Source organism: Seriola dumerili, unplaced genomic scaffold (genome assembly GCF_002260705.1).
Source record: "Seriola dumerili isolate Sdu_G_001 unplaced genomic scaffold, Sdu_1.0 BDQW01000306.1, whole genome shotgun sequence".
In the NCBI taxonomy this organism is placed as follows: domain Eukaryota; kingdom Metazoa; phylum Chordata; class Actinopteri; order Carangiformes; family Carangidae; genus Seriola; species Seriola dumerili.
The window spans coordinates 1113144-1185232 of record NW_019174561.1 but is presented as its reverse complement, the minus strand read 5'-3'; the positions used below and the strand labels follow the sequence as shown (position 1 = coordinate 1185232).

Genomic DNA, 72089 nt, shown 5'->3' with positions numbered 1-72089 from the left:
AACAGCTGCAGAAACACCAAGAACAACAGCAACGTTTCCACACAAGTCCATTTTAACACAGGAGCAAATGATGCACGTTTTTAAATGTTAGTAAAAGTGACTTTACAAATATCCACAATGTATTTTGGTGATGAAAACTGAAGGTAAACAGCTGTGAGAACCTAAAATGCTAACACCCCAATTTATAGTTGTGTGTTAATGGGTGACGACATACAGCGAGCTGATCTGTCTTCAGCTGCTACAGCTGATCTGTAGGTCGGGGTCATCCCAATAACCATTCCCACGAGAAACGATGTCAAGCAAATGGAGCTGATCCATCCTGACGTGTACGCGCCAAGCATCAACCTCCAAACCAGAAGCTGCAGTTCCTCTAACGACCACTAGAGTCTGGCTCCAACAGTGAGTCAGTCCCCATAGACTCCCATGTTAAAATGTCCAACTTTACAGCAGAAATAAACATGTTTACAGCCTGGTACAGAAACTGTTTTGGTCTCTAGAGATAATTTCCTCCTTCATGACACCTGTTTATATAACTCACCTGTTTATATAACTCACCTGTTTACATTTTATTAAGGACTACAGTTATGGAGGACTGAGGGCGTGGACTCTTTGAGTGACAGGTGGGTGAGCGTAAACTTTCACAAAAGTCTCAGCTCCACACACGCCCCTCCTCTTCGACCATTTATGGAGTAGCTGGGAGTTTGGGGCGGAGTCAGGAACTGCCAAGATGGTGACGGTGGAGCAGCTCACTCTGAGCTTCAGAAATCTGGGTGATGTCACAGAGGCGACGTCCATCTTTATTTACATTTAACTTTTTATTTAACAACAAAAATAAGTGATGTGATTTACTGACATACAGCTGTGCGCCACAATGCAACAGTGTGGGCCGGTGATGTCAGTGGAGCCGCGTCGGCCATGTTTTTGTCTGTCACATGGTCTGATCTCGTTGTGCGAGCAGGCTGTTTAGGCGAGACTGACGGGGTTTCAGCTTCACACGTCCACGAGTGACATATTGAAAGATTGATCTCAGGAGCTCATGAATCAATATTGATTGATTGATTCAAAGAGAATGTAATTTTAATTCCAGCACTACAACGTCCACCTGTTAAAGTTCAGAGGTTGTAGGTTTTGCTGTGGATGGAGATCAGATGTGGAGACATGTGGATTGTGATTGTTCAGTTTCTGCTTGTTGGAAGTTTAAGACACAGCAAATTTCTCCTTTTCTCTAACATGATTTTAGCAGCTGTCTCCTCTGAAAACTCTGATCTTTGGACTTGAAGAGTCGACTCTTGTTCAATGAGACGAGACATATTTAACTCCAGTTCTCTGATGAAAATTAAAATGACTGTGGACGATGTAATTAAATCACCTGATCATGGACATCTGGACAGACTTGGTTTTAGTTTTTCCCTCCTCTTCGTGCATGAATGTCCATCAACCTTTTGTGTCTCTAAAGAGCCTCTGAACTCTGAAGAAGCTCATTAAAACGGACGTGTTCTTTAACGGAGCTTCTCCTGAGTGTTTGCAGGGAATGTGTTTCCTGGAAAGATTCTGTGGCAGAGAGAGAGTTTCCTGTAGGTGTTGTTTTCAGAATCAACAAACCAGAAAAGCAGCTACGTGACAGACAGAGTCTCCTCACACCTCACCGCAACACCGCAACACAACAACCACTACAACACTACAACACTACAACACTACAACACTGAACCTGTGGACTGGCTGAACAACACTGTGATGTTACACTGATTTCCAGGGTCTGGATCTGCTACCTGCTGATACAGTTATTATTCTAAGTCTCATTATTATAGTTATTATTATTATTAGTCTTATTACCTGTCCTACTACTTTAATAACTTCGGTCTCCACCTGCTCTTTGTGCCCTGAGATTACTTCTGTTGGGATTCTGCGCTGTATAGATAAAGTTTTATTGAATTGAATTGTACCTTCTGCCATGTTTTGTGACACAGGAGAGCGGTGTTTGATTCCCGTGTGAAACCAGCTGTTTATTTTGTAACCATGGCAACAGAGATTGTCTAATGTTGACAGACAGTCGCTGCATGATGAGTTGTCATTCCCTGCAGTTTGATTTCCTCGTGCTTCCTGGTCACACTGATGAAGCATCGTGACAAATGACAAACAAATGTTTTTTTTTTTTTATTCCTTGGCAACGACTTAATTATCTGAAATTACAAATCTGTAATAAACATTATTTTATCCATTTATATTAAAACGCATCTTTTTGACATGGCGACTAAAATATAAAATATTTATGACACTTTATGTGCAACTTTATCTGCCCTACTGTACAACCACACACACACACACACACACACACACACACACACACACACACACACACACAGTACAGTAAGAGCTCTTGTGTGCAGCTGCCTCCTCATCTATCTATAGCTGGAGGCAACACTGCGAGCCGTGATTCAGCCTCTATTAATGGGACAGTGGGACGAGAGCTGAGCTGGACGACTTCACAGTTACAGTGGGATTTACTGGTCGTGCCATTGGCGACCGTCCACTGGGGCGGGCACGCTCCCATACACACTGACTGAACGCTAACTACATGACCGAGAGCAAACCTGTCAACTCTGATGAACTATAATAAAGTCTCCTGGCTGTTTCCTTCTGACTGAACTTAAAGTAAATGGTTTATTTAGAAGAGTTCATTCAGACATCTTTATCTATCCCAGTCCCTCTGCAGCTCAGCCAGTCCACACAACGTACGCTCACAGGTGAAGCGGTTCCATGTCAGACGCAACACATCAACATTCGTGGGTCAATACAAGGAACAACAAGCAGCAATAAGTTAAATACATACAAATAAAACGGCACCACTTCACAGTAAGACGACGCTTATAAAGGATTTATAAATGGTTTATAATGAGGTTATTCATTTGGTTAACAGTTTATAAATCATAAACAATAATAAACAAGTTAGAACACAGTTTTCATACATTGATGCAGGCTCACTATTTGGCAAGATCAAGTTAATGTTTACTAATTAATCTTACTAATGAGTTACTGCCGTTTATAGCTGATAAACGGAGCCTTATTGTAACAGATTAATAAATGAAGATGTGTTTTACCCTTCACAATAAGACTTCCTTTTATCAGTTATAAATGTTTGTAACTACCTGCAATGCTAAAGTCCTAAAGAAGAGACCAACCAGCAAAAAGCATCTCCATTTTAATATCCACTGTGCAGAACATCTGACAGCATGAATTATAATATATATAAATTATAACTGATACAAATATGTGAAGAAGCAGCTGCTACAGACGCTGATGATTGAGAAAACTAAGAGATATGAGGCTGAACAGCACAGACACATGTGGGCTCACTATTTGGCAAGCAACAGGTCAGTGTTGCCGTTTAACAGCTTATAAGTGATTTATAAAGTGTTAACAAGCTCATTAATAAACTACATGTAACCCATAGATGAATCCTTTATAAGGGGAGTCTTATTGTGGAGTGCTTCCAAGAAAACATATAAAATAGACAAAAAAAAATAACACTTTATGTTAGAGTTTCTACAGTGAATAAATAATATAAACACATAAATGACTGAATTTAAACATTTTAAATTTAACAGTGGGCTGATGGTGGAGGAAAACAAGGACTTGCAGTAGCAGTGTGTTCTCCGACATTACAACCTGAGGGAATTACAGTTCATTTATTTGACATGATCCTATTGGCTGATAATTCCTTTTGGACTTTACATGACCTTTTTTTTTTGCTTTATTCTCTTGCTCCTTGATTTATTGCATAATCAGACCGATTGTCATTGCGATGTTTTTCACTGCTTATCTCTTGTTATTTCCCTCTGTGATGATGAATCAGATCTGGTGACAGCTGCTGCTCTCATCATGTTTTGGTTTTCATACAAACAGAAATTAAGTTGCCATAGGGTCAAAAAGTTTGCAACATCTGCACCACGACGGGTCATGCTACATTAGCTCCTAGCACTTCCTGTTTACACTGTTACCATGGATCTGCAAACAACTGGATCAGTTTGTTAACTTCATACTCAGAGGAGGACGAGCTCTGCTGATTCCAGTGTTCCCAGTATGTGAGGTTGTGTTTGTTTTTCTCTGATCTACAGATGATCAATAAATAAAAGATGAGACGGGAAACATGGCCGACTCTTCACCCTGACTGGATCGACCTCTGTGGTTGTGCTGAGTCATTGTCAAACCCATTTTATGTTGAACAATATTCCATAACACATGATCGAATAATCAAATCACACAACAAAACAAACCGCGGCGCGCTCTGTATCACGCGGCTTTCTGACTCACTCAGCTGACCTGCGGCGCTTGTGCGTAGGAATACGGTAGTTCAGCGCTTGACAAAAATATAGTGCCAAAGGAAAGAGTGTTTTCACAGGAAGATAAAAATGAACATTTTCTACATGAAGCTTCGTTTAAACAGATGTTGGATTGTTTCGGTGGGCGTCTTTAAAAGTGATTAAAACACATTTCTTCTGGTGGCCCCGCCCACAGCAGCTCATCACTCTGACACCGCCGGAGCCCCCGGTCGGCTTTCTTAACTAGGAGCACGCTAATCATGATCTACTGCAGGTAACGTACGGATTATACATGACGACCTCACACAACCCCATGTCTAAAAACCAGAACTATCCCTTTAAATATGGAGCTTTGAATCTGGTCTCCATGGTGCTGTCGAGGGAGGGGGGAAAACATTTCCCTATCAGATTGTTCAGGCTTCAAACAAGCTTGGATGATTAATACAACATGTTCATCAAACTTCAATTAACAGCATTATTTTGTCACAGTAAGCAACATTTTTTTTTTTTTTGTCTCCAAATTGTTGACTGCACATTTTTGAAAAAATCTCTTTCACAACAATGATCCCAGACGCGAAGCAAAGTGTTCCAATTACTGCAGGATCATCATGAAACATTAACACCGTGCTCCGCCTCTCGTCCCATCTGTGTGTCAGCGTTATCCAGGCTGTCGGCCCGGAGATCTTGTCTGTCAGGAGTAGTCTGCACCGTCTCCCTGGGCCCTTGTTTCCATGCCAACCATCTGTTAGCTCATATCCTTCAGCTCGCCCCTCACACTCCTCCTCTCTGAAAAATCACATCTGATCTGATGGAGACGTCGCTCGGGACGGAGTCTCCGAGGGTTGCCGTGACACGTGTGTGTGTGTGTGTGTGTGTGTGTGTGTGTGTGTGTGTGTGTGAGACGTTGTTGTGGTGATGTTGAGTTCAGTCCTCAGCGTCCTGTCATAGATTGTGTCGTTGAAAACAGCAGCTGACTCGTTTGCTCCATGAAAAAGTGAAAATCTAGTTTTGGAAAAGGCAAAAACTGAAAGTCTAAATCATGAAGTAATGAATGTTATAGAGGAGATCAATCAGCCTCGTTAATGATCCTGTCTGGAAAGAAAATATCTGCATCCTTATAGACATCTGTGTTCAATTATGTCATAATTACTGTATGAATTCATGAGTCATTGCCAAAAATGTGTTTTCTGAGGTCACAGTGACCTTGACCTTTGACCTTTGCCCACCAAAATGTAATCACTTCATCCTTGAGTCTGAATGGACTTTTGTGCCAAATTTGAAGAAGTTCCCTTCAGCAGGTCTTGAGATATTGCATTCACAAGGTATAAACTGTGTTTTCTGAGGTCACTGTGGCCTTGACCTATGACCACCAAAATCTAATCAGTTCAATCTTAAGTCCAAGTGAATGTTTGAGCCAAATTTGAAGAAGTTTCCTCAAGGCTTTACTGAGATATCATGTTCCCCACAATGAGAGTTACGTCTTATTGTCAGGTGACCTCTAGTGGTCACAGTAAACCATGTGTTAATTATTGTAACCATGACGACGAAGGTCCTCTAACCTTGAGGAGGTACTTATTATAACCAAAACCTCGACCTCACTATATCTTTTGTACTTAAACCTGATGAAACATGACGCTTCCACATCCGTCAGTGAGCTGCGTGGTTGTTTAGGTTGGAGGACATGACCATTACAGTTTGTTGTGTACTTCCTTCCAGTAAAAGCACCTGTGAAACCATAATGCAACAACATGCTCTACTTAGCCTGATGAACTCAGCCATTAGAAAGTGATTAAACATGAGCTGGACTCTTAATTTATTGATTTTCATTTTGAACTGCTGCAGTTTCTGCACGTTGAGCACCTGGCGATGCATTCAGAGGACATCCGTACAAAGGGACGAGAGAGAGCACTCACCAAACACAACCACGTGTCAGGTTCAGGAAACATCTGGCAAATCTGGCATTTACTTATAAAAACACAGAGATGCGGAAGTGAAACTGAAGCCGAAGAACTTGTTGAAGATTGAGCGACAGAGACTACAGTCAACAACAACAGCTTTAACATGACTGGAGCCCAGTACTTACATTTACCAGTGTAATCCTCAGGCTCTCTGTCAGTGTTGTTTGCTGACATATTGTTTTCATTAACGGCACGCAATGAATCTTGGGATATGTGAAGCCACGAAGGATCCACCTGTTGGACGCTGCAGCCTCTGCAGGATGAGACCCCTGAAGTGGGACACAGCTAGTGAACGCTAGTGAACCTCCACGCTCATGGTGACGTGCTAACATGATAACTATTGCATGATAAATTAGGCGTGCTGACGTCTGAGAATCTCATATCTTTCTCAAAGCTTCTATCCAACTTCATTTATTATCTGATGTTTATTCATCCATCAGATCTGAGAGTCGAGCTTTAACATCACCACGGTTCAGGGTTCATTTCCCGCATCAAAACAACCTGGCGAAGCCGCGGCATGTCGGTGCTGTCTGGATAAAAGCAGCGCAGCGATATAAATGCTCCTGTAAGAGAGTGAGGAAAAGCTTCCAGGAACACAGACATTAGACAACATTACCAGTTAACTGTCCATCAATACCAGGCTTGACACAGTGTCTCTCTCAAGTTCAATACTGCAAACAACAGGAAGGAGGGAGCTGAGCCGCCTGTGCAGTGTGTTAATCCATCTCACTGTGTTTACCTTCCCTCTGTCCATCAACAGCATCACTATAATGTATTCTCACTGTGTGTGGGTTTGATTGGCGTTTCTCTCTCTCCCTCTACTACATAAAATATGTGATGATGTACTTCACTCCTTTCTGTTGGCATCATCACATTGTCACTGTGAACAAAAACAAGCTCCAAGCTGCTGCTCTGAAAGATTTTTAAAGATTATTAAAGCAGCTATTTGCGGCTGAATGTGGTTTCTAGTCAGGAGCAGGTGGAGGTGATTGTCGCCTGACAAGAGCTTCAGCCATTGTTACGTGTACAAGACAAGAGCACTACTTCTTCAGGACAGATTGGAGGTTAGGAAAGAGACGGGCTGAGGCTAGCTGGTTAGCATGCTAACTTCAGTAGAAGAGTTATCAGTGGTGTTTGTGTCCACCTCTGGAGACAGATGTGGGTGAGTAAAGGAATGAAGTTTGACGCTGAACTCACAATGTTTCTTCTAGACTGCTAACGGTAATGTTAGCTTTGTAGCAATAGCAAAACTTACAAATAGCTCAAAAAAGCTGCACAAAAAACGGTAGTAAATTAGATCCAAAAAGTGTTTTAACATCTCTTAACTGATTGTTTTGGTTTTGGTTTCCTGCTAATAAAACTTTATTGTTCTATTTACTCTCATCAACCTGGTTTCCAGTGGCAGCAGAAAGATAAACTATCAGCCCAGCACCTAACGACAGGCACAGTTAGCACAGTTAGCAATTAGCTGGTGAACATGGTGGAGCTTTCAGCAGCCAATGAGTTGACAGAGACCAACTTACATTCACCAGAAACTCAACTCCGAATAGGTTTCTACTAATAATACAGATCTAAACCTTGTTTTATGATTGGAGATAAATCAGTCTCTTCAGCGCATAGCATAGCATAGCATAGTTCAGTTTAAGTTTAGCTTTAGCTAACTGGGTTTTCTTTGCTCCCAGAATTGTAGGCTGTTTAATAATGGAGATTACATGTACATGTATTTGAACATTATGTTGTTGTTGCATGGCTTTACAGCAGTTAGGTGACATTAAAGGAAACAATCTGGATTTCAGTCAAAGAAAGACATGACAGCTGCACATCTGCAACCCTGTTGTTTTGTTTTTTTGCAATAATGAGGATTTTAGAAAAATGTTACTTTCACTTCTGACTCAGACATAACCACAGTGAGATCCTCCACATAAGGAAAAATTGCAGCTAATTTTACTCCCTGCCTCAGCATGTAGCCCTCCCTTTGTTATTTGCTCTGGGCCATCAGTGTGTTAAAGTATCATGAATCAAGGCTTAAGTCCTGACAGAGCAGATTAAAATCAGTCTGAGCATGATTGGAGAAGTTTACTTTGTGCTGTTTTTGTAGAGTGGGAGAGTCGAAACAAATCTAATCCTCGTTTCCAGGATTCTCTGTTTCTCCCCTGTGGTGTTCCTGCAACATATTAGACACTCAGTCGGCAGTTTATTAGGTACACCTAGCTCAAACTAGCACAGTCTAATACAAACCCCAATTCCAAAGAAGTTGGGACATTGTGTAAAATGTAAATAAAAACAGAATACAGTGATTTGCAAATCCTTTTTGACCTATATTCAATTGAATACACTACAAAGACAAGATATTTAAAGTTCAAACTGAAAAACTTTTTTTTGCAAATATTCACTCATTTTGAATTTGATGCCTGCAACACGTTCCAAAAAAGCTGGGACAGGGGCAACAAAAGACTCAAAAATCACCTGTTTGGAACATTCCACAGGTGAACAGGTTAACTGGAAACAGGTGAGTGTCATGATTGGGTATAAAATGAGCATCCCCGAAAGGCTCAGTCATTCACAAGCAAGGATGGGCCGAGGTTCACCACTTTGTGAACAACTGCGTGAGCAAATAGTCCAACAGTTTAATAACAACGTTTCTCAACGTACAATTTCAAGGAAGTTACGGATTTCATCATCTACAATCCATAATATCATCAAAAGATTCAGAGAATCTGGACAAATCTCTGCGTGTAAGGGGCAAGGCCGAAAACCAACATTGAATGCCCGTGACCTTCGATCCCTCAGGCGGCGCTGCATTAAAAACCGACATCATTCTGTAAAGGATATTACCACGTGGGCTCAGGAACACTTTGGAAAACCATTGTCAGTTAACACAGTTCGATGGTACATCTACAAGTGCAAGTTAAAACTCTACCATGCAAAGCAAAAGCCATATATCAACAACACCCAGAAACGGCACCGGCTTCTCTGGGCCCGAGCTCATCTGAGATGGACTGACGCAAAGTGGAAAAGTGTGCTGCGGTCTGACGAGTCCACATTTCAAATTGTTTTTGGAAACCATGGACGTCGTGTTCTCCGGGCTAAAGACGAAAAGGACCGTCCAGATTGTTATCAGCGCAAAGTTCAAAAGCCAGCATCTGTGATGGTATGGGGGTGTGTTAGTGCCCATGGCATGGGTAACTTGCACATCTGTGAAGGCACCATTAATGCTGAAAGGTACATACAGGTTTTGGAGCAACATATGCTGCCATCCAAGCGACGTCTTTTTCAGGGACGTCCCTGCTTATTTCAGCAAGACAATGCCAAGCCACATTCTGCACGTGTTACAACAGCGTGGCTTCGTAGTAAAAGAGTGCGGGTACTAGACTGGCCTGTCTGCAGTCCAGACATGTCTCCCATTGAAAATGTGTGGCGCATTATGAAGTGCAAAATATGGCAGCGGAGACCCCGGACTGTTGAGCAACTGAAGTCGTACATCAAGCAAGAATGGGAGGGAATTCCAGCTACAAAGCTTCAACAATTAGTGTCCTCAGTTCCCAGACGCTTATTGAGTGTTGTTAAAAGGAAAGGTGATGTAACACAGTGGTAAACATGCCCCTGTCCCAGCTTTTTTGGAACGTGTTGCAGGCATGAAATTCAAAATGAGTGAATATTTGCAAAAAAAAAAAAAAAAAGGTTTTTCAGTTTGAACTTTAAATATCTTGTGTAGGTCAAAAAGGATTTGCAAATCACTGTATTCTGTTTTTATTTACATTTTACACAATGTCCCAACTTCTTTGGAATTGGGGTTTGTACAACAGTGCTGCAATAAATCCTCCCTCCATGACAGTGTTGCATTATACAGAGAGGTGTTTCTGATACTAAGCCTCACTGTTTCAGATGGGTGGAACACATAATACAACACAATACAATTCAACAGCACCACAACCTGCAGCCTCCAAAATGACAGTTGAATCAGCATCTCTCTGAAACAGTTTTGACACAAACCAAGTCTCATCTAGGTAAATGTAGCAGTAGCTAACAATCTAGCTTGTTAAATACACTTTATTTTCTTACCTTCAGAGTTTGTGAAGTAGATTGTGTCAAGTATCTACAGATGAACGCTAATGTTAGCTAGTTTCTAACTTTAACTCTAAGTTGCAGTTGAGCTAACTAATATTAGTTTCTAACTTTATTCTTATGTTACAGTTTAGCTAACTAATATTAGCTTGTTCCTAACTTTAGATTTAAGTTACAGTTTAGCTAACTAAGATTAGCTTGTTCCTAACTTTAGCCTTAAGTTAGAGTTTAGCTAACTAATATTAGCTTGTTCCTAACTTTAGCTTTAAGTTACAGTTTAGCTAACTAAGATTAGCTTGTTCCTAACTTTAGCCTTAAGTTAGAGTTTAGCTAACTAATTTTGGCTAGTTCCTAACTTTAGCTTAACTTTAAGTTCACCCTGGAATTCAGGAGTCTTACACCCTTCAAAATATCTGGATGGATTGGATGAAATTTTGTACAGCTAGTAATCCTCCCTGGTGGTCTGCGGATTTTTCCTCTAGCGCCACCATTAGGTCAACATATGTGGTCTCAAGTAAATTGTCTTAACAAACGTTGGATGGAACGAACATTTCATGCCACTATCAGGTCAAAGTTTCAGTTTGTCTAATGCTTTGGTTTATGACTGAACAAAATTAGTACAGTAAATAAACATTGGTTAGCATGCTGACATTAGCTTAAAGCACCACTGACAGAGACACTAGTCCAGCTGGAGACTCTCTGTCTTTTTAAACCATGAACATAAAACCACCTGTCAGTCCAGCACTGATCCTGATATCCACAACAGTAAAAAGATGTGCCAACCAAGGCAGTCCACAGTTTCCAGGGTTTTCTTATCAGCGCTGCATTTATTCACACGCACGCTTCCTGTCAGTTATTTGGCAAGCAACAGAAGAATAAAAGTCTTTGTCAGAAAATAATCTTTTAAACATTTACTAGTTAAAATTAATTGTTAATGCTTTAATGGTTCATTTCATGTTGGGTCTGATGCTTTCACTGTACTGCCAGATTCTACTGACTGATCTCATTCACATCCACGTGAAATCATGTGTCACACTGCTATCAGATGGCTGCATTACATATTGGTTAATAAGTACTTTATTACTGGCACTAAGGATGGACTTTGACATAGATGGTGACACAATGACCCAGTTGCCTCATTCAAGTTTATGAACTTGTTTGTCAACCTGACGCTAGTTCTGTCATGGTCTGCCCGAAGAGGACACGTTTTTTGGACTTTTGGACTCTTTAAGTTTGGACATTTGATTCATTTCCTGTTTTATTTTGTAGTAGAAACCCTTGTGTGTCCACTGTGTTTTTTTACTTCCTGCTAAATGTGTTTCACCTGTGTTCAATCACCCTTGCCTCCCTGGTGTGTATTTAGTCTCTCGCTGGTCTTTGTCAGTCTGTTTCTTGTCCCACTGTTGATATCCTGTTGTAATTCCAGTTTGGCCTCCAGTTTTACTCCGGTTTCCTTCAAATCTTCCGTTTGTCGTGCTCCAGTATTCCCTCTTTTGATTTTTTGTTCCTAGTTGGTTTTAGTTGGATTCTTGTTTTGTAATTCATCTTTTGTCATTAAATCACTTTTTTTCTCCCACCAATCCCCTTTTATTGTCTGTATTTGGGTCCGTCTATCGTTCATACTTGACAAGTTCATGTTCATTTTCTCAGTGTTTATTTGTCCACGCTGGCGACAGTCAGAGCAGCAGCCATTTTGTTTTCCAGTTGTCAGTCTCCCCATTTCATTCTCGTGGACACGATATCTCAGTAAAATATTGACAGAACTTCTTAAAATTTGGTACAAACATTCACCAGGACTCAAGGATCAACTGATTAGATTTTGAGGTCCAAAGGTCAAAGGTCAAGGGCATAGTGACCTCACAAAACACAGTTTTGGCCTTTTGAACGCAATATCTCTGTAACAGCTTGAGGGAACTTCTTCAAATTTGGCACAAACGTTCACTTGGACTCAAGGATGAACTCATTAGATTTTGGTGGTCAAAGGTCAAGGTCACAGTGACCTCAGAACACACTTTTTAGCCATAACTTCACCAAGACTTCACTTCATTATTTTATATGATTCTGGATAAACAGGGATGTAACCTGAAACTAGTCATGGAGGCAGTTAACCATGAGGAGGTAACTCTAGTTTTGTCTCTGATCTGATCCACCCCCCCCCCCCCCACTGCCACTTCCCAAACTAAACAAGTTACTGTAACCTACAACAGAATCACAGATAGTTTAGTTTTAATTAAACAGTCGAATTCCCTTGGTCCAGATCAGCTGAGGAGACCAGCTGGGGATCCAGGACTAAGACCCAACTCACGCACATATCCAGAGTCACCACCACCGACCACAGAACGCCACAGTAGCCCCCTCTTACCGACACTACAAGCCACACTCACCCATTCACACACATTCATACAGCGCTACTAACACACACACACACACACATTGATGATACATGGCTGCAATTCATGGTTCAGTATGTTGCTCAGGGACGCTTCAACATTCAGACTGGAGAGGCCGGGAATCGAACCGCCGACCTTCTGAGTAGTGGACAACCTGCTCTACGTTCTCAATGTTTCATAGAATAAAATGAAGTGATGACATTTTCCCGCAGCTTGTCTCATGCTCCTTCCCCTTCCTTGTACAAAATTTCTCTCTCTGTCCACATTCACCTCCTCCTCCTCTCACTCCTTCCTCCTGGTTTTCCTTTTTGCCCCCTGCTGTGAGCGTGCAACAGACGAGCGGGAAACGGCCGATTAAAGGTTAAATTCTTAATTAAAGTCGGCAGCCGAAGCGCTGGTCATCCAGCTTGGGTAAAACAGAAAGTGTGGGGTTAGGGTTAGGGTTAGAATCAGAGAGAAGACACAGCGCACCAAGACTTCACGGAGAAAATGCGACGAAATCCAAGAAAATGGCTTCACTTTAAAAAGAAAGTGCTGATGAAACAGGATCCTGCCCCGTGGTTTCTAAGACTCATATAGAACTTTATATTAGACCAATGATGTCATCCTCAGTAGTGATGTCAGTAGTAAGAAGAGGAATTATGTCATTTCCTGTACTAAGTACTCCAGCAGGAACAGGAACCTGCACTAATTTGATTGATGAACTTCGTGCGTTGCATCGCGGCACAAGATGAGCGACGGTGAACTTCTTCTGCCCCGGGACCCCGAGGGATCACGGAGGTCCCATTGAAACGAATGGGAGGGCTGTTCCTCCCTGTGGTCAGGAGAGGGGAGACGGAGGAGAAGGAGAAGGGGAGCAGTGAAGCAAAGTGACCCCAACAACCAGGAGGTGAACTGGAGACACGATCAGGGATCAACAAATTCCTCAGTTGATCCCAGAGAGACGGAGGTGAAACTGGGGAGGTAGAGAGAAAACATGGGTCACAAGAGGAAGAACAAGAGAGAGTTACACCTGAGATTCACCTCTGAAGCTTTGAATGAGAGAGGTGAAGAGACTGTGGGTGCGTCTGTTTGGTGAAGTGACACTGTGTTTGGATTAAAGTACGACAGAGAGAGAGAGAGCGAGTGCGTCAGAGTCTGTGTTTTCCCCTGAAATAGCACGAAGAGATTTGAAGTCTGTTTCTAAGGAGAAAGAAATAAGTGACTTAGAGCGTTTAATGAGCGAATAGCAGAGCAGCAGCTCAGCCGAGCGGATAATGCTTCGTTAAGGAGACGCTGATTGGCCTGCGAGCTAATCCACCAGCAGACACATGGAAATAATGAGGCCTTTTGTTCAGTAAGAAGAGAGGGATCCAAGACACGAGAGACAGAGTGGACACAAAGGAAAATATGACACTTTATATTCACTGTTTCTGTGGATCAAACAAACTATGTACAACATGTTAATTAGGGATCAACAGATGCTGAGAAGTGTATTTTGAACTTGCTGTCTCACCTTTAAGCTAATCACGTCCTGGCTCCAGCTCAGGACTCCTGTGAACATGAGTTATGAGGAATTTTATTATTTTAAAAACAGAAACTTCTTATGTTAAATTTTCATGATCTGAACGTGTTGGAAAAAAAACAAAAACCAAGTTCAATGGAAATCCTGTCACGTAAGCTGCGTCCAAGTTCAGGGGTCGCATCCTTCGGAGGACGTGGTGCGTCGCCGCGAAGGCAGAACTGAAATGAGACGCTCCGGGCAACGGAGAAGTTTCGCTTTTTCGCCATTTCTAGGGAAGAATCCACCTGCTGGATCCTTCGTTGCCCAGGAAAAGAAGGACGCATTTGAAGGAAATGGTTCAGTCTAGTCTTTAAATGCAGCCTCTTAAGGATGCAGCCAGGGTCACCACCTGCCCCGTATTTCAAAATAAAATGCTGAGTCCTGTACTGAATCAGTATATTTTTGTTCATTATTTCATTTATAAACTATATGTCCTCAAAGTTATAAATAAATATATAATTATATGATTTACAATATATAAAATACGTCACATGATGTCACCTACAGGTAAAGACAGCAGGACCCTCGTCAGCTGTTGATGTCTGAAAGTCTGTGATAAATATTATAACTATATTCCATCCATTCACTCAGATTTGGGGCTGTCCTGTTTGTGTTTGCTGCTGTAATTAAGATAATTAAGATAAGAATTCACCTGTAACACACACCTCGCAGGATGGTGACACACACACACACACACACACAAGCACTCACTCACTCACTCACTCACTCACTCTCTCACTCACTCACTCTCTCTCTCTCTGTACCTGTCTGGAAAATGAGGAGTGTTTCATGCATGGACACAGAAACAGACTCGGGGGAGCACAACTCTTTCCCAGAATGCTCTGCAAAACATAGCCCCTGTCATGGTAACGGATCGACTTTATGTCTCTACGCTCAGCAGCAATGATTATTTCCATGGCAACAGCTTGAAAAGTTGCATAGCAACAATCATAATCGTGCCAGCCGTATCTCAACAGTAATGTCTCCTATCCTTTAATCGTTCTCTCTCTCTGTGCACAGAACAGAGAGAAGAAGAGGAAACTGACTGACATCCAGAGCCGTGGCCGTGTTTTCACCGCTACAGTCTTGGCTTGGGTTGAAATGATCTCCAATAATATAAAAGGATGATCAATAATCAAACAAAAGACTGACGGGTGAACTCTCAGATCATAAAACAGAGCAGCGATATGACGCCAGGACATCCTGCCCCTCTTCTGTTTGATCAACCATAAAACCGTCAGCTGCAGCTCTGTCCACACTTTCCCTTCAGTTCTTCTTCATCGTGCAGGTCACATGACTGACGTTCGTTTACAGATGCTGTGAACACGATAGAAAAAGTTCATAGAAGTAAATAACTTAAAGCTGTTCACAGTCCTTCACACGTTCAATATAAAACAACTAAAAAACAAAGTTAGTTTAGGAATGTTTTTGCCCCCTAGTGGTCAGGGGCCGGTTACACAAAACACCTTAAGTTTTCTACTTAAGTAAAGGCACTTAAGGTTTAATTTCTCCTTAGCTGTTACATAAAGGTGTTGAAGGCACAGAATCTCTTAAAATGTTTCCGTAGTTAAGGACAAAAGCAGTAAAATTCTACCGTTTCCATGGAGACCGTTGATTTGCCGCCATTCATCCTTGTGATAGGGCGACCTATTCTCACTGTCATCCTCCTGTTGTTTTCATGGGAACTTTAAGGTCTTTGTTGCAACAGTTTAACTGATTTTAAGTGATTCCTGGGGCAGGTTGCACAAAACACCTTAAGTTTTCCACTTACTTAATAATTTCTCCTTAACTGAGGGAGGTACTTATAGGTGAAAAAAAATGTAAGGCATTTGCAGCAGTGAAAGAGTTTTTACAGCTGTGTTGTTAAAGGTGTCATTTTATTCTTTTATCACCATAAACTCAGTCATGATGCAGTTAAGTTTGTTTTCTTCCTAACTTTGGTCACTAAGGTCTTTTGTGCAACTGTTGGTGACTTTGAGTGATTCGTTAAGTATAAAACAAAGATGAGGAGAAAACCTTAAATATATTTTAAGGAAACCTTAACTCAGACTTTAGGGAGAATTATAACTTAAGGTGTTTTGTGAAACTGGCCCCTGAAACTTTCTTTTTACTACATTTTTCGGTGTTTTTGTAAATTTAACACATTAACGTCCGAAAATGTAATTTTTTCTTGCTAATTCAAATGACCAGAAATAAATTTCTATCATTGTTTGGTTCATTGAGACTCACACTGTCCAATAACACCGACACTTAATTTAAAAAAAATCTATTTTGGTCAGCTGTGTTAACATTGTGTGGTGGCCACTGCAGCACGTGAGCAATCTGCAGAACTCTACCTCAGGTTGCAGCAGTCGAGCATGACGCAGCAGATATTCCTTCTTTAGGAATTCACTGTACAAATGTGAACACATAATAATGATAATAATGATAATAATGATAATAATGATAATCTTGTCCACAGAAGTGGAAACTGGGCAGGTTAAAATACATCAAACATGACTCAAACATTTCACATTGACATTTCAACTCTCAAACTAAAGAGTGAAGTCTCCGTTGCTAAAATCAATGGGAACCAATGGCTGCATCAAATGGAGAAGATCAATATTAAAGTTTTTTCATTCACAGTTATATGAATATAATTCTTAGTTAAAGTGTGCAGAAAGCCAGTGGTGTGGTCCTTTAAATAATCCTGATGTCATGACCAGAGGAAGCTGTCTGACTGTTCAGAGCTGCATTAACGCTCGCATGAATGGAGACGGAGAAACAGGCCGACTAATGAGATTGTGTGCTAAGTTGTGGGAGAGAGAGAGAGAGAGAGAGAGGTTTAGCTCCACAGGGGATAAAAGCCCCAACCTTTAAACAATGTCAAAGAGTACGAGAATCTATCTATCTATCTTGTTCGTGCACAGTCTGGACTCTGGAGATTTGAACGTTACATCATCTCATTTGTAAAAGCAGAAATCTGAAACTGATCTGAACTAATAACTTTAATCTTGTAGCTTTAATGTCATTGGATCAACTTTCGTGTCTTCGCCCAGTTTCCATCTGACTGGTGTTGGAAGTGTCAGAGTTTTTACCTTCACCACACAAAGAGAATTGACTTCACTCAGCACTCGTCTAATTATAAAACATTTTCTCTGCTCAGAAATGAACTGACCCCCCCACACACATCCCCCCCCCCCTCGCCTGTGATGCTGGTGTTTACGAGGAAGTGGTGCATTTATTTGGGTTTAATCCCCCTCCCTGGCCGGCCGGGGCAGTCAGATGACAGGCGCTAATCTCTGGCTGCCTGACTGACTGCCTGTTTGGTAATATGGGATTAAAAGCGAGCACGCCTCCATCACGTAGCTCCCGACCCAACGAGAGAGGGTGAGCGCTGATGATGACGCTGATGAACTGAAACGGCGGATGATGAGCAGTGTCATCTCTTTCTCTTCCCACTTTCATTCTCACTAAGCCGTCTTACTTTGTCTCTGAATTTACCGAAACGGGGGGGGGGGGGCTTTAAAGTTGTAGTGTGAAGATGAAGATTCAGTTTTTACTGAACTTACTGTGATAATATGGATTTGATGCCATGTGTATTTCTACAGTAAACAAACATTTGTTTGTTGTATCATGGCGGCAGCAGTGATGGAAAGTCTTTCAAATTGTAAACAAATCAATAATCATCTGGGATCTTAACACGAAGCCAAATGATGAACACCTAAATATCATATATCAGATATTATTAGAGTCTAATTAAGATTTATTGATTATAAAAAACTTGTCTTCATGATGATTCTCCAACCTGAGCGACCATCAACCCTCTAATACGACGTGTTGACGTGTTGGTTCTTCATGTAAATGTCAGACAGATAATTTGACTTGTTCATTAACGAACGGGAAACGACTAAGTCTGCATGAAATTATAGTATTATTTTACATGTTAGCATTAGCAGGTATCGGTGTCTGTGCTCACCATACATGACTTGTTTAGTCCATTAACTAGCTACTTAGCCAGCAAATGAATTGGCCTTGAGTTAGCCATTGAGCAAGACGTCCAGCTGTGCTAACAATGCTAGCTGGGAGTTAGGGGCGGAGTCAGACACTGCCAAGATGGAGACAGTGGATCAGCTCACTCTGAGCTCCAGAAACCTGTGGGTGACGTCACAGAGGCGACGTCCATGTTTGGTTCAGTGTAGACAAGCTAAAGTAGAGCTAGCATGCTAGCATGGCTGTAGATTCTCTTATTCTTCTTGGTTTATGTGTTTATGTTTTTCTTTTGCTTCAGAAACATGAATCCTCTCTGTCACAGTCAGTTCTTCTGTTTGAGCTGATATTACAACATTTGGGGAAGCGTCTCAGTCTGACTCTGTCTGACAGGAAATACTTGAACTGAGTTTGAAATGTCTTCCTCTTTCTACTCTGTTGCCGCTCTATCATAAGTCTGTTGTAATCTGCCTCCCTGTTTGTTTTTCTGGGGGGTGAACACGTCTTTTCTTTTTTTTCTCCAGATATTAATTGATGTAATTATCCAATATGACTTCACCACAGCAAGTTTTGTATTTTTAAATATTCAGCAGCTGAAATGTGACAAGATGCTGCTTCACAACCCCGTGTGAAGGCAGAGAAGAAGAAGAAGACGCTCTGATGGTATCATCATAAAAACTGACAGGAAACAAATACAGTTTGTTTGACATTAAACATAGCCGTGCATTTATCCTTTTTTCTCTCTGCCTCTTTTCAGGAAGTCGACCATCTAGATGTTTGTCTCTTTTCCTGTCACATAACCACTCGTCCACCGACACTGTGGAAACACAACAACACCCTTCACACGGTGTCACAGTCTGCAGACACACTGAGCTGCTGCTGCAGAGACCGAGGGAAAGAAAGAACATACAGATAAACAGATTATTTCACCTCTAAATACAAGTCAGAGTGAAGTGTGGCGTTGGATTTCTGTATTTCCCTGAATGCATTGTGTACAAACACAATTATTTTAATCATGTTTTGTTTAGTTTTCTTCTTCGTCTCTGATCTTCGGCTCACTATCTGCAGTTCCTCCTTTAACTTTATGCATTTCTTTATTTTAAACTGTTTATAATTCCAGAGCTCTTCAGAGCACATGCAGGTCCAGGATATTATTGTAAAGATAAGATACTCTGGACTTTTATTGTGCAGGTTTTTCTTTCTCCTCGTCCCTCACTGTGGAGCTGGGGAGGTTTTTGAAACAGACAAAGATTGATGCGCTCTGTTTTTCTGTAACAGTCATAACACAGGCAGTGAAGTTGAAATTGAGATTGGACAGACGTGACTCAGAGTTCTGAGCATCAACAGAAACTAAACATCCCCAAACACTAAAAATTCACCTGAATGTTACGCTGACTCAGTCACTTGAATTTGTCTGAACTGGTTTTGTTCTGGACGTTTATATTACAACATACAAGGAAACTAACTACCTTCAGTCCTCTCACTTTTATTTTGGTAATAACACGAGACTTTTGTTTTTGTCCTTGGGTGTTTTTTTTTCACTCACAAATGACGTTTTACTTTGGCGAGACAAGATAACTGCAACCCAGAAACCCACGATGTTGACTATTTATATTTATTATACATTTATTTTTTCATTTTACATTCAATATGAAACATATGAATTCATGAATAGTGAATCTGAACATCTGAACATTATAAGTGTAACATGAGGGTTTGATATGTGGCGGTCTGGATCATGTTTGATAAAAGGAACAGCTGGATGGAGACAGATTGAGTTTACTTTTCTCCACACTTCGTCTTCTTCACAACAACAACACTTCCTGTCTCTAAGTCACATGTCACCAATCAAACCAATCAGAGGCTAGAAGGACTTGAGCTGAGGTGAATAAGTGGAAAACTACAGAGAGGGATTCAGGAGGTTCCTGTAACTGCAGTTGTAAATATTTAAACTTGTAAATATGTAAATGTTAATGCAATAATTGTGTAAACATAAATATGTAAATAATTAACAGTATAAACACTGTAAATCTATTTTTAGCAAATGACCTCACATATACAGTATGAAGCATCCACCGTGCTCCGACAGGAAATGTGACTGTGCTCACTTCGACTGCTTTCACTCATTTTCAGGGTGTAAAATAAACATTTCCTCTCATGCAGCACGATCCAGTTTCCCTCCTGTCCACGTGTGTTCTCTGTGTGTTCTCAGTGTGTTCTCTGTTCTCTGTCTGTCTTCTGTCTGTTCTCTATGTGTTCTCTGTGTGTTCTCTGTGTGTTCTCTGTTCTCTGTGTGTTCTCAGTGTGTTCTCTGTGTGTTCTCTGTGTTCTCTATTCTCTTTGTGTTCTCTGTGTTCTCCGTTCTCTGTGTGTTCTCTGTTCTCTGTGTTCTCTGTGTGTTCTCCGTTCTCAGTGTGTTCTCCGTGCGTTCTCTGTTCTCTGTGTTCTCCGTGTGTTCTCTGTTCTCTGTGTGTTCTCAGTGTGTTGTCTCTGTGTTCTCTGTGTGTTCTCTGTGTGCTCTCTGTGTGTTTCTGTGTTCTCCGTTCTCTGTGTGTTCTCTGTTCTCTGTGTGTTCTGAGTGTGTTCTCTGTGTGTTTTCTGTTCTCTGTGTGTTCTCAGTGTGTTCTCAGTGTGTTCTCTGTGTGTTCTCTGTGTGTTCTCAGTGTGTTCTCAGTGTGATCTCTGTGTGTTTTCTGTTCTCATTGTGTTCTCAGTGTGTTCTCCGTGTGCTCTTCGTGTGTTCTCTGTGTGTTCTCAGTGTGTGTGTGTTCTGTGTGTTCAGTGTGTTCTCAGTGTGTTCTCTGTGTTCTCTTTTCTCTGTGTGTTCTCTGTGTGTTTTCTGTGTGTTCTCTGTGTGTTCTCTGTGTGTTCTCAGTGTGTGTGTGTTCTGTGTGTTCAGTGTGTTCTCAGTGTTCTCTTTTCTCTGTGTGTTTTCTGTGTGTTCTCTGTGTGTTCTCTGTGTGTTTTCTGTTCTCTGTGTGTTCTCAGTGTGTTCTCTGTGTGTTCTCTGTTCTCAGTGTGTTCTCAGTGTTTTCTCAGTGTTTTCTCTGTGTTCTCTGTGTGTTCTCTGTTCTCATTGTGTTCTCTGTGTGTTCTCTGTGTGTTCTCAGTGTTTTCTCTGTGTGTTCTCTGTTCTCTGTGTGTTCTCTGTGTGTTCTCAGTGTGTCCTTTGTGTGTTCTCTGTGTGTTTTCTGTGTTCTCTGTGTGTTCTCTGTGTTCTCTGTTCTCTGTGTGTTCTGCGTTCTCCGTTCTCTGTGTGTTCTCTGTTCTGTGTGTGTTCTCCATTCTCAGTGTGTTCTCCATGTGTTCTTTGTTCTTTGTGTTCTCCGTGTGTTCTCTGTTCTCTGTGTGTTCTCAGTGTGCTGTCTGTATGTTCTCTGTGTGTTCTCAGTGTGTTCTCTGTGTCTTCTCAGTGTGTTCTCAGTGTGTTGTCTGTGTGTTCTCAGTGTGTTCTCTGTGTTCTCTGTGTGTTTTCTCTGTGTGTTCTCTGTTCTCTGTGTGTTTTCTCTGTGTGTTCTCTGTTCTCTGTGTGTTCTCTGTGTGTTTTCTGTGTGTTCTCTGTGTTCTCCGTTCTCAGTGTGTTCTCAGTGTGTTCTCTGTTCTCTGTGTCTTCTCCATGTGTTCTCTGTGTGTTCTCTGTTCTCTGTGTGTTCTGAGCGTGTTCTCTGTGTGTTTTCTGTTCTCAGTGTGTTCTCCGTGTGTTCTCCGTGTGTTCTTCGTGTGTTCTCTGTGTGTTCTCAGTGTGTCCTTTGTGTGTTCTCTCTGTGTTTTCTGTGTTCTCTGTGTGTTCTTTGTGTTCTCTGTTCTCTGTGTGTTCTCTGTGTTCTCCGTTCTCTGTGTGTTCTCTGTTCTCTGTGTGTTCTCTGTTCTCTGTGTGTTCCATGTGTGTTCTCTGTGTGCTCTCTGTGTGTTCTCTGTGTGCTCTCTGTGTGTTCTCTGTGTGTTTTCTGTGTTCTTTGTGTGTTCTCTGTGTGTTCTCTGTTTTCTCCATTCTCTGTGTGTTCTCTGTTCTCTGTGTGTTCTCTGTGTGTTCTCTGTTCTCTGTGTGTTCTCTGTGTGTTCTCCGTTCTCAGTGTGTTCTCTGTGTGTTCTCTGTTCTCTGTGTGTTCTCCCTGTGTTCTCTGTATGTTCTCTTTTCTCTGTGTGTTCTGAGCGTGTTCTCTGTGTTTTCTTTTCTCAGTGTGTTCTTCGTGTGTTCTCTGTGTTCTCCGTTCTCTGTGTGTTCTCTGTTCTCTGTGTTTTCTGTGTTCTTTGTGTGTTCTCTGTGTGTTCTCTGTTTTCTCCATTCTCTGTGTGTTCTCTGTTCTCTGTGTGTTCTCTGTGTGTTCTCTGTGTGTTCTCTGTGTGTTCTCAGTGTGTTCTTCGTGTGTTCTTTGTGTGTTCTCTGTGTGTTGTCTGTGTTCTCCGTGTGTTCTCAGTGTGTTCTCTGTGTGTTTTCTGTTCTCAGTGTGTGTTCTCCGTTCTCAGTGTGTTCTCTGTGTGTTCTCTGTGTGTTCTCTGTGTGTTCTCAGTGTGTTCTTCGTGTGTTCTTTGTGTGTTCTCTGTGTGTTGTCTGTGTTCTCCGTGTGTTCTCAGTGTGTTCTCTGTGTGTTTTCTGTTCTCAGTGTGTTCTCCATGTGTTCTCTGTGTGTTCCCAGTGTGTTCTTAGTGTGTTCTCCGTGTGTACTTCGTGTGTTCTCTGTGTGTTCCCAGTGTGTTCTTAGTGTGTTCTCCGTGTGTACTTCGTGTGTTCTCTGTGTGTTCCCAGTGTGTTCTTAGTGTGTTCTCCGTGTGTACTTCGTGTGTTCTCTGTGTGTTCCCAGTGTGTTCTTAGTGTGTTCTCCGTGTGTACTTCGTGTGTTCTCTGTGTGTTCCCAGTGTGTTCTTAGTGTGTTCTCCGTGTGTACTTCGTGTGTTCTCTGTGTGTTCTCTGTGTGTTCTGAGCGTGTTCTCTGTGTTTTCTTTTCTCAGTGTGTTCTTCGTGTGTTCTTCGTGTGTTCTTTGTGTGTTCTTTGTGTGTTCTCAGTGTGTTCTCAGTGTGTTCTCTGTGTGTTCTCAGTGTGTTCTCTGTGTGTTGTCTGTGTGTTCTCTGTGTGTTCTCTGTGTGTTCTTCGTGTGTTGTCTGTGATCTCCATGTGTTCTCAGTTTGTTCTCTGTGTGTTTTCTGTTCTCAGTGTGTTCTCTGTGTGTTCTCTGTGTGTTCTCTGTGTGTTCTCAGTGTGTTCTTCGTGTGTTCTTTGTGTGTTCTCTGTGTGTTGTCTGTGTTCTCCGTGTGTTCTCAGTGTGTTCTCTGTGTGTTTTCTGTTCTCAGTGTGTTCTCCATGTGTTCTCTGTGTGTTCTCTGTGTGTTCTTTGTGTGTTCTCAGTGTGTTCTTCATGTGTTCTCTGTGTGTTGTCTGTGTTCTCCGTGTGTTCTCTGTGTGTTCTTAGTGTGTTCTCCGTGTGTTCTCCATGTGTTCTCCATGTGTTCTCCGTGTGTTCTCTGTGTGTTCTCAGTGTGTTCTCCATGTGTTCTCCGTGTGTTCTCTGTGTGTTCTCAGTGTGTTCTCTGTGTGTTCTCAGTGTGTTCTCTGTGTGTTCTCCGTGTGTTCTCCATGTTTTCTCCATGTGTTCTCTGTGTGTTCTCAGTGTGTTCTCTGTGTGTTCTCAGTGTGTTCTCTGTGTGTTCTCTGTGTGTTCTCAGTGTGTTCTCTGTGTGTTCTCCGTGTGTTCTCCATGTGTTCTCCATGTGTTCTCCGTGTGTTCTCTGTGTGTTCTCAGTGTGTTCTCTGTGTGTTCTCAGTGTGTTCTCTGTGTGTTCTTAGTGTGTTCTCCGTGTGTTCTCCGTGTGTTCTCCATGTGTTCTCCGTGTGTTCTCTGTGTGTTCTCAGTGTGTTCTCAGTGTGTTCTCTGTGTGTTCTCTGTTCAGTTTACTGAACAGTAAAGAAATCAAGAACAAAACTGTCCAGAGGGATGTTGCCGTCAGTGAATCGTGGTTTTTTTTTATATCTTGATTTACTAATGAGCAAAGAATAAACGAGGTGCAGCACATTAGTTTGCATCAAACTAAACGCCTGGACAATCATCAACCATATTTGCATGTTTGGTCAAACACTGTCTGACTGTAAAGCTGACGTCCAGGAGCGACCAGCCACAGGTTAATGAGTGACAGCCAGAGGCTGCAGACTATAGTGTATTATATATATACTGTATATATACATATATATATATATATATATACACCCATGTCTGTGAAAAGAAGCAGGTGATTTAAAGACAACGTTCAATTAGTGCACTTCTATAAGTTCAAACCCAAAGTCTGTGTCTAATGTTTTATATTTTTTATTTATATTTTTTGTGTATTTTTTAAATTTCATAAAAATTTTCTGCTTTTTTATTATTGTTAAGCACCTTGTGTTACAGTCTTTGCACAAAAGGATTGTGACAGTGACACTGATATTACAACAAAATGTTACTTCATAGATGAAAAGTGTCTGTAGCTGAATGTGTTAACTGTATCTTTTAATGTTATACTTAATCTTTAACATATTTATATTTGGGATTCGTGGTCATATCACAGGCTCCATACAGAACCAGAAGCTTGTAGCAGAAAACGTGACAGCAAAGAATGTTACAAGCCTCTCTGTGCCACAATAAAATGAGAGGTCAAAGGTCAAACTCCAGCATCCTCACTGTTTGATTGGAGCTGTGAGACTATGACAAGGTTCTTGCACTTTACAGTGAACCTGCACAAAAACATCATGGTTGCCATTTCAAAAGTGTCACAACCTCTATTATGTAACTCTGTCATCTCGTGTGACTGTGGTGACTAATGCAGGATGATTGTGACAGTGTTGAAACCTCTCTGTGCTAACAGGCTCTGATGCCAGTAAATGGAAAGTTTCAGGATTAGGCTTCAACTGGACAGGAGCTCATTAGTGGAGATTTCCACTCAGAGAACATCTTCAGTTACTAATTAAACTAAAATGGTTGTAAAACTTGACACAATTGACTTTAATTGGATCACTAAAGGTGCTGAACTCACCTGAGTCCCCCACCCCCATCCTCTGACCTCCATCATGATGAACTTAAACTTGTGCTGAACTCGTAAGTGTGTTAGTGATAAAACATTTCAACATAATAATAAAACTGAACAAAATGTGCACCAGCTTCAGTTACTGAATATGGTGCGGCTGTGGCTCAGGAGGTAGAGTGGGTCATCCACTTATCAGAAGGTCAGTGGTTTGATCCCCGGCTCCTCCAGGCCACATGTCGAAGTGTCCACTGAACCGCATGAGCACAAACGCTTTGAGTGGTCAGTAAGACTAGAAAAGCGCTTAAGTACAAGTCCATTTACTGAGTCCACAACATCTGTGTGTGTATTGTTGTTTCAACCACAGACTGTAAATAAAGATGGACGTTGCCTCTGTGACGTCATCCACAGGTTTCTGAAGCTCAGAGTGAGCTACTCAGAGTGAGCTGCTCCGCCGTTGCCATCTTGGCAGTGTCTGACTCTGCCCCTAAGTCCCAGCTAATCTATGTACCAGGCTGTAAACATGTTTATTTCTGCTGTAAAGTTGGACATTTTAACATGGGAGTCTATGGGGACTGACTCACTGTTGGAGCCAGACTCTAGTGGTCGTTAGAGGAACTGCAGCTTCTGGTTCTTCACTGTTGATGCTTCATGTTTAAGACTGTAAGACAGACTGTTGTAGCCATGAACTAGCTTAGCTTACAGCTAACAGCTAAAACATTAACACTAACAACTAGCATGAATAATATCTACATAGACTCACAATAAACGTGGTTTAAGTTTGAAGAGTTTAACTACACGAAATGTGGAATAAGGACTAAATTGAGCAGGTGTCGAGTGAATCAGGTGATTCCTAACTTGGAGAAATTGACAATGTTACAACCACCGTCGCTCTCCCCTGCTGTAGAAATGTTGAAAGGTGCTACACAAATAAACTTCCCCACCCTTTTAAAAAGAACTGCATTCTTGCCCATGTATCTTTCCCTCTCTTACCGTCAGTCTTGTTTCATTTGTTTACTCTTGCACCACGGTGTCACAACCAGTTTGACGATGTTGTAATGGTTGGTGAAAATAGGCCCATTATTGGGTTGATTTCCTATGTCATTGCTGTGGAGGACAGGTGGACAGGTGGACAGGTGGACCTGCAGAGTGATACTTAATGATCCAGACCAGACCACTTCATTTGATAGGAGAGCGAGCAGGATGTTTGGTTCCTCAAGCTTCACACTGACTCATTTGGATGATGCAAAGTTGCTTTCAGGAACCTGTGTGTGTGTGTGTGTGTGTGTGTGTGTGTGTGTGTGTGTGTGTGTGTGTGTGTGTGTGTGTGTTTGTTTGTTTGTGTATTTGAGTGAAGCAATTCTTTTCAAAGTCAGTTTGTGTGTTTGATTATATAACAAGCAGAGAAACAACACCAAAGCACAGGAGTTGCTCCACATCTGCCTGCCAGTCTGTTGTATGTCTTTGTGTGTGTGTGTGTGTGTGTGTGTGTGTGTGTGTGTGTGTGTGTGTGTGTGTGTGTGTGTGTGTGTGTTTTGGCAGGTGAAAGCTCTTAAATGTGAACAGATTTCAAAACACATGAGCAGTAATATTTGAGGTAAAGTTGGTGAAATGTGATTTTCAGCTAAAGAACACTGGAGCCTACAGCCTAAAGAAAATGGCACCAACCCATGTACATGAACTGACAGGTGCGGTTACCATAGTTACAGCATAGTTACGTGTTCTATTAACTAACAGATCTCAGAGTCCCAGAACAACAAGACGTGTATCAACGTCTAGGAAACTAAGAAACTGTGAGAAATAGGAGGAGAAACTCTCGTCTGTGTTTACAGCTCCGACAAACAAAGCTCTGAGAGGATCCATGGTGTCCGCTCCCATACCGACCAGTACAACATGTCCACTGGGTCCGCTCCTCTACAGTATCTATACACACTGCGTCATTTGTTTAGAGCATTAAATTCACCTTTTAATGTATAAAAAAGCCTGTATTTGTCTGAAGATAGAGGGACGCTCCTGCTCTGATAGACTTTGGTGGCTCGCTCCACCTTCAGGGAACCTCAGACCAGAACAGTCTGGACTGAGACTGTCTCGTCTGCAGGGAATGGTTCTGACTTTACAGAAAAACTCAATTTTAGGAAATATAGATGCAAAATAAAAACTCAGAAATCAAAACCAAGTCTTGTATCACAAACTTGTATTCAATATTCCAGAAACAGATGCTCGGGGGAAAATGAAACCTTGATAGAGATGTGATGGAGCTGAAAACCAGAGCAGGATGCAGCTGCATCCAGTGGATGTCTGAGGTAGATATTGCACAAGTTACAGGTCCATCTCCTTAATAAACACCGACATCAAAATCATCAGCAAAGCACTAGAAACACGAATAGAATCGTAGTCTCATCACTGGTTCAGCCAGATCAAACAGGATCTATTAAAGGCAGACCCTCTTAAAATAATACATAATGAAGATTATATCCCACCAAAATGACTCTAAGACTCTCATCCTTTCACCAGACGCAGAGAAAGAATTTGACAAAGTAAACTGTACATTTCTTATAAAAACCCATTTATAAGATTGATTAAAACAACCCACAGAGACACCAGACTTTCCTCTTTCCACTCTTTTTCAAGCCATTAGCAGCAGCAATCCGCCAAAACAACAACATCACAGGCAGCTGCACTGATAGGAAAATACATAAAATCAGCCCATGTGCAGACGATGTTCTCCTATTCCCACCAAATCCAAACAAATCAATCAAAGCCATCAATACATACTCCAACATCTGACTTTACAATGAGCTGACATATGCACTCACCGTACACTCAACACAACTGAAGACTACCTCCACACACTCTGGCTCTTTCCATCAATACAGCGTTTCTGGAAAGAAGTAACCACCACACTGTCTCTACTCCATGGCTGTAACAGCCCACTACCCCCCTTCAGTGTGCACAACACATGTTCATAACTAACCATAATAATTCCTTTCCTTAGAGAGACGACAGGAATCATCTACCAACATGCTAACTAGCTAAAAGCTCCTCAGACTGCGGCTTGTTTTTGTGTTTCCTCTCCTCTCCTATGACATCATATGATGGACAGACGGTTCATCCAATCAGCTGCCAAGTATTTTTTGAAAACTGACATAATTTAATACGTATTTTACTTTGTCGTAGAGTTAGTTGCATTTGCAAAGAAAAGTCACAGAAATCAAATGGCTCTACTCGTGTCTGTGTGTGTGTGTGTGTGTGTGTGTGTGTGTGTGTGTGTGTGTGTGTCATCTGAGCATCAGTTGCTGAACAATTGATGATCTCATGTTCACGTTGTTTTTCTGAAACTAATTGCGCCACTTGACTTTCCTGCAAACACATGAGGTCAAAGGTCACAGAGTTTCACCAACTTTCAAGTCAAAACACCGCACAGCACCATGAAACATTAGTCAATTAACTGATTAGTGCATCAATAGACAATCAATAAGCTTTTCTTTGACTTGTGCCATAGCAAAATGAACATGTTTGAGTTTTGAACTTTTCTGACATTTTAAAGGTCAAACCATCAATTGATTAATGGGTAAATAATTGGCAGATGAATCCATGATGAAAATAATCCTCAGTTACTTTAAAGTTTATAAGTTTAAATACAAAATATATGATCAGTTTCTAAAGTGTTAAACATTAACACAGACAATACAAGCAGGTAGACGTAGCTCCACCTTAACCAGCGCGTGTTAACACGAGTGATAATAATCCTATAATATGATGCAGCTATACAATAACACTAATAGACGTCTGATCCTTTTATATTGTGTTGTTGTTACTGCGACTTAAATAATAAATCTTCCACCAGTGACTAAATCCACCAGAGAAAAGAGAGATTTAAACATAAAAGTTTTCCACTTCAAAGTAAAGATCTTCTGGGCCGTCTCCGGCTGTCAATCAGCAGCCGGAGAAAGGCTGAACCAGTGAACCACCATGTTTTCATACATCAGCGAATCTAATTACAGAAGTTTAATGTTTATTTAACGCTGTTTGACGCCAAATCAAGTCCTCAGGTCCTTCAAACTAACTGAGGAAATACGTTATGTGGCCACTATTTTTCAGTGCATTTCAGAAGGGTCACGGTTAAAGTTTGGTTTAGTCCAGGCACAAAATCGACCTGGTAAACTCATACAATAATTTCATGTTTTTCATTTGTACAAAAAGATTATAATGCCACCAGGGAATGCTTTTACAGCAAGTGAAACCATGACTAAAACTTTTTTTTATTTCTATTCTATATTTTTATTTTATTTATTTTTAACAAGGACAATGTACATTGATTAACATCCCTGGAAATAACCCAAACTACTAATTTTCAGAGATGAAATTAGCCATTAAAGAGAATCTGTAAAATCAGAGCAGGACAAAGCAGATTATTATGGGATAAAAAGTAGGAAACGTCCAATGCAAACACTTCATACACAACATGTTGCTCAGACAATCGGTGTAAACAGTGAAAACATGACGTGATACGGTAAAATCTCCTCTGAGTGCAGGAGACAGAGGCAAAAACACACTGACAAACAGACAGGAAACCGAGTAGCTGAGGACAGAGGAGGTGAGAGTTCAGTGAGGAGGTGTGATGGCTGCTCTGCCTGTTTTATGATTATGTGCAAAGCAACAGTCAGAGCCACTATGTCACTTATTCAGTGGAGGAAAGCTCCGACTGTGACGGTTGTCTGCTGAATTATGAATGTGATAAACGGACAGATGTGAATACATGAATCCATTTTAATCTCAGGGTTATGAAACATAATAAAATACATAACAATATAAATTCAAATAATGTAAATTTATATCTGCCGTATTCTATAATTGTGCTAATATGTGTTCACAGACGGTGTGAGGTCAACGTGGTCATCGTGTCTGTCCCCGCCCCCAGCTGCAGTTTCAGGATTCGTCACATGATTTCAATAAAACCGCACTTTACTTCAGTAGAAAACACTTTTATCACACTGCACGTTTGTTTCGTTTCCCTCGACTTTTTCTCTAATTTATGAGACGTAACGTTTTCTCAAAGCCAAGAAAAGAGAGCGTCCTTATCTCCACACGGCTGCTTTGAGCTGCGAGCGACTTCGTGCCAGTTTCTGTGGTTAACTTGAGCAACACATGGGCACTTCCCATTTGCTCTAAGCAGATAAAGTTACATTGTGGGCGCATGGATGTGTGTGAGTGTGTGTGTGTGTGTGTGTGTGTGTATGTGTGCGTGTGTGTGTGAGTGTGACCTGGCAGCGCAAACAAACATTAACAGAAAAAACATGAATTTCAAAATTCTCCTCAAGAGTTTATGGTCTAAAAAAAATAAAATCAAAACTTATGGAATATAATTGTCTTTAGCTTGTAAAGAGCATCAGCTCTTCATCAGCAACAAATACATTCATTTCATATTGCATAATCTAAATGACTCTGTGTCATTGAATTATGGAAACTCCTAAAGGCAAGTCATTTTTATTTATTTTTTCGCCAGGATCATTTTCAGTTTTTTTTGTCTGTATGAATAAAACCTCAAGAGGCAACTGAATTTTCTTTTTGAACAAAAAAAAAAAAAAAAAAAAAAAAAAAATTCCACATTCTATTTTCAATTCCACAAAAAAATTCCCCACAGATTTTTTTGAGGAAAAAAAAATTTGGGGGGGAATTTTTTTCTACGTTTTTCTGTTTTTCACCTGTATAAAACCCTCACGAGGAAATAGATTTTTTTTATTTTTTTTTATTTTTAAAGTTCCTCCAAAAAATTTTTTTTATTTTTTATTTTTCAAATCTTTTTTCTTTCTTCCCAGAAAAATCTCACTTGCTTATCGGGGGTTGATTATACAGATTTTAAAAAAAACTTGAAATTTGTTCATACAAATCATTTTCCTTGTACTGACTCCTGTTCAGCTGAAGGAATATTTATTTTCACATCAGCTGAGACTGATGGGTATTTACAGATTTACATGTTTACCTGAAATTCTTAGTCCTGCATTTTAAAGATTTAGACTCCTCTTTAACATTTCTTAACTTTAATTATTCCTGTATTCATGTTTTAAACTTCCAGGTTTGTTTAATCTCTTAATTCTACTGTTTAGATTATTTTACAAATGCCCTTGAATGTGTTTTTCTTGCTCAGTCTGGTACATTAACCTCATTTCCTCATTTGTGTGTCTCACAATCACAACGTACACCTTGGAGGTTACTCTCAGTCATAAAGCCAGTGTAAATTCAGTAGTAAGATAGTGTTTGAAAAACAGTGGAGGAGTGGCATTCAGTCCCAGTCCAGGGTGAAGATAACATGCGCATATAAAGAGTTTGTAGGACAGAGGTAAACGCCGGCTGTCGACTCATTGCTCTCAGAGATATAAACCAGTCACTCCATTTACATCTATATCCATTTATTATCCATCATCAGTGAACAGCTTCTCAAAACAGCCAGGAGGCAGGAAGGTGGAGCTGAACGCAGATCAAACACTACTTTGTGTTACACTTATACATATATACAGTATATGTATATATTCTGTTAAAAAAGTGAACATAGCCTAAACAAAGGCAGGCCGGCTGCAGGGCTGCAACACAGTGGACACCTGACCGGTTGGATAATCATTTTTATGTGCTTTCCCTGTTATTTGAATTTAGTATCAGATATGTAAACAAGCCTGTGTTATTGTACTCGTTCTTTTCCTCATCACACGTTGTGCTTGCCTCAGCATCTGTCCAAGTATTCAAATCACTCTCCAAACTCCGGCCCACTGCTCACTTCCTTGGTAACACTGAAAACGCTCGGCCTGCAGACAGCAACAGGGGAAGACATTAACGGTCTCCGCTGAAAGTCTCGTTTGACCTTATCCGGTCTGATTGTCCTCATGAAAGCTCAAAATGCAAAGCTGACTTGTAAGAAGGGAAAAACACTTGCACCTGACAATGAAACCAGTGGAAACAGTAGAGGTTGGGAAAAGGCAGAGAAAACCCGGTCAGTGTAAAGTTTAGGCGTCATAAGACCCGACTGGTTGGAGTTATTAGTCAAAATCCGCTCCCAGCCATTGGAATCTCACACTAACCTTTTCAAGATCGTTTGTCGTGGTGTAAGAGGAAATGTGACGTCATGGCGGTGCCGGAGAAAAGATTACAGGGTCAACAAAGGGTTAGGGTCAGACCTCCGCTGCCCATTAATATACAGTATATCAAACTGTAGTGTGCCTGCAGTAAATCTTATTAGGACTGTAAGCCAGCGGCGTGCCATCACAACCAGCAGCTTGACCATTTAAAGCTAAAAATAGACGTAAATTAGAAGGATAATGAAGTGGAAGCGATATCTCTCTGTGAAGACACATGCAGATGTGTGTGGAAACTCTATCCTCAGTGTTAAGAGGAAGCAGTAGAAGGTAAATGAGCAAATTAAACTGTGATTTATCATCTCAAACCGATAAAAGTCGTCTCTTAATCAGCTTGTTCAGCATGTGTGATGACAAGGAGTGAAGCTGGAAACCTCTCACTAACACACTGATTCAATATTTATCGAATAATAATAAGCAAGCAGTTTAATTGTGTTCTGCTCTTTCGTTTTCATATTTATACATTTCCTGTTATTCCTGTTATTCAAGGTGTAGTGTTCTTTATGCAGGACCTGCAGTGAGTCTGAGAACAGTAGGAACAGCATAAATGGACATATGATAATGTTTAGCACCAGTTTAAAGGAAGGATCCTAACACTAGTTCAGCCAGAAGAAGACGTGCAGAAAGAAGCAGGAAGTACAAAATCATTAGGAGAGTTATAGTAATGTATGTTGTCACAAAGCACCAACACTCCACATAGTACAGCACAGTAAATACCTAAAGGTCTGATGGTGATAACATGGATTAAATTTAATGTTAAGTGCAACAGAGACATTACCTGCCAAAGGAATATTATACAAAACATGTCAGCTCCTTAAGAATACCATTAGGACCCATTAAGTCTTTATAGCAGGACACAGTCAGTGTAGGAAAATGATGGTAAACATCAGCTGTTCTGTAACAGAGGACACTATTCACTCATTAAATTAAACCCCTATATGAATGTTCAGGGCATGGACAAAATAACTGCAACAAACTGTTGAGACTGCTGTGTTTTAAATATGATTTTAAAACAGTTTTTAAGGTTGCAGTGTTGGACTGCATCATAAGGTCTTCATGTTACATTGTATGTATTTAATAGGCTTCCGAGTGTATTTGTTAACAGGGTTGGACTGGCCATCATCACAGAATCAGAAGCTAACAATTTGCAATTAGCATAAGGCTATGCCGCACTGGAGTCCAGGAACACATTAAGATCCCCCAGATAAAACTGAGCAGAAAAGTGCTAATGGCTAACAAACTGTTCCAAAAAGGTTCATCTTGTCTCCACTGCACTTATTTATGCTTTCAGGTGTTTTTTACCTTGACATGTTTCGACTGCTGCCTTCCTGCAGTCTTCCTCAGAAGAGTCACGTGATGTTGCTGTGATGTGTCTTATCAGCTGTTGTTTATATAAGAAACCAGCTCATGTTTGCAAAGTTGTCAATAACATTATGATAAAAACAAATTATGTAGGCTTTGCTCTACTTCATTTTGGCTATTGCTAACTTTATGAATGCGAGTGTAGTTTGGTAGCTAGCTAGCTAGTTATAAAGTCAATAGAGTGCTGAGATGGCGTGTTTTTGGCCAACCAGGAAGTTAGCATCATCCTTATTCCCTCCACAAAAAGCCAATGGGATTTTTTTCATTGTCTTTTGTGCATTCTTCACTAATGAACACTACTTTATGTTTATAGCCTAAATACAATCAGCAGAAGTAAAAAGTCTTGACCAAAAACCCACAGACTTCAGGATGAGGAAACAGGAAGTGCTAACATGCTAAGTAATTTCTGGTTGTTAGGACTCATTTGGCTAAAATTGGCTAAAACAATTAGTAAACATTTGCTAGCAGCTACCAAGCTAGCTCTGTTATGTTTTCCCTGGTGAATTAAAATATCTTTTAATGATGTTATACGTTGTCTTATACTTCCTTCAGCACTCTATGTTACTGCGTAGAAAAGGTCACAGTGGCAAGCTAACACCCTGTGCTAGGCATTGGCTAACGTGGGCTAAAATGAGCTAAAACAAATAGTAAACATTTGCTAGCAGCTAGCAAGCTAGCTCTGTTATGTTTTCCTTGGTAAAAATATCTTTTAATGTTTTCTCTGATACATTGTGGTATTGGAAGAATGTCATTATTTGTTAGCCCACATTTATCATTCTTAACAGTGAGTTAGCATTTAGCAGCTTTTGTTATTTATTAGCCTACAGGCTAAAATGTCTGTGTTTGGAGCTACAGCTTCTGTCTGGGTGTCTAGAAATGAAATTAGACATTCACGCAATTCTTTATTTTATTAAACAACAATTTGTCCTTTACCTGTGTATTGTTACCTTTACCTGATTGTATAATTATGTTATTAGTTATAGGTCTGTATATTGAGAAATCTGCTCTTCTAGCCTAATGAAGTGGAATGAAATGATTAAAATGATTATAAAAATGGATGTCACTGTTTTAGAGGATTCATTGAAGGATTTCACCTGCATCCTATAGATTACAGTTTATTCAGCGCTGCTCTGTCTGGAAAACACTGATTAATCACTTGATCAATCGTTTATTGTGTCTACTTTCTCTCTCTCACACGCAGGACTCTTGTTTTGGGATTCATCACAGTGGAGTTAACAACTTTGCAGCGGCGCTCTCTGAAGGTATTTATGCTTCCTCCCCCTTAATCCTCCTTGATTCCCTCTCACTCCTTGCCTGGCTTTAGTGTTTCTGGGGAGTGGCGGGGTTGGTTTACACGTTCAGGTGGGTGATGTGTGATGGATTGATTGTGGTAAGTCAACATGCCAAAACCTGATTTCTTTAATCCCAGTCCAGCCTTGTTTGTTAAAGTGGTATTGCTGTAATGTGTCTACAAACTGCAGCCATTCAAAATATGGTTAAAGAAATTCATAATAAACCTGCTGCTGAAATGATGCCTCAGGGCTAAAATGCTAATAAAGCTACAAAATAATAAATATTCTAATATTATAAAACAAAACGTGATCACTCAGCTGTATACTGGGACACTGTTGTACATTATGCATTTAGGTAAGAATGAGCTGCAGCTGTTTCTCTGCTACTGCATGGACTCTTCACACTGTGCTTCTTTATTTCCACTGCCGCGCGTGCACCCCAGCGCCTGCTCTCGGGTCGCGCGCCTGGTGGGCTGTTGGTGGTGAGGTATCCAGGAGCGCGCATTAGATTCTGAGCGTGTGCCCGTGAGAGCCGGTTTAGATATCAACCAACCAGCTCGTGAAATGGGTGGGGAGAACTGCCACTTTAATGCTCCTTAATGCTGCGTTCACTTGCGGCTCGTAAATCTCCACTTCGCCGAGTGAGACGGAGATTGTTTTAGTTTTTCAAACGGTTTTTGAATGTTAGTGGTTGGAAGGTGATGAGGAAATGAACTGGAACAGAGCTGTTTTTGATGAGGGTGGAAAGTGCACGAGGCATGTTTACGTTTACTGCTGCTGGCGTGTATTGATTTTGGATAATTCACACAGATGTGTCCAACTGATCATCTTCTTTATCATATTGGTGCTATCTTTATATTCCATTTAATGCCTTTTAACTTTTATTTAAACTCCTTTCATTTTTGAAGAAGCAGCTCACACAACAACAGCAGGTCCCGAAGATGAAACTGTGACGACATCAATGTAAAGTGCGAAACATCTTTAACACTGATGCATTTCAAAGTTCAGTTTGAATCAGGAGCAAAACCTTCATCTGAAGCCAAAAAAAACATGGCAGTAAACAGTCTATACAGCCAGCACGTGTACTAATTCCGATGTTATCTGCGGTCCGTGAAGGCATCAGACACACTGCTCTCCTGTTGCTTTGAGAGGAGGCAGGCCGGTGATTTTCCACTGCCGCTGATGTCTCCGGTCCCCCGTTTTAAGAGACAAATGTCAGAAAGAGAGGCTTATAAATAGGCTAAAATATAGGCTACCGACGCGTCCAGCCCTCAGTCGCTCTCACGGACACCGGAGGACACGGACAAGACGAACCGGACAAGGGACCGCGCTCAAAGGACATTAAAAGGACAAAATAAAATACAAAATCACATCAACAGAGCAGGTAACGGAATAAAACGACATCCTCGTTACACACCTATAAAGCAAAGACAGGGCGGGATTACTGCGCTGCTCCTTTATGATTTTTTATTAGAAATAAGATTTTGAGGCTTTTATTTGTGTCTTCATTGTGGATGAATGAGAGCAGGTTTTTGCAAACAAAGAAAACCAATTAAGAAGAGTTAATGCGCATTAATGGGTTTTTAAGAAAGAAACGGAGTGAACGGGCAGTAGTTGTGTTTGGTGGCTGTTGGGCTGCAGCTGCTGTGAATGTAAGGATGTTTCCTGGATGGGAATTTGGAGAAATGCTGTTGTTTCTCTGCGCGTGGAAGGAGAACTGGCGGATTTTGTCTTTTTTTCTTAAAAGCTTTAAATGCAGCACGAGCGCGGCTGATGCCATCACATGTTGTTTCATTTGTATTTTCTCTCGTGTGTTTGGCTTTGAAAGGATCTTTTTAATTTTATTCATATTCTTGGTTTTGTTTCAGATGTGGATCAGACCATTTTTAAGACTTTCTTTTCTTCTGCAGAGCCGCAGTCAGTTCATACATGTTATAGATTTGCAGTCTGTGGAAATTAAATGAATTAGTTCTTATGTATTATTTCTACTTCACGCTGCTTCGCCTGAAAAGGGGAAGTGAGGCGCTCGGCGCGGTGAGAAGGCGGGGATGCTGCTCGTCAGGCGCAAGTTGCGCATCGTGCGCTGCTTCTCCGAACCACGAGCCTCCCTCTCTCTCTCTCTCTCTTTCTTTCTCTTCTTCCTCATAGTCTCTCTCTACCTTTGTCTCGCTTCCTCTTTAACTCGGCCTCGGTGATTAACCACTTGTTGTGACAGTGAAGATGAGATGTTGGAAAGTGTCAGGAGGCTTTGTTTCAATATGCACTAAAAAAGTATCTTATATTTTGCACAATTTTCTGTTTTCAACATGTAGTGCACATCAGACATCAAATGCACCATTTCTCAAAAGCACATCTCTACGTACAGTTTGTTCAGCTTTGCCTTTATATGTATTTGAGTTGTCGCTGTGGGTTGTTTTCATTCTTGTGTCTGAATGTGAAAAAGTGTCAGAGTGTGGTGGGGTTGTGATAGCAGGTAGCTGGTTCCATTTTGGATCCGTTTCAACATTGGAAAATTACCCAGAGATGTCAGCGCTCAGAGCGTAACGTCTGACAGAATTTTTTTTTTTAGTGTAGAGCATCGCACAAAACATTCAGACAGATGATAAAAATGCATATTTTGAATTTTAGTTCTTGCAATTAAACTCATTTCTAATATTTAGACTTATTATCAGTGAAGTGAAACCTGAACAAATTGGATTCTGAGTTAACCCCGTGGTCTCCAACCTCAACCCTGCCTGGTTTTGAGGGGGACCATGTTTGCATTTAAGGGGGAAAAGGCTCTGATCGCTTGTTTACAGTCGAATTTTCATGGGCTGGATAGATGTATCACCCTCGCCCTGAGTCTGGTGTTGCATTCATTTAAGTGGAAATGGAGGAATTCTGTAGTTTTGCTTGGTAGTCTTCCTGTCAGTCTGTTTGTCTTTCTGTCAGCACTGAATGCTGCTGTATTAACTGCAGCCTTGTTTGTTGTTAAATCATTTATTAAGTCAGTAACCTGAGGTTAGTGGAATGTGTGTGTGTGTGTGTGTTGGTGAAATCTCAGCCACAGGCACGGCAGCATTTCCAGAGTAGCTTCTTCAGATGAAAACTGAGCTGTCGGTGACACAGTGAATAAAAACATCACCCAGTTATTCGAGCGGAGCTGATGCCAAACTTTTACGGCCGCGCGTCCTTGACTTCAGCTGCGGCTGAACCTTCACTACCGCTCTACATATTAACCAGCACCAGTCCCTGACCTGCACACTCGTCTCAGTACACAACGTCTTCAGTGTCATTACAGCTGCCCCTTTAATCTCATATGATTTTGTAAAACTGTGTTGCACTTGTAGCTTGAGCAGCGAGTAAACCGTGGTTGGCAGCTTTGAAAGATTCCTTTCACCTTGGCAGCTGATGTTGATTTACAGCTCGCACCAGTGGAGGGCCAGGCTTAATTCTGTAGCCTGATATCAAGTGCACATCTCTGTGCAGTGTCAGGATGATGGACGGGTGAATGTCCTCTTCAGGCTGTTGGACCTGTTTGCCAAAGAGATGTTGGAGCGTCCAGATCAGTGCATCAAAACTTGATCGTCAACTAGAAACAGGAAGTGGCGAGCAGAAGCACCTTGACAGATTTCATGGAAAGTTTGTTTATATGCAGTTTAATGACGACTGCTGATGAAGACCATGTAAAATCACCAGAAAGTTCCAGAACAAGCGAGTGGGCGGGCCTTTGGTTGAGTTGTTGGACTTCAATACATGATTCGTCCCCCGAACCAGAAGTAGGAAGTAGAAACTTTCAAAGTAAATATTTAATGAAAGGTGGGCGGACCGTTATCAAGAATTAACTGCCAACTCAACTTTCAGTTGGCGTGGACGAGAAATCTACAGTTTGACGACAACTGAGTGAAACCGATCCGCCACAACAAGCGAGTGGGTGGAGGTTGTTTTATCAGAAGCATTTCTACTTTATTCAGATGAAAGAAATTCAAATTATTCTTCACAGTGTCGAGTTCTATCTAAGTCCGAGAATCGTAATTCTTCTGGTATATAGGAGACAACTTTGCCTGAACAAATGTCGCTAACTGACTGACTGAGTGATAATATTACACCATTGGTCGTTGCTCTTTCAAAATGATTTGTCGTGAGCAAACAGTGCTGCCAACTCGGCGCCCTTGTTGCGACATAATCTTCTTTTGAGACCCTTTAACGGCAAATCTAGAAACTTCTTGGACAAACCATAGCTACTTCCTGTAGCTAAGCACAAGGTCAGGCTTTCCCGCCACAGACACGCCCCTCTCCGCTGACCACACGACACACGGACATGAGCGATCTTCTGCAGCTGAAATCTCGGCTCAGTCTTTATAAAGTCAGGACTTTAGCACCAGCTTGGACGTAACTGCTGGTTAACATGTCGTCTCAATGGTTCGTTTGCGTTTCAGTCACTGTTTCAAGCTTGTTCCGTTGTCGTGACAACAGAAACAGAAAAACATGTCAGTGAGAACGGCTTTATTTCGAATTCAGCTGAATGAGTGAGGAGGAGAGAAGAAACCAGCTGATACTAGACTGGATGATAACAGCCTACGACGTGGTTCAGTCATAGACCAGGTTTTGATCTTGTCTTATTCAGATTACACTGACGGAATGAGACGGTCCTGGTGAAACTGGCTGTAGTGTCTGTTGCTCTCTGCAGTGTGCAGTGCTGTTCTCCATGTCGCCACTAGATGGCAGCACTGAGAGCGATGGATTTGTGCTTCGTGCAGAATATCATAAACTTCCATCATCTGCTTTATAAAGCACTAATATGCCTCAGTGACTCTGTCCCGTCTTTCAAACACTCAAACTGCAAGCGCCATGCAACGGCAGCAGATACTGTGAGGGGAAAAATACAAATGAATATGGATTCATATGTAGATTTACAATTGATTCTGGTATTGCTTCAGTTGATTGATCATGAAAAGAAGAAGAAAATAACAAATCCAAACAACAGTAAAACTTCTAACGGTAATAACAACAGTGATAAGATCTATGGTTTATCTAAAGTCAAAGAAAAACATTTTATTCAGATCAAAAAACAATAACACCACTAAGAACAGTGTATATAGAGACTGAGGAATAAAATGAGGTTAAAAAATGAAAATAAATGAATAAATAACCAACAAGTTCCTCTGTTATAGCTCTACTGATGGTAATTATACATGTATTTAAGCGCCATCTGCTGGCGACGTCAGAGCACTTCATCTTTGTTTTTTAAGAATCTCATGACTCAGACTTACTGGCAGCCGAGTCTTCATCAGAGTCCACAGTGTTCGTGTGAAGTCAGCTATTTGTACTTCCCATTTCTGTAATGTGACATGAATACTGGGTGAAAGTGATTTAAAAAGAAAAAAAAAAAAATTAAAAAAGCTGGTGTATTTTTGCAGAACAAAAGAAGTTCCTGATAAACTGCAGCTTCAGGGTAAAAACCCTCCTGACCTCCTGGAAAGGTTGGAGTGATTCTGATACTTCACATGCTGAACTGTTGGTTAGATAATGGTATGAGAAGTCATAATGTGACAGTCTTAAGTGTGTGGTTTTGACGAATGCTTTGCAGTGTGTAAACAGGACGGGTGACCTGCTCTAACCTGAGCTGCAAAAAACAAAAAGTTAGCAAGAATCAACAGCGACTGTTGACTCTAGTTAGATAAGAGTGAAAGGCATGCAGCGCTCTGTTTTTAACCTTTTACACTTTATGTCCTGTTATCTCCGTCGTCTCTCACATTCACTCTGGACGTCTCTGTGCTCACTCTTTCATCTATTTTTGTCTCTGTCTGAGATACATTTAATTTTTAGTAACTGCTGTTTGTATCTGTGTCTGTGTGCCCCTCCCTTTTTCTTTTTAACCCCCCCTCTGATTTCCACGTACTCTTTCCCAGTTAACTTTTACCAGCTCCTTTTGTTCACCCTCTTTTATTCTGTCGCTCCCTTTTTCTCTTCCTCACTCAGTTATACTCACAATAACTTTCTCTAAAATGAAAGAGTAAAAGGAAAAGGAGGATGCAAAGGAAGGAAGGAAGGAGGTAAAAGAAAGGAATTTAAAGACGATGTGGAGAATGAGTGGGTGGGAGCAGATATTGATTAAAAGTTAATGAGTGAATGAACAAGAAAGAGGAGAGGAAGCAGAAAGAGGGATGGAGACGGAGGGAAAAAAGAAAAGTGGAGAGAGCGGGGAAAGAGGAGAGGAAAAGGGAAAGTAAGGAAGGAAGTAGGAAATAAACACAGACTCATTTTAAGACAAAAACATTAGACTCCTTACCCCCAGATTAACTCAGGCACAAGACAGTCAGAGCGGCAGCCATATTGTTTTCACGTTGTCCATCTGTCTCATTCTCGTGGACACGATATCTCAGTAACTCCTTCACAAAACGTCTTCAAATTTGGCAAAAATATCTTCTAGGACTTAAGGACGAACGGATTCGATTTTGATGGTCAAAGGTCAACGTCTGTGTGACCTCACAAAACACTTTTTTACCATAACTCAAGACTTCATACAAACATTTAATATTTTCTACGACTCTGGATAAACAGGGATGTAACCTGAAGCTAGTCTGAGTGGAGGAGGCAATAATAATTTATAATTAATTTACCCAGAATTCATTGTACTACATTCCGGCTTTAGGTAGTCAAGAACTGAACTGATTTGTGCAACGAATGACTTCAGACTCAGTGTATCTGAAGTCTGAATGTAAAACAGGGGCAAGAGGAGGCGAGGACGCATCACTTTTGTGTAGTATCAGTTTCTTTGGAGTAATGTCTGGTTGGGAAGATTCCTGTGGAATATTGGATTAATAAAATATTCAATCTGACAAAATAATCATGTCCGTCATCCGTCAGATGAGAATCCAATGACTCAGATCACTGTTCATCAGCTGAAGACCTCAATGGTCCAAGAATGAAACACGCATTATTGACATGTGACTAAAACAAAAACAGGAGGAGGAGAAAGAATGAAGGAGGAGAAAAATGTGGAGCAGAGACCATGGAGGAGGAGGAGGAGGAGGAGGAAGAGGAGGAAGGGGGGGGGGGGGAGATTTAATAGGCGGTCAGCCCAGTGGAAATGTACATGGTCTTAAAATAGGAGAGTGTGTTATGTAAGTGGTTAGGGAGTGAAGTAAGTGTGTGTGTGTGTGTGTGTGTGTGGTGCTGGCTGGGTTCTGAAGTCACTGTAAGTGAGTCCAGAGTCCGGGTCCAGTGATCTCACACACACACACACACACACACACACACACACACACAGCAGACAATGAGTCTCTTATGTTTTACGTTGAGCTTTTGGCCTGAGCTTTAAATCGTCCGACGTTTCCTCGTGGTTCCCACGGCCGCCCTCGCTCTCTGGAGGTCGCTCTGGAGGCAACAGAGCAACATCAACATTTCCTGCTCGTACATCTCCGCTGTCGTCTGAGAATTTTTCTCAGTAACTCCGATGACTTTCATAACTTGCACAAGACGAATGTGTTTACTTGAAATCTGCAAATTCCTCGTCTGATAATCAAACTTGAAAACAGAGCGGAGAGATTTTGGGTTTCCTCAGGGCTGATCAGTCTTGGCAGCTGCTTAACACTTCATCCATCCAGTTGGATCTAGAACTTCTCTTGTAGTCCACTAAGCAAGGTACCTCATGTGTCCTTCACCCCAACCACATCATCCAGCTCTTTCCGGAGCAATTAGAACCATCCACCTCCTAGACAGGATATATAATCCCTCCAGTGTGTTCTGGTTCTCCTCAAGGGTTTCCACTCAGTTGGACACCTCCACAGAGGTTCAGATCCCTGATCCAACTAAGCTGACTTCTTTCAAAAAGGATGTCCGAATTCCTCACCATGTTTCCAAGGGTAGAGCCAACCACTCTGCAAAGACGACTCATTTCAGCTGCTTCATTCTTTCCACCCAGTGAGAACCCAGTTATTCATGTTGTTCTTCACAACAACACAGAACCTGATGGTGCTCGGTCCACTTGTTAGCACCAGGCTCAGTTGAACCCAACAGAATCATGCCAAGTATTGACACCGGTAGGTACTCTGGACTTTTAAAGCCTTGTTCTTCAAATGTGCAGGATGGCACCGGTTTCTACTTGGTGTTGGTTTTTCAAATTAAGGCCATGAATATTTTTCAGCAGTGAAAAAGGCATCACAAGCACAGTGACTCTTTGTTGAAACAAGAAGCAAGTGCATGTTCTGTGGAGAACAGTGTTATTCAGAAGAACTACAGTAGATTTTTAGCATTAACAGCTGTTTACTCACCAGTCTTGCCCAGAGCTTCAGCCATTGTTGTGTTTAAAAGACAAGAGCAGCTACTTCTTCAAGGCAGCCTAGACACTGCAGTGACTCAGGAAGTGATGACATGGTCCGGCCAGACTGGAGCTAGCTGGTTAGCATGCTAACCTTAGTACAAGAAAAGAATTGGTTGCTTTGCACCTCTGGAGAAAGATGTTGGTGAGTAAAGGAATGAAGTTCGATGCTGAGCTCACAATGTTTCTTCTAGACTGGTCAGTAAACAGAATGGTAATGCTAACGTTAGCTCTGTGGCAATAGCAGAACTTACAAATAGCTCCTTTAACAAAATAAAAATTTGTACCACAAAACAGATCACTACCTAAAAAAACTTTTCTTGGCCGAGAGATAAACCTTTTTAAAATACAAACGCTTGTTTAGTGTTCTGGTGTTTGCAGCTTGATGTTTTTCTTGTATAAGTAAAGAAATTAGAGATCAGAGAAAAACAGAAAAGGAGTTTATTGTCACATTGTGTTGTCCCCAGTGTAAACAAGCCCATATTTTTACTTATAATTTCATTGGTAGTTGTCATACAGGTGCAGAGTTACTAAAGCCTTCCACGGAGTGCCACAAGGCTCAATCCTGGGTCCTCTACTTTCCCAGTGTTGTACGTTACGTCATCGTCTCCAAGGATTGTGAATCTTTTTGTTTGTTCTGAATTTCATTTATTTGCTGAAGACACCCTGGACATTAATTTGTTTTTTTTTGCTGCACAAAAATCAAAGCAGTTACACTAGAATACATCCATAAATCAAAATACAGCATACTTGCCGTTAGCTTACCTTTTTGAATGAGTGAAAGATTTTTTGTGCCTAAAATTTAAACTTTTCTGAAACTATAATTCATTCAGATCCTGGAAAATCATGTATAGAGTCCAACCTTTTCTATTTAACATAATTTCATTCAGCTGTTTTCTATAAGTATCAGTGATTCCTGACCATCTGTGGTCGACGCTGCAGGATATTGTCCTGATATCTCTCGCAGCCGGTTTTGTTATTCACATTAATATGTCAGCCCACTTCTATACTGGAAGTCATATCACTATCACTCACGGCCATTACTATCTACTGATGTTAACAGTGTGTCACCAACATAATGGAGTCCACTGTCTCTCGCAGCAGGAAATACTTGCACACACGCACATGCAGCAAGTGCTTTCAGTTTCCTCTCAGTGTTATTAATTAACTGTGTAGGAAGTTAGTCATGAAGACAAATGAGTGTGTGTCTGTTTGTGAAATCATTAACTTGTCTGAGGGAAACTTGGACACACAATGGGATATGTTTTTGATGAAAAAGGTGTTTTTATTTCAACTTTGAGGTAAACGTAGCTCCTGTGTGGAGAGTGTGTTCATGGTAGAGATGTAATTTGAATGGAAAACAAAATGTATGTATGTGTAAACACTAAGAGAAAGAAACCATAGGGGGTTTATCTGCAGTGTAATCATGCCCCCAGTCATGCCCTGTGTAAATATCAGTTAGAGAGTAGAGAGACAATGAATGAATGGGTGAGACAAAAGGAGGAAAGCTGAGGGCACAGCAGCCTGGCAGATGGAAAGAGATAAAGACGTGACATTTTCCACTGTGACAGACATCTGCTGACTTCTAAGTATGTCTGTCTCTCCCCCCCTGACTCCCCCACCCCCCATCTCTCTCTCTGTCTCACGGCCACTGTCAGGTGGAAATTTACAGCTCTTGTTGTGTCATTGTGGCACTGATCGTCTTCCTGCTCAGACATCCGACCAATCACAGAGTCATGTTTAATACTTTTAATGGGGAGGAGAGGAAGGAAGAAGAAAAGAGTTTAGTTTTACTTCATCTCTCTATTTGAATTTATTTCTCACAAAAACATACTGACTTAAACCATTAAATGAACATTTTAACTGGTTGATGCTGAAAGACTTGATCATGATCATTTGCCTTAGTTTTGAGGAAGTGATCGAAACAGTCATTTGTAGTTGGGGCATATGGAATGGGCTCTAAATCAATATTAGATAAATAAATGAATAAATACAGCTGTGAAATAAATCCCCTAATACATAAGTTAGGTAATAAATGTAGAAGTATATAAATAATTGTAAATATAAATGTATAAGTGAGTAAATAAATAAATAAAGAGCTTTTTCTTTTTAAAAAAAAAAAAAAAAATTATTTATTTATTCATTGACTCATGTATTTATTCATATTTACATTAAATATATATTATATATATATATATATATATTTCAGGATTTATTTCACAGCTGTATTGATATGTGTATTTATTTATTTAATAGTGATTTAGATGCATTCCATTCGGGCAGACCTTATCATGGCTGAGTTCCACATTCAGCTGCAACGTGTACTTTGCTCTTTGCTAATAAAGAAAACATTTGATAAGGGAGTTGTTAGATTGTGACATTAAGGAAGGAGACTCTGAATCTCATCCAAAATAAAAGCAGCTATCAGAACCCAACCCTAATCCGTTGGCCTATTTCGTCTGTTATTCAGTATCACTGCTGCTGTGTCCCGTCTATAGTTTAGATCATGTGGCCAGATCACAGTGACTCCATTTGATCTGAGCTGGCACTAAATAACGTCACAGACACTGACCTGGAAAAAAGTCAGTCTCCTTCCAAACAAAATGTGGTGCATCCGCTGCTTCTGAGCGCTGTTATCTGAGAGGCAGCAACATGAGCTGAGAGTCCACGAGCCGCAGCTGATGCACAGAGTTAGACACTAATTATTTTATTCTGAAGGCCAAACAAGGTGATGTTAAACAGACTGGACTCATCTCTACAAGGGCTGGGAGATGAATCTAATTTTATTTTTAATTTTGTCTTCCAACGATTATGAAAACAAGATAATCCAGATAAAACAATTATTATTTGTGCTGCATTCTGTTTCGCAACAACTTCGACTTCCTGGTCACGTCTCGGCGTACGTAAGTGACGCAAGTTAGCGGCGTAAGTTACGTTAGTTACTGAGCGGATTATGTTGAATATATTTTATCAAAATGTTGAATATATGTTTAGGAGTTTTCAGTAGGTTGTGGAAGTACAATAACGTTACATCATAATTTATTTTTATTAGTTTTTGTATTATGTATTTAATTGTATATATTTATATATTATTTATTATTTTTTTTATTTATATCTTTTTTTTATTTTTCTGTTGAATTGTATTTAAAGTTAAAGAAAGTCCACTGTTAAAAAGGTTTTAGTAATAAATGCGTGGTGTTTCCAAAGTCAATGAGTAATCGTGTTCAATAATCGTGATCTCAATATTCATGATCAAAATAATCGTGATTATTATTTATTCTTCTTATCTCTACTGCCACACTGTGGTTGTCTGGTAGCATTGCAGGTGATTCAGGTTGAGGCGCAGGTGAATTTCAAGCTGCTGAAGCTGCTTCTTTTGAGCAACACAAAAATCCAACCGTGGCGTGAAACAAAACCACAGTGGGTTTAACGGTGGCGTCCTCCGAGCGGAGTCAGTTGAAAACAAACTGCTGCTCTTGTTTTTGCAGGTTGAACTTGCACAAGCAGTTTTCATGACTGAGGGAAGCCTTGTTTATCTGGAAGAGGAAGAGCCATAAGACACAGCTCATGTTCCCCAGGCTGTGGTTGACGGCTGACAGTGAAGGACAGGTTGTAACATGTGGTGACATCGTCGAAGGAGAAATTGTTAAAGGAAGATTTAGTCCTTTTAGATTCTTGTTCTTGGAAGTCGGGCTGGAAAAGTCAAGAGTGCCATAAAACTATATGACACATACTTTACATAAACACTTCACTTTCCAGTCTTTATTTTTCTAAAGCAGCCTGGAGAACCAGCTTGGTTCTTTCAGTAGATGTTTTTAAAGGTTTCAGTTCTGGTTGATTTCTGTTGGTTAACGTGGACCAGCAGCCAACATCTGGAGCTGGAAACTCTGGGGCTGTGGCTCATGTGTTGGTCTACCAGCCTCTTTAGCAGGTGGCCAGCCGCCATCGAGTGGCAAGGTGTTGAGGGTTTATGTTATATGCCGAAACATGTGCACATAAAAACTTAAAAAGCAAAGCTGCTGTTGGTGGATTGTTCTCAGACTGATTCTCTCTGATCGACTCTCTCTCTCTCTCTCTCTCTCTCTCTCTCTCGTTTCCACAGAATGGCGCAGAAAGAGAAACTTCAGTGTCTGAAGGATTTCCATAAGGACACTCTGAAGCCGTCTCCCGGTAAGAGCCCCGGCACTCGGCCTGAAGACGAGGCGGAGGGCAAACACCCCCAGCGGGAGAAGTGGGCCAGCAAGTTGGACTTTGTTCTGTCTGTGGCTGGAGGCTTTGTTGGTTTAGGGAACGTCTGGCGTTTCCCATACCTCTGCTATAAGAATGGTGGAGGTGAGAAAACAATAGAGCTGTTGATTCACATACACTCCTCTGTTACCTGGTTTCATTTCCTCCATGTTGCCTACAACTGTTCCTGAATGTCTCCCTCTCTCTCTCTCTCTCTCTCTCTCTCTCTCTGTTCCCTCACCTCCACCCAGGTGCATTTCTCATCCCCTACTTCATCTTCCTGTTTGGCGGAGGTCTGCCGGTCTTCTTCCTGGAGGTCGCCCTGGGTCAGTTCACCTCCGAGGGTGGCATCACCTGCTGGGAGAAGCTCTGCCCCATCTTTACTGGTGAGTAGACTCTTCGAGAAATAATGTCAGTCGTAACACGAGTGGCTGCACAGAGCAGGTAGGGGTTGGACGGAGTATTTGTCCCCATCAGGTGTGTCCCATGTGTGTCCTGGAAACAGAAACACTTTAACATTGAGGATTAGGTGTGATGGTCATGATGTAAGTAAATATAAGTGCAACTGAATTTGATCCTCAAAAAAAATCAAATTCAAGCCATAAAACTAAAATAACATTGTCTAATTATCTAAGATTATTTTATAATATTGCAAATAAAATGAAATACAAAGATTGAAGGAACTTTGACTTTATATGAAGAAACGTGTCTATTGTTGACAATGTGAAAACATTACGACACTTCAGGTTCAATTTCTCCTCAGCTGAGGGAGTTACTGAAGTGTGCTGCACAGAATCTCTTAAGAGGTTTCCTTAGTAAAAGAGAAAAGTTGAGTAATTTACAGGCGTGAAAGAGATTTTACAGTGGTTTCCATGGAGACCGTCAGTTTGCTGGCATTATCCCCAGGTGTTTCCCTGAGGAGCTGGTGGAGACCAAACACAGAGCTAAAAGAGCGGGAACACTGGACTTAACGTGGCTCTAGATGAAAGATAATGTTTCTCTGTATCAGACAAGTTCAACATATCGACATCAAAGGTGAAGATTTGTCAACGTTGTGTTCACGACATCTTGTTTCTGCTGCCCCCAAGTGGCCACAAAACAACCATCTAAAACCTTGTGGAAGAGGGTCACGTGACATACGTTATATATCAGATTATATAGATATAAAAATGATATCTCCTGTATCTTTTAGCAAGTACAGGAGTTCATAGACCCAGTTGTCGTTTATTGTCGTACACGTCTGACCAACAGCCCCGCCCTCTGCCCCGCCCCCTCCCCCCCATGTGACCTCACTGATCTGAGCGATGTCGGCAGCCTTCTCTAAGTCTAAACTCCGGCGTTTAGATTTTTCCAGACCTGTGTTGTTTTTCACAGAGGAACGGCCGTGCAACATAAGGCTGAGTCACACCAGACTCGCCTCCGATCAGACTACTGAGACTTTACCCTGCAACCGTTACCAGGCAACCAGGCCTGTGCCGGTACACCGACACACTGAGGCCTGTACTCTGCTCTCACCTCCTCTCCTGTGGAAACCTGCCGTCCTCCAAGAAAGCACGTTCAGACTTCGAGACGTCTTCTCCAATATTTCCTCTGTTATCAGATGGAGACGTATTTTTGTTTTGCCCTCCTCTGCTCCTCCTTTCTTCAGTCTAATCTCCTCCGTCTCTCCGTCATCATATTTCCTCGCTCTCTTCCCTCCTCACTTCTCTTTCTTCAGCTCTTCTCACCTCCCCCTCTCCCCTGTTCGCTGCCAGCTGAATAAGGTTAATGTATTCATCGCAGTCGCTCTCTCTCTCTTTCTCTCTCTCTGTGGCTTTTTCTTTTCTCTAATTCTACGTCTCCTTTTTGTAAATTTTATTTCAGTAATTTTATCGTTTCGTTATCTTGATTTAATTATTTACTCATGCTGCTGTTCTCACTTTCACACACACACGTTCTTTCTTCCTTTCAGACACATTATCCTCCCCGCCGTCTCTCATACACACACACACACACACACACACACACACACGAGACGGTGTACAGAGTGTCCTGAATCACACGTTGCTATGGCAACAGCGCTGCAACACATCAGAGAAACAGCAGAGAGAGAGAGAGAGAGAGAAGAAGCAGAGCAGGGAGATCTGAGGAGAGAGGAGATGGGTTGATAAAGACCAGAAAAATTGGAGTAATGAATAAAGGCGGCGGCGGGGGGGTGGGGGCAGGGGGAGGAGTGGGGCGGGTGAAAAAGGAAAGGAGAGAGGGAACGAGAAAATGAAAAATAAAAATAATTGAAGCAACAAAAGAAAAAGGGAGAAAGAGAAAGAGATGTGTGATCGCCCCTGACATCTGAATTCCTGCCCACGTCTCTGATTTTTCATGTTGTGCTCATTGAAAACAAGCGAGCCAATCAGAGCTTTGTGGGCGGGATTAGAAGAGCGATTAAGAGAGAGAGAAAAAAAAAAACAGACAGGAAGCGTTGATGAGATGAGTGCAGCTGTACAGGTTGTTCTGAGTCGAACAGCACAAATAACAACTGTTAAATCATCATGTTTCTTTCTGACTTTCTGATGTAACGCAGATACTGATTTGTTAGAGGAAAAAGATCCTGAGCTGACACGACGTGAGGTCAACATCAGACTGAGGAAAGAAGAGAAAACAAGTCTGATTGTTAGCTGTTAGCTGTTAGCTGTTAGCCTGATGTCTTAAAGGGTGGAACTGGAAGGTTATTAAAACCAACCAGGACCTGACAACCGTCTCCACCAGAATACACTGAATAGACTGAACTGAGATCAGATCTGAGTCCTCGAACCTTGTTTTTGTTTAAACACAAAAAACCATAAACCAACCATGTAAACTCCACATTCTGTCGGAGTGCGGCTGATTCCTCGTTGTGTTTATCAGTCACATTCTCATGTGGGGCTCTTGATGATTTTCTCCAGCTGTTATTGTTTTCAGTGACACCGTGTGATGCTGCTGAGCCTCAGCTGCTTCACAGATGATTCCTCTCCGCAGTAAAACACTTCGAGAGGCTTTCAAAGTTTCAGGGAATTTATTTCTTCAGACATGAACCTCGTGAGTTCAGAAGCTCCCGGAGGTTCAACTCCCACCTTTTCAAACATAGGGACAAAGTGGAACAGACTCAGTCCGAATCCTCACTCCCAGAATCATATTTAAAATCTGCTAAACAGCTGAAATATGTGTCCTCATCATAACTTAAAGCTCCTCCAGTGTAAAGGTCTGTGTCCATGTGTAGTGTGATTATAGATCAGGTCTAGCTTCTATATTAATACTGTGAAAGTATCAAAGCCTCAGTCCACAGAGAAATGCACACAGCCTGTATTCAGAAACTGAGCCTTAAAACCAGCCGTCAGGACTTCTGGAACTTTGTGATGTCACAACAAAGCAGTCACCAAGCCCCGCCCACCCGGATTATTTCAATTTAAATTCAACAGGCTCAATGTGTTGCCAAAGCAAAATTACAATCAATCAATGGAATTAAATTATCAAAAAAAAAAATGTCAGTAACAATATTAATATAATAAAATACAATATAATTATTAATAGAAAAAATAGATAATGAAATAAAGTAAATGAAAAAAACAATAGACATACTGTATGTACATATCCAAATATACGCATACATAAACATATACATTCACATAAGTAAAAGCAGTTAGGTAAACACATTTGGTTTGTATATTTCTATATATATATCTGTCTTCTCACTCAGAGCCTCCTCTCTTCTGATTGGCTCACCGACCTGTTGTTACTAGAGCTGCAGAGAGAAGCCTGAGAGAGGAGATGTGAAACTAAACACTTGTGTCAAATATAGAGCTTTAATTTTAATTCTAAGATTTGATCAGAACGTAGCACGAAGATCAATTAGAACCAGGTCAGTGACACTAATAAACATTATGATAAAGGTCAAATACACCTGGTGACATCATCCTGACACTAAATGATATGACAGGTACGTCTGTCTTCAGTCTGGACCCTCGTGTTGACGGCGGTTCTGAGTTTAAAAGAATCGATTGCAAATGTAAACAGAGCGAGGTCAGTCGAGGTCAGCGCCCGAAATTACATCATGGAGGGCGACGCATCTGTTTGTTTGATCAGCACTGTACCATGTGATCCAAGCGTGTGTGTGTGTGTGTGTGTGTGTGTGTGTGTGTAGGGATGCAGATGCTTAGCAGCTGCTAATTAGTCGAGTTATTAAAAGGACATGATGCGATGCTGAAGTAGTTCACACACTCATACACACACACACACACACACACACACACACACAAAGACACACAGATAGCGAATGAGGCTGAAGAACTTTCTCTCAAATTCAGCGTGCACACACACACACACACACACACCCACACACACACACATACACATACAGATGGCCAATGACGTTGAAGGACATTAATTTGGATGAATGGCCTCTGTCGGCTGTGTGTACTGACTGATAATACTGCACACATACACACACACACAGACACCAACACACACACACACACACACACACACACACACACACACACACACACAAAAGCTCTTCTAATTTACTTACGAGGACCTTCAGTGACCACAGTCATTACTTAACCTTTAACTTAAAACCTAACACATGCTTCTAATCCTCACCCCTACACCTGTTCTTAATTTGAAGGATTTTCTTATGTTTACACACACACACACACACACACACACACACACACACACACACACACACACACACACACAGCCTTGATCCAGTGTTTACCAGCAGCTCCATCTCGAGGTCGGTGGTGTCGCAGCTGATCGCTCTCCTGAACGCGTCAAAGTACATTTAAGTGCAGGGCGATGTCAGTGAAGGTTAAAACAACTAAATCATTAATTCTCTAGACCTTCAACTGGCTAAATGCAGTGTGGGTGTTCATTAACACAAGCTAATAGTTACCAGAACTGTTAATGGTGAGGAAACAGGGATTTACAGTACATTTTGTGAGGACAGTGTTTTACAGTGCAGACGAGGGGTTTCATGAACATAAGAGAAAAAGAAAAGTCACCCATAACAGGAAGTAACACTTTGAACACTGAAATATATCTGTTAGACTCAGGATGTGGAGCTCTAATCTTTTATTTTTAAAGACCCAGGTTCAAGTCACACAACGTGTCTTTGTGGAAAGACATTTTGATTTTAGAGTTTTTCTTATTCAGCTTCTTAAACCTGTTTTTTCAGTAACTAGTGGTGACATTACACAGTCTACATCATCTTCAATCATCAAACATCACCTGTGTGTGCTCTGGTTGCCTGACACGTTGGTTTCGTTATGAGCTGGCGACTGTTACATCCTGTTTTCTGGCCAATCAGAATCCAGCAGGAAGAACTAAAAGTGGAGACACAGCAGAGACTTATAAGGTGAAAACTCTGTTGAAGGAAGTTCAAAAAGTCTTTCACTGGTCACATGGGGACAAAGGGAAATGTCAGTGTCGAGTTCAAACCCCAGATGATTTTTATGTTCATATAAATCATGGTGACATGTCATTTTAAAGAGGGTTCACTTCAGGGCAGAGGATTGTTTATTTTTACCAAATGTGTCTCAGTATTATAAAGTCTGATCAGTGGCTTCCTGTATCATCATCATCATCATCATCATCATCATCATCATTGTGACCTCTCCCCTCTCTCCAGGTATTGGTTACGCCTCCATTGTGATCGTTTCCCTGCTGAATATCTACTACATCGTCATCCTGGCCTGGGGCCTCTACTACCTGTTCCAGGTGGGTGTGGGGAAAAAGAAACTCTGATGGCAATAGAAGAAGTCCCTCAAGGATATCTGTTAGGGCCACTGACTAGCTGGAAAGTGCTGTTCCATGAAATGCTCCGAGTACAAGATCATTTAAATGAATCGCTGATAAAAAATAATAATTTTCTGCCAAATTCCAGTTTTTTATGAAGCAAAATACCTTTAAATTTGCTGACTGAGGTAATAATTCATGAAATAACAAATACTTCACAGAATGTGAGAGATAAATGAGTTTACTTGATCTGTTAAAAAAAAAGTGAAACTGGATTGATGAATAAAATCCAAAAACATCAGTTTCAGAGTCAGGAACTGCCAAGATGGCAACGGTGGAGCAGGTCATTCTGAGCTTCAGAAACTTATGGGTGACGTCACAGAGGAAACGTCCATCTTTATTTAGAGTCTGTTGTTCTCACAACCTTTTAACATCCAAGTTAAACTGAGTTAAACTTGTTAAAAAGCTGTGCTGCATTCGAACTGAAGCTCTTCCTCTGCAGTAACCTGGATGCAATAATAATAATAATTTTATTTATATAGCACTTTTCAAAACAGAGTTACAAAGTGCTTTACAAACATAAAAACAAAACAAAGCCATAAAAAAGTGTATGAAGCTGCTGAACGTTCAGTCAGAGCTATAGCTTTAGATCATAGCATGACCAGACCTGACTCATAAATCAACCCCCCCCCCCCAAAACCACAGACATGATTATGCAACTGCTGAACCTGTTGCTCTGACTGAGACTTAATTGTATATGGGTTGACAATTTAGGACATTTTCAGAATAACCATTTTTTTTTTTTTTACAGTTACAAAATTGGCAGCAAAGAACAGCAGCAGCCTAGTGAGCAGAATAAATGCTCCTATTAATGTCTCATGCCAAGAATAGAGCCTGTCTGTCATCCATTGTGCAGCCTCCTTCATGTCTTTGAAAAACTGGTTTAAAGCCGATCCAGTAACCTGTAAAGCTCTTTGATGGCGCCCCTTAAATCCAAACAGGTGCCTCTTGAGGCTCGACAGACCTCGATGAAGAAGGCTGTAAATTAAAGGACAGAAGGTGTCGAATTCTCATGGACGGCTCAGCCGCTGAGTCAAGTGAAGTTTATATATATATGTTTCATATATATAAACTTCACATGTTTCACAGAGACATCTCAGACCGGGTGTGGTGTCGGTCCAGATCTGAGACTGACTCATTTTAAGGCAAAAACATTAGACACCTTACCCCCAGGCTAACTCAGGCCTAGAACAAGTGTTATCGTGGTAACAATCAACAACACCTGTGCTGAGCAGTTATACCCAACAACCAGAAAACAGGAAAACATGGCTCCTAATTTGTGGTTTGCTGAAAAAGAAAAAGGGAAGGAGACGGCAGCCATTTTGTATTTTATCGTCTCACTCTTCATACACTCTTGTAACTGTTGAATTCTTCCATTACACAAACATTTTCTCCTGAGGGTAAATGGAGCGTGGTCAGCCATTTTTTTGATAATAAAAAAAGTCTAATTTACCCAGAATTCATTGCACCACAGTCCAGCTTTAGATAGTCAAGCACTTAACTGCTTTGTGCAATAGATGAATTTAGACGTCTGTCTGAAGTCTGACTGTTTGTTATATTGAAGACACAGTCAAAGTCTGTGTTTGTGAAACCGGCTCCAGGTCTAAACCAGGTCTGAGCTCAGCTCGGTGCAGAGATAACAAAACAGATGAGTTGGTGGTAGAAAGTTTCAAGCGTCTTTGGTTTTCCGTCTTTAGTCAGTGATTTTGAACACTGATGAAACTGTTGACCAGCCAGCTTATCTGATCTGAGCATGCTCAAAAGTTAAGTACACTAACATAACTTCTGCTTGTTTTGCGTTTCAGTGTTTTCAGCCGGAGCTGCCCTGGGCCAAGTGCAATCAGCCCTGGAACACCGAACACTGCATCGAGGACACCTACCGCAAGAACAAAACCCTTTGGGTGGCTGCCAACGCCTCCAACTTCACCTCCCCCGTCACCGAGTTCTGGGAGTGAGTTACATAAGAGCACACACACACACACACACACACATATATGCTGCGCACCTCCATAATCACACGTGATTTTCATGTTGTTTTACATGTGAAAAGTTCGGTTCAGGTACGACTTTGATAAATGATCTGAAATTTAAATGGAAGGCCACAGGAAGTAGAAGACGCATTAGTAATGTGATGTGCACGTGTCTCACACATGTGTCTCACACATGCACAGGTAAACACATTTGCTTAAGGAGCTCTTTCCCCATGTGTTGCAGACATAACGTGCTGGGTATCACCAGCGGTATAGAGGACATGGGTCATGTTAAATGGGACCTGGCTCTTTGTTTACTGCTCGTCTGGGTCATCTGCTTCTTCTGCATCTGGAAGGGAGTCAAGTCCACTGGCAAGGTAAATCGACGTGTCCTCTGTTTTGCACTATCCTGTTGTTTTGTGTTGCACGGTTGTTCCAAAACAAGATTGTGTTCCTCATGAACTTGCTGAACTTTAAAAAAAAAAAAAAAAAAAAAAAAAAAAAAGTACAAGAACCGTCTTGTCCATTTTTATCATCACTGTATCGTGAGGATGCAGAAAACCATAACAGAGTGATGCTCATATGATTTTTTTTTCTCTGTGGTCTGAACAAGAGAACAATACAGCGCTGTGTTCAAGCTGAGTGCAGCAAAGTACAGATTTGGTTGTTTTTTTTTTCAAGGACGTGGGAGGCTGGAGAAGTTGCAAATGAATAAATCCCTTATTTTCTCTTCAGCGATACAGAAATGAAATAGTTACAAACACAAAGGTTTAAAAAGTTTGTTCCACTCTTATTTTAAAGGTTCTGAGATGGTTTGTGTAAAATACTGGATCTGCGTGCAGAGCTGAGTTTTAGTCTCTCAGGAGAAACACTAATGTCAGGGCAACATCTGGTTCCACTTTGCTGTTGTGGATCCTCCCAAAGATTTTAGCTTCCCAGCATTATTTCCTCAAACAAATAAGTGTTTACGACTTGCAGGCCGTTAGCAAGGGTTTAATGATGTATAGAAGTTGTACAGTAGCTCACAAACTTAGCTTCCTATGAGAAAGAAAATGTTTAGAAACTTCAGGCCTCTGTATAAACTGGGAAGTGGAAATATGATTTTGACCATAAACCTTTCATTGTTCTTTGTTTGTCATGCTAAAAATTTAGCTACTGTGGTCTCAGTGCTAATGCTAACTGTGCGCGGCAGAACGCTAACCCTATCTCTGTGTAGTTAGCATGATCATAAAGCAAGTTAAAATTTATGTTGTTGAAACATCAGAGAGCTAACCAGTTAACTAAGTAGCTTAGCAAGGCAGCTAATGCCACATTTGAAGTTTGAAAGTAAGCTAGGCTAAACAGCTCACCTAAGCAACAATAAGCTGTTAGCAAGTGTGCTAGCAAGTAATAAAATCAATAAAACATTTTGAGGCCAGTGTGTATATGTTATGTTTTCGAGTTTAAAAAATTGCATGATTAAGATTGTTTTCAAACATTAACACACAACACACCAGTATGGGTTCCTTTGATAAGGAAGGAAAGCTATTTAGCTAGTTAGCCTTTGGTAAGGAACCAATAAATGTGGTTACAGAATTGGAGCCACTGAGCAGGACATTTCACAGTTGAAAAATAGAAGTCCATGCCCTCTAGTGGACAAACTGATGGATAAACTGTCTCTAACTTGTTCCACATTGTACCACATTGTCTTGTTTCTAATGCCCAAAATGTAAACATCAATACTGATCTTTTTTCTTTTAGTTGATATTGGATGTCAGCCCGGCCAGTTTTGTGGTTGGACCCTTTGGCCCTTGGCCCTGTTTGAGTTACATAATTCTGTATTCCAGATAATCCGAGCAGTTCCTAAAATTCATCTTTTTGGCAGGTTCTTTTGCCGACTGTGTAATAAACCACAGACCTTGTTCAGTTGCTGCCACAGCAACAACAACAACAATTCACCATGAGGCCGCAGGCAGCTCAATCAATCCCAGACCACTATTTTTATAGCCTTAACACTCTTTATTGATTGGTCTGGCCTGATTTATACCTTCTGGTTGCTTCCTGTTGTAACCCTGGTAATAAAGACTCCTACAAGGCCAAGTGTGGTCACCGCTTTCCAAACAGCAGATACTGATGCACTGCTATTGATTTAAGGGACAGCCTGTGGCCTGTTCTTGGTATAATCCAAAAATAACGTCCAGAGTTCTCACATTTATCAACCACCAGTCTCTGTAACGAAACCAAAGACAACAACTAGTTGGCCAGATAACAAATTAACGTCCTTGTCATGGTGAGGCACAACATTTTTTATACTGGAGAATATTTACAGTGTTTCTATAATTGGTGACCTTGCGTTTCTGTATCTGTGCTCTCCCTTAGGTGGTCTACATCACAGCCACATTCCCGTTTATCATGCTCATCGTGCTGTTGATTCGTGGTGTGACACTGCCGGGTGCTTCAGAGGGTATCAAGTTCTACCTGTACCCTGACCTCGCTCGCCTGAAGGACCCAGAGGTAGGTGCCCCTGTGCTGCCTGGGCAAGAAAGCCCCATCGCCATTCTTTCCTACGCTACTCTATCCAAACATCGCTCAGCATGGACAACTGTAACATCTGTCTGTCTACTCATAAAATACCTGTTAGGAAATATAATTGATAGCAAACAACAAACAATGACACTTTGAGAGACAGTGTAACTTAAGGTATAGTTTAGCCACAACAGAATNCCGCTACTCTATCCAAACATCGCTCAGCATGGACAACTGAAACATCTGTCTGTCTACTCATAAAATACCTGTCAGACAGACTGTTAGACAGTGTAACTTAAGGTATAGTTTAGCCACAACAGAATTACTGCACTAGATCTTCTGTTTAGCAGCTGAATAATGAAATTATATCCTCCCCATCTATAAAGGTTGAAGGTATACTATATAAGTTATTTCCTCCCATATTCTGGAAGTCTTTCTTGAAATATAAGATTGGGTGTATAATTTCACCAGCGGTCTGCTCAGTACGTAGGTTTTAAGGTCAGTCAGAAACTGAGCAGTCAGCTTGAAAGGCAGCGTCTGTGCTGTTGGTACGTTGGGTGTTTGGGACGAATAAAGACGGAACGAAGAATGCAAGGCGGAGAATAATTTTGTTTTCAGCCCTTACGACAGTCAATCTGGTGGTTTCCAGTCCGAGCTATTACCAGTTAAATTCTGCTAGACTTCTGCAGCTGCTAACTTCCCCTAGTCCACATTGGTCCACGACTTACTTCCCTCCAGCTTCCCTTCATGTTATTCTTGGTCCTGTACTTCCCCTCATCAGCAGGCCTCAGCCTTTCTGTCCCCACTCTCTCCCCCTGCTTCACAGGTGTGGATTGACGCCGGCACCCAGATCTTCTTCTCCTACGCCATCTGTTTGGGCGCCATGACGTCCTTGGGGAGCTACAACAAGTACAAATACAACTGCTACAGGTGAGGTGCCAGTTTCAGTGAGGGGGATTAGCTGTAGGGGAGAGAGGGGGGGTGACGGGATCCTTGTGTGTTCATTAACAAATCCTCCTCATGACATATGTGTGACATAGGGACTGTTTGCTGCTGGGAGCCCTCAACAGTGGTACCAGTTTTGTGTCTGGCTTCGCAATATTTTCCGTCCTGGGCTTCATGGCACAAGAGCAAGGGGTGGACATTGCTGATGTGGCAGAGTCAGGTACGAGGGTTCTGTAAAGGCGGCAGTGATGGTGGGCGCTGCTTCCTGGTTAACAAATTAAACAACAGTAAATATTAAAGAAAAACAGCAACGAAAACCCCAAAGAGGTTCATAGCCAATACGTTTAATTTCGAATTGAATTGTAATTTGGAATTAAATGGATTCCCTGATCAATCATAAAATGACGGCATCGGAATATGGAAGTTTCCGCAATCAAACACTCCTTGACAAAAGCAGAATGTGAGAGCATATGAACACATTTGGTCGGTTTGTTAGCGCAACATTTAAGTAAAGAAAGGAGGCTGGATCAGGACAAACGAAGAGATGTTGGAAATATGATTTTTTTATCAAAGGGCACGAGTCAGAGACATTAAGACACTAATTAAAAAATAAGGTAGAATGCCAAGATAGAATACAGTGCGTCTTGTGCCAGTGTGCTAGCTTAAACATGCTATCAGAGATTTGGCTTTGAGGTGTTCCCTCTCTACACGAGACGAACTGACGTGACCTCTGTTGTGACCTGTCTACTTGAGTTGGTGTGTGGTGTTATTAGCTGTTTCTACCTATTCTAACATGTAGTGCTAGCAACTGTATGTTTTTGTAATGTCTGTTAGCATCCACAGTCATCAGATATAGCAACTCAACCATAAAACTCCATGGAAAACTACTGAACGTTTTACCAGAGGAAGGAAAAACTGTCCCTCTACATTTGTATTTAGTTGCCAGAGACTGAGGTGTTTTGGAAAAAGCCTTAAGTGCCATCATCTTTTCCATGGACTGGCAGTATATTTACAGTATACAGGATTGCTGGAGCCTGATGACAGTGCTCGGTTCTCAAATCCCAAATCAGTCTTTAAAAGTACAAATTCCACTCAAACAAAGCTGATGTTTCTAGAACTACCATTGGAGCTCGTTTGGAAAGTTTGATTCCCTTCTTTTCTGTGATATTAATCATCCTTCAATTACCTCCTTAAGACATCAGGCATCTTGTTGGACATCAAACTTTAAACTTGTAATTTATGTCAATAGCTGAACTGATCATTAAGTGCTTTGGTGAAACCCAGGCTTCATCTAATGCTCCAAGCCCAACCATTCTGAGGAAAGCAAATGTAGCTTTAGCGCAGTGAGCTAACTTTCAAACGCAGCCAGCCCAGTCGATACGAATATTGGATGGTTCTGTCGTCTCCAACGCCGAATTAACGGTGGGGGTTTGGCAGAATTGTCCAATGTCAACGTTTGTGTTTGGCGAGTGGGTTGACGCTCCACAGGTTGCCAAAGAATAGAAGTGCAGATCAGTGCTGCTGGATCCCCCGCCGGCAACATGGGCGACACGCAGCTCAGTTATTCATAATGTGTCCATCTGCTGCGAGTCAAAACAGCAGAGCAGGTCGAGTAGACAGAACAGACTCAGACAGGTCACCAGGCTGTGACAGGTTCAAAAACCCGCCAGGTAAGACAGATATCAAAGGTTTAGGAACATCACAAGTCAGTCCGCCTTAACTGCGGCTGCTTGATGCTGATGTATCTGACAGAGGAATGAGTGTTTCCTGCATGAGAGAATACGCTGATGCTCTGATCACACTGAAGCTACGATGTGGCTTCTGTTGACTCAAGAATGAACTTTATGAAAAGTGAAGCTTTAAAATACTGAGCCCAGTCAAGTAAGGACTGATCCGTCACACAGTAGGTGTGATTAACGTTCTGCTAGCGTCTCCCCTCTCAGGGAACTGAAGTTGGTGCTATTTTTGGAGTCAACGTGGTGTTTGGTTGGATGCCCTGTCATAATTCACAACTAAAAAAAACTGAACATATTTACATATCCTGCTATCAGCTGTTTCGCTGTCATGGCTGCTTCCTTTGTTTCTGGACTTCTGTTTTCACGGTTCACGATGTGTAGCATCAACATCCAATTAGACCTCCGCAAAAAACAAAAAACAACAACAAAAAATAAACAAACCTCACGTCACGATTTGTATCTGCTGCTGTTTTGCAGAGATCAGTAATTTTTCATTCTTAAAAAAAAAAGATAAAAAGAGTCTTGATTCGGCCGAGAATGTAAAACGGTTCGAGTGACGAAGGAGTCGACGAACTTTAATCATCTGAGGGACTCTTGATTCACCTTCTCCAGCAGCTGATCAGCTCCGTGTTTAGAGGCGTCCAGCTGCTCGACATGGTGAATCTAACTCGTCTTAATCAGGTTAATTGCTGCATTGTTTACAGTGGTTAATGGTCTTTTTTGGTAACACACAAACACATGTACTAGTTACACTCCACTACATAATGTACACACTTCCATTTATAACATGTTCTCTCTCTTGTGACTTCCTCAGAAGTAGCAGTTACACTCTTCTCACAAAACATGACATGACACATTATATTCAACATGTTCTTTATATTGATATTGATGTTTTGCTTGTTATTGTTGTGTTTAACTTTATTATAATGTTGTTTTTTTCCTTGTTATATATTTTTATAAATGGAATGGAATGTAATGTGCATAAAGTCTGTAATATTGTAAGTAATGTGTGTTTAAAATGGAGGCGACAGGTAAGTAAAGATGTCAGATCAGATGTACTTAGTACCTTTGTACTTTGTGTACACACACACACACACACACACACACACACACACACACACCTATGTGAAGTGTTGTAGCCGAGGTTTTGCCATGATGTGCGTTCAGATCTGTTTCTGCGTCTCCGTTGTTCTGGGCCGTTTCTTCCCACAGGGATGCAGATCAGATGAGCTCATCACATGATACTAATGTCACCCCCTCCCCCCACCGTCCCCTTCTTTCTGGTCCTACTCCCCCCCTCCCCCTCCCCTCCCCACTCCTTTGCAGGTCCTGGCCTGGCGTTCATTGCCTACCCCAAGGCTGTAACCATGATGCCTTTTCCTACACTCTGGGCAGTTCTCTTCTTCGTTATGCTGCTGCTGCTTGGCCTCGACAGTCAGGTCAGCGCACACACACACACACACACACACACACACATACACACACGGAAACATACACACGGAAACACAGTTAATAATAATGATAATAACTTTATTTATATAGCACTTTTTGCAAACGAGAAAACAGAAAAGAAAACAGCAATAACAGACAGAGAGGCAACGTGTAACAGGGAGAATTACAAATACACGTGTTAAAACAGTAAAATCAATAAAGCGGACAAAAGAAAATAAAACCAAAAGTAGAAACCAAAGATAAAAGCATAGAAATTAGGAATAAAAAGCTTCTTCATATGAGTGTATTTGAGTGTTTTAAACTGTGACAGCACGCCTTGGATTAGAAACGTGAGGGGAGGGGGGAGAACTCCACTACTTTGATGTTGTTTGAAAAGATTCCTGTAGCATATTAGATTTTTTGATACATTTTATTTAATAATTATTATAATATTAATGTATTATTTAAGCATAAGCATTTCACCTGCACTGATTCTTTGGATACAAAACATCATTTATTAGCAATAAACCAAAGACTGATTATTATAATTAAAGGTTTTCTTTTCTGTGATGCTAAATCAGCTCAGCTCAAATCAAGTAATAAAGTGGTTTCTAATATGTTTATTAGCTAAGAGATGTTGCTCCATGTGCAAAAACACAACCAACAAAATAAAAAAATATATAAAATAAATGTGATTTAAAGTTATTCTAAGATTTTAAGACTTGGAAGGATTTTAACTATAATCCATTTGAGCTTTTTCTGCTTCTGTAAAACATTTGAACACAGTCGAAAGAAGCTGCACTGATGAAACAGAAGTAATATTATAATGTCATACAATCAGCTGCCCTGTTTGTAAGTGAATGAGGCTGATCTGTTGGACATGAAATACCTCGACTATGATTCAACTCTAGACGCTCGGACAAATCTATAATGTAAAATCAATTCCTAATCGTTAAGGGTGTCCAGTGGGTTCGCCACTCTTATTGGGATGAGTTCATTTTCTTAATTTATCACCATAAACTTGTTGCAGTTAAGATGGAGTCGGAGGTTCCTTTAGTTTTTTTACTTCCTTTGGTTGCTAAGGTCTTTTGTGCGACGGTTTAACGCACTTTAAGTGATTCCTATTTTTATTTAAGGTTTACCTTGGTCTTATTCTTAAGTGAACATTTTAAGGAAACATTAACTCCCAGAATAAATGAAAGTAATTAAATCTTCTGTAGTCGAACGCTGTGAAGAGATGAGGATGTACAGATGTCAAGAAGCTCAGTGGATAATGTCTGTGTGTGTCTGTGTCTGTGCAGTTTGTAGAGGTGGAAGGGCAGATCACATCACTGGTGGATCTGTATCCGTCCTTCCTAAGGAAGGGTTACCGCAGAGAGGTCTTCATCGCTATCCTCTGCTGCATCAGCTATCTGCTTGGACTCACCATGGTTACCAAGGTAACGACACCATGAAAACACTTAAACATCATCTATATATATGTATGTACGTATATACACACTGTGTCTGCGGACCTCAATTCTGGCTCCGCCCCTCAGCCCCGCCCCTCAGCTCCGCCCCTCAGCTCCACCAGAAACAGCAGTGTTCAGACGACTCTTAGTGTGGGTCCCTGGGGAGATGACAGGGGGCTATTTATACTGTCAAGTCATGAGAACTTCCCTTCCCTCCCCCAGTATTAATAGATACAGTAGACCTGACTTCACTTTTCCAAATCTTCCTCCTCCTCCTCCTCCTCCTCCTCTTCTATTTCTGTCTCTGCTCTGGTTTCTGATGTTTCCCATCATTCCTGACTCCTCTCCTTCCCGCTCCCCCCTCGTTCTCTCCCTCCTCCCCTCTTCCTCTTTAACTCCTCTGCCTCATGTTTTTACTTTTTTTTCTACCTTCTTCTCTCTTTATTTCATTTTTTTATTTTATTTTAACTCTATTTATTTCTCGTAGCTCATAAATTCAGCTATCGCCACGTAGCCAACGTTAGCATCAGCTGTTTACTCACCAGTCTTGACATGAGCTTCAGTCATTGTTGTCGTGTTTACAAGACAAGAGGTTGTAATACGTCCTCTGAGCAGCAGTTACTTCTTCGGAGCAGACCGGACGCTACAGTGATAATTCAGTCTAGCTGGTTAGCATGCTAACTTCAGTAGAAGAAAAGAAGTGGTACAAATAGAAGCAAAACAAAAGGGCTGCTTTCCACCACTGGAGACAGCTGTTGGCGAGTAAAGGGAATTTTCAGTGTTTCTTCCAGACTGGTAAGTAAACAGCTGCTAATGCTAATGCTGGCTATGTAGCATTAGCAAAACTTACAAATAGCTCATTTTAAACAGAAGAGAGCCTGTTTCATAAGTTACGTCTGATCTCGTCATGATACGTCACATCACAGCAGAGTGTGTGTGACAAAGGTCGAATGAGGCTCTTCACAGTTTGAAATTTTGACATTTGCTGCAGGTTTTTGTCAAAACTGTGTTCAATTTGACCCAGTCTCCGTACAGAGACCGCTCACCTGTCGCGGCTGTGGTTAGCCATTTCTAAAAACCCGTACCACCCCTAACCATCTGTTCTAAGACTCATGCTCATGTAAATAAACTGTTCCAATCCTGTTAAAGAGGAGGTTCAGAAAAAGGTTAATGATCCCCATGGACATCGGGTCAAGGACGAAGACCATGAAACATCAATCCAATCTAACTAAGGTTTATTCTCAAATAACTGTTTCATACATGGAAGGGAAAACACTCACATGTGCTGCTGCTTCTGAAAGGACACAAATTAAGAATCAAGATTCAATTTAACACAATAAATCAAAGTCATCCCATGATGGACTTATATATAACATATAGACAAATTATAAGAACTAAAGAGTAAAAAAAAAACTTCTCCTACCAGATGTGAAGGTGAAAAAGAGTGAATGATTGAAGCTGTTAAATAACCTTGTAGTGCCCAGGTAAATTCTGTCAGGGAAATGAGGGGCAGTAAAGGTGAAACCAAGAGCCAATCAGTGATGAGGAAAGGAAAGGAGGTGAGGTAGGTGAAGAAAGGAAGAGGATCTTTCCTACACTGTCTCTTTGAGGTCTGAGGATCTGGGTGTGCCACAGATTTGAATAGACAAATGATGATAGTTTCAACTGCAACCACATTCAAATTCTAATTCAGAGCTGTTGCACCAAACACAGTGACTCATATCAGAACAGTATAATGACATGTAACTGTTGCTGTGGGTTCGTGTAAGTCGGGTGCTGGTCTTTGTTTGAACTGGCCCTGCTCGTGCATACCTTCTCCGTTCATAATTTCACCTTCAATTGTCACAGTTTCGCTCTGGTCACATGACTTGAGTCCGACGTGTCGCTAATCTACCAGATCTATCCTCCTACTCTGAGTTTGTCTGGATAGTCTTCATCATTAATCAAATCTTTAGTTTCCTTTCATTAAAAACCTTATTGACCATATTTAACCTCCTTCAGAGCAACATGTGTCCTCCACTGTCTCCACACTCAGCTGCTAGAAGGGTCAAAAAATATAATATTTAGCACAAAAGAAAAGCAGCATAAGAAATAAAACAAGGATAGAATCTAAAATAAATAAGATAAAATGGAAATACTATATACAGTAACAATATACAATGCAGTGTAGTTGATTCTGCACATGTGGAATATAAGAATAAGAAATTAAGTGTTTGTGCAGTTTGTCCCAATTCTATCCGTTCATATCAGTCTTGAGATTTTTGGATTCAGTGAAACGACAGTGAGAGGTGTCAGTTTTATCCAACGTTGCTACAGTGATGTCGGTCACTATCAACATGTTCTCTCTGTGTTTCCTGGGAACTGTGCGTCACTTGAGAAAAACAGGCGAGACGCCAAATCTCCAGATGATGCGACTCAGGCAGCGTGTCCTTGGTTCATCCTCATCCTCTCCTTCCCGTCAGACCTTTGATTTCTGTTCTCACACAACGTCTAACCTCCTCACTGTCTTTCTATTTTCTGCCCCACCTCCCTCCCTCCCTCCCTCTGTCGTTCCCATGACAACATCTTTTTATGGCTGCGGTGGCCTGGTTCAAGTTTAGGATTCCCATGATTGTTAAAACAGTTTTCACACCGGACTCACACACACACACACACACACGTGAGCACACAGAGGCGTGTGCCTGCTCACACACGTGTGTGGACACATCTGCTGCTCACATTTGGTCGTGTTCAGTCTGAACACATCTCTGTTAATGATCATATGATCCTCAAAGAATTATGGGTATAATTTAGTTTAGTGAGTGTTCCTGTGGCTCAGTGCACAGAGGAAGGTAAAACCAGCTTCCTCTATTAAAACTAACACACTGAACAGAGTCTGTTCAGATTTCCTGTTTTTAAAGTGTCTTAAAGCTCCATATTTTCTTCTTCTTCTGTGTTTTATTTGTAGTGTTGATCCATAAGAAGATATATTTGTGGTTTTAAGAACAAAAAACATCTGAGAGTAGTTTTACATCTCCTCCCTCAGGCTTCTCTCTGGAGCTCTAGTAACAACAGGTCGGTGAGCCAATCAGAAGAGAGGAGGCTCTGAGCCTCTCTTCTGATTGGCTGACTGTTTTCTGAGTGATCCAATAAAAATATAGCAGATTTCAGGTTAAAAACACTCAGAGAAACCAAATCCTGCAAGATTTGGATGGTGGGTCCAGGTGGGCGGGGCTTGGTGACTGCTTTGTTGTGACATCACAAAGTTCCAGAAGTCCTGACGGCTGGTTTTAAGGCTCAGTTTCTGAATACAGGCTGTGTGCATTTCTCTGTGGACTGAGGCTTTGATACTTTCACAGTATTAATATAGAAGCTAGAGCTGATCTATAATCACACTACACATGGACACAGACCTTTAACTGAGGAGCTTTAATGAGAGTGAAGGAAACTGAAATATACCGTGATTTTATAACCTCTCTCTCTCTCTCTCTCTCTCTCTCTCTCTCTCTCTCTCTCTCTCTCTCTCTCTCTCTCTCTCTCTCTCTCTCTGCAGGGTGGCATGTATGTTTTCCAGCTGTTTGATTACTATGCAGCGAGCGGTGTGTGCCTTCTGTGGGTGGCATTCTTTGAATGTATAGCTGTTGCCTGGGTATATGGTGAGTACCATTCTTCAAAAAAACAACAACCTACTGTGTACCTGAAGTGTCCTTGATGACTTACCTACCTGAGAACCTACTGATTCTAATGTTTGCTCTCGAATGTGACGTCCAGCTGTATCACAGCAAACCTAGCTTAAACCTTGATCTACGGCAGTTTTGCATGTGCTTTTGAAATCATATATATTTGTAGAATATAAGATGAGATGCTGTGGCCCTGCAAAAAGTACACAGTAAATTTGAGAAAGGTAAATAGAGGTCACGGTTGAATTTTGGAAATGTCCACATTTTAAACTGAATCTGCTGAAGACAAAGTAAAAACCTTGGAACATGAAGTTGTAGCGATCATTCGTGCACAGATCGTTCAGGAAACCTCCCTCGTCATCGTGTCTTTGAAATGTTTTAGCAGATTTTTTATGCCCTGTGTGAAGCACTTTGAATTACCCATGTGTGTGTTCACGGATAATCTCACTTTGCTTATTAACTGCTGTAAAGTCATTTTCCTGGTGCGTTGATCCAAAAATATTCTGCTGTGTTCGCAGGCGTTGATAATTTCTACGATGCAGTCGAGGACATGATTGGCTACAGACCAAATCCCTGGATGAAGTGGAGCTGGTCTGTTATCACTCCTTTACTGTGCATGGTGAGTGCTTCTTTTTTTTTTTTTTTTCACTGCACATATGAAGCAATTTGTGATCATGTGATCACCTCAGTCTGCACACAATGATCTGACTTCTTCTTCCTCTTTTCTACTTCCTGAAACTTGTGTCACCATGATTTTCCATATTTGCCTCAGTGTTGTCCACACGTTATTTTTAAAGGGACACGTCACCATTTTTAAGTATTTTTGCATTCAACTGCTTTAGAAAAAATATTTTTTGGTCGATGAAACCAAATCACCAGAACACAGAAATGTTGGAAATGTGGAACTGTCCCTTTAAAGGCTTAGAGGAACTTGTACTGAAGTGTTTGTTCTGTGCTCCTCCTCAGGGCTGCTTCATTTTCTCCTTGGTCAAGTACAAGCCACTGACGTACAACAAGGTCTACAAGTATCCGGACTGGGCCGTCGGAATAGGTTGGACTCTGGCCTTGGCCTCCATGATCTGCATCCCTATGGTGGTGGTCATCAAGATCATCCAGTCTGATGGGCCCCTCATTGAGGTGGGTGGTCCCTAAACATGTGTTAGTTAGCTGTGTGGCTACAAGTCTGTGGCCAGTAGCACAAAACACCTTAAGTTTAACCTTCAAGTCTGAGTTAAGACAAACAGTTGCTCAAAACACCCTTAAGTATTTAAGTTTTTCTCCTTATCTTAGATTTATATTTAAGGAATAAAGTCAGTTAAACTCTTGCACAAAAGACCTTAGCGACCAAACTAAGGAAAAAATTTAAGGAACATTTGACTCCATCTTAACTGCAGCATGACCCAGTTTATGGATAAATGAAGAGTTCCTAATGGCAGCAACTCAACAGTCTCCATGGTAACAGTAGAATTTTACTGCTGTAAAATCTTTTTCACTGCTGCAAATGCCTCAATTTTTTTGAGATTCTGTGCAAAGTAAGTGCCTCAGCTGAGGGGAAATTAAACCTTAAGTGTCAGACATAAGTAGAAAAGTTAAGGTGTTTTGTGGAACCGGCCACTGGTTCAGGTCAGAGATTAATACTTCCTTTCCTCCTTCCCTCCTGCAGAGGATCAAGGCGGTGGCCGCCCCGGTTCGTGGCGGGGCCAGCTCTCGTCCCGCAGACCACCGTGGCCCTAAGGAGCTCTCCTACCCGCTGGACCCCAACGGGAACAAGGGCCTCCTGATGAAGGCCCCCACCCACACCATCGTAGAGACCATGATGTAAAGGAATGAGGTGGAGGCTCTCCATGAGATCGCTCTCCTCTCCTCTCCTGTCCTCTAAACGCTTCTGAAGCTAGCTAGCTTTCTGTCTCTGTCTCTCTGTCTGTCTGGTGGACTGATAAGGGTTTTAGGAAAAAAAAAAAAAGTTCCCGTTTCAAATCTTTTAGGAGTACTTTGGAAGTAGTTTGCTGTTGGTGGTTTTCTCAAGAGGGTAGCAATCACATTTCAAATCTATTTCTGAAATACTCACAAGCTGTTTTTTTTTTATTTTTTATTTTTAATCTTCATGTGACTGCACACGTCCCACTATTGTCTTGCTTAAAGGCACAGTGGCAGATTAGCACCAGCCTCCAGTCAGACGCTGGTTTGTTCCAGCACTTGTTCTAAAAAAAGAGAAGAAAGTGCTTATTGAGTCTTGGAATAAAAACTGCCTTTTGTAGCCACGACATGAAAAAGATTTCCTACACTGATCATCAAGCACCAAAATACAGATTTTTTTTCTTTTTGACTGTGATACGATGAAGAGGCTGCACTTATCTGAGGCCACAGGGTTCAGCTTCGGCTGATTCTGCTCTGCTGCGTTCAGCTGAGGCAGAAGATCGAGGCACAAGTACATAATTATTAACTAAAAACATGTCACAATTAGAGATATATACTATGGCTGCACAGTTAATCGAAATATAATCGAAATCACAATATGGCCAAGAGCAAAACCCAAATTGCAGGAGGAGCTGTGGTGATACGGAGACGCCGCAGCCTACAAATCATATTCTCCAGATGTAAAGGAACATGTAAACATATTTGTTTGGTTTGTTTGTTTGTTTTTCAGTGAAAATGAAATGAAAAAATAATAATTCCAACTGAATCGTAATCACAATATCTGCCAAAAATTATCACAATATGATTCTTTTTGCATATTGTGCAGCCTTAATATTTACCCACCTCCAGTTATCAGAAAGTCTGAAAAGCATCTTGATTTTTAATAAGAAATGGGACCAAAAACAAAAAGTCCCAATCCAGTAAATATGACATTCTGTTTCTGTCTGTTATTAATGGAGCTATTTGTAAGTTTTGCTATTGCTACATAGCTAACATTAGCATTAGTAGCTGTTTACTTGCAACATTGTGGGTTCAGCATCAAACTTCATTCCTTTATTCACCAACATCTGTCTCCAGTGGTGGAAAGCAAACCTCTGGCTTTGCTAAAAGTTCGATCACGTTTTTTCTTCTAATGAAGTCAGCATGCTAACCAGCTAGCTTCAGCCTGGTTGGCCCGTCTCGCCACTTTCCGATACCGAGTCACTGTAGCGTCCTGAAGAAGTAGGACATATTATAATCTTATTGTAAACACAATGATGGCTGAAGGTATTGGAAAGACAGCTAAGTAAACAGCTGTTAATGCTAACGCTAGCGATGTAGCAATAGTAAAACCTACAATTAGCTCCATTAAAATCTGGATATTTCTAACAAAACAAGTCAAAACACAAGAGCCACCAAACTTAACTTCTTCTTCTTCTTCGCCGCACAGTTTTTGTCCCGTAATCAAAGACCAGCTGGTTTGGTAACCATTAGCGTTAACCGCTACTTTTTGCCCGGTGCAGCTAAGAGAAATTAATAAATAAAAATCAGATAATTGACGCAGCCATCGTAGCCAACGACCCTTATATCAAACCAGGATCCTGGTTTTTTTTCTAAACGCACCTTAGCACAAACTGTCCCCATCTTCCATAGCCGTGAACTACGGGTGGAATAGAGAAGTAGCACTGAGTCAGCGGCGGGAAAAATCCCGCTTCTGCACAAAGACAGAGGTATCTGAAAGGATTTGAAGTGTGGAGGTTGAACCCTTGACTGTGTTGTCTGTGGCGTACTGTACAGTAGTAGCTAATCAGTCTATCTATATCTATCTCTCTATCTATCTTTCTCTGTCCTAGACCAGTTTACAGTACAGTAGTGACTGCACTAGGCTCTCGGCTTACAAGTTTTGGATTGGATTTATTTTATTTTCCACAGAGGAAGTGACACTATTATTAGTTTCTCCTCTGTCGATGTTTAGATTTTTTTTTATTAAGACTATAATGTTATTGGTATTCACTATTGATGATAATTGCTGTAGTTTTACATAGAAGAAGGAAACACTTCTTTCATCTGGTGACAATACTAAGCTATTATACAAATCATACATTTACAGTGGCAGCCATTGTAGTTTGGTCCTCATTGTGCATTTCTTTAGTGTCACACAAACAAACAATGCAACAGATTTTTCCCAAATATTTTCTCTTGTGGGGGAGGGGTCAGACATTTAATGAGCAGTTCATTGTACAGTAAAAAAAAATGGGAATTCTACAATGGCTCCATCTGTAAGAGTTGGTAGGTGTCGGGGTTTATAGCTTTTTTCCTCTTCTGTAAATACCAGGAGACAGTATTTAATTTGGATGAAGTCAGCCAGACAGGGCACCGCAGCCAATGGTTAAACAGCGGTATCACCACCTCGGTGACTCAGCGCCACCATTGGTTGGAAGACATTCCCAACAAAGTAGCCGCTGTCTGAGAGTCAAACTCCCGTCCAGACACTGTGAAATGTGGCAGCTGGCTGCAGACGCACCGCAGCCAGTGACTGACAGAGTCCGTTTCCATGGCCGCCATGTTGCCTCACCTCAGTGAGAGCTGCTAAATGTTTTCAAATCTGGGGCCGGTTGAACAAAACACCTTAACTTTTCTACTTAAGAGTGGCACTTAAGGTTTAATTTCTCTTTAGCTGAGGGAGTTACTTAAGGGTGTTGGACAGAATCTCTTCAAAGGTTTCCTTGGTTAAGGAAAAAAGTTCAGGCATTTGCAGCAGTGAAAGAGATTTTACAGCTGCAGCGTTAAGGGACATCATCATCATCATCTTCTTCCTGTGATGCGTTCACTGTCTTCATTTATCACCATAAACTTAAACTAAGTTTTTTTCCTTACTTTTTGGTCACTAAGGTCTTTTGTGCAACAGTTTACCTGACTTTAAATGATTCCTTAAGTTCAAGACTAAGGTCAGGAGAAAACCTTCTATACTTCAGTGAACATTTTAAAGAAACCTTAAGGAGAAGACTTAAGGTGTTTTGTGCCACTGCTTTTATTTTAAGGAAACCTTAACTCAGACTTTAAGGAAAATCTTAACTTAAGGTGTTTTGTTTCATAGCAACAGTAACTTAAAACATAATTTTAAAAATAATTAGAAATAA

General features: G+C 41.1%; 1 protein-coding gene across 1 annotated transcript; it reads left to right on the top strand.

The window, feature by feature from the left end:
• Positions 1 to 36167: 36167 nt before the first annotated feature.
• LOC111231557 (sodium- and chloride-dependent taurine transporter-like) lies at positions 36168 to 69701 on the top strand. The gene is made up of 15 exons (XM_022758703.1): positions 36168 to 36400; positions 47421 to 47650; positions 47797 to 47931; positions 53190 to 53278; positions 55162 to 55307; positions 55571 to 55703; positions 57685 to 57819; positions 58658 to 58761; positions 58872 to 58996; positions 61839 to 61951; positions 63245 to 63382; positions 66927 to 67029; positions 67572 to 67672; positions 68020 to 68190; positions 68717 to 69701. Exons 2-15 carry the CDS (start codon positions 47422 to 47424, stop codon positions 68873 to 68875), a joined length of 1881 nt encoding a protein of 626 aa, XP_022614424.1. The 5' UTR covers positions 36168 to 36400; position 47421; the 3' UTR covers positions 68876 to 69701.
• The last annotated feature ends 2388 nt before the right edge of the window (positions 69702 to 72089 follow it).

What these genes read in the sequence shown, in the direction of transcription:
- LOC111231557 (XM_022758703.1), top strand. Translation starts at nt 47,422, where the DNA reads ATGGCGCAGAAAGAGAAACTTCAGTGTCTGAAGGATTTCCATAAGGAC. An exon ending in GAGTCAAGTCCACTGGCAAG is followed by an intron (nt 55,704 to 57,684) that starts GTAAATCGACGT and finishes GCTCTCCCTTAG; the next exon opens with GTGGTCTACATCACAGCCAC. An exon ending in AGCTGTTGCCTGGGTATATG is followed by an intron (nt 67,030 to 67,571) that starts GTGAGTACCATT and finishes CTGTGTTCGCAG; the next exon opens with GCGTTGATAATTTCTACGAT.